This window comes from Phaseolus vulgaris, chromosome 3, assembly GCF_051622355.1.
Source record: "Phaseolus vulgaris cultivar YP4 chromosome 3, ASM5162235v1, whole genome shotgun sequence".
NCBI lineage: Eukaryota > Viridiplantae > Streptophyta > Magnoliopsida > Fabales > Fabaceae > Phaseolus > Phaseolus vulgaris.
In genome coordinates this window covers 3,136,603-3,203,868 of record NC_143500.1, presented here as the reverse complement: position 1 = coordinate 3,203,868, position 67,266 = coordinate 3,136,603, and the positions used below count along the sequence as shown (strand labels likewise).

The window sequence follows — 67,266 nt, the reverse complement described above, 5'->3', positions numbered from 1 at the left end:
GATTGTGATGATGGAGATGGTAATGATAATGATGAGACTGATAAAAACAACAATAATAATAATAATGACATTGACGATTATAACAATAATGAAAGCATTAATGTTCATGATAATGAATAGGTGTTAATTATTATGGTAGAGATCATACTCTCAATAATGGGAATGATAACAATAATAGTAATAATAGTGATGATGGGAATGATAAAATTAGTTATTCATTTATGATTTGTATTGACTTTGTCTTTGTACATATATTTGCAGATGCTAAATTGATGACCATGACAACAATGAAATTGACACATGATGCATTCTTATAACAAATCATAAACATTAAGAACTTATACTTTGTAGCTTGAAAGTATTCAGTTGTATGCAATGTGTTTGATTAAATGATTCTAGTGCAAACATAGTATTTGTGAAAAGTTCTTTGTGATAAAAATTGAGTATAAGTTTTGGTGCATTTTGTTTTTCACATTTTAGAGTATCTATACTTACTTTTAGTTGTCTTGTTGTTTTTGTTCCTCATTCATTGCCTTCTTTAGATTTCGTTTTAGTTTCCAGATTTGTATATTACAAAAAAAATTATGAATAAAATATTAATTTTTGCTCCCATGTCACCAGTTGTCGCGTAATGTATATCAGGAACCATATGGTGCACCTCTTTTCTGGTCTCTTTTGCATTGTTTTGTGTTTAAGCAAAGCGACACCGTTTTACACTCACTCACTCAGATACCCTAATCACTCACAAGAAGTTGAATGTGACAATTTTAAAAAAATATATATAATAAAAAATAAATTTATAATTAATTAAAATAGAAAAATAATAGTACTGGAAGTTATAAGATAATATGGGAAAAAAATTTAAATATATATAATTCATTTCATAAATATTTTTGATCTTGCATAAGACATACATAACATAATAAAACACACAAAAGAAAGTAAAGATTAGAAACGAATACCCAAAAATAAAGTAATCTAAAACTTTTACCAGTATAAAATGAAATTTTTTCTACTAAGTGAAATGAAAATTATAACAATAAATAATATTTAACTATTAAAAAAATATACATAACTTTTATAAATGGTTATATGACTGATATCTATATGTATAATCATATAAATATAAGTTAAATTTATAATTTTCAAACATTATTGTATTATAATAAAAATAGTGTTCATTTAGTATTTTATCGATATAATTTGCTTGAATAATCTTTTTTATAATATTTATAGGAGAAAAACAAAACAAAATTCTAGTAAGTTAGAATTGTAATTGAAACATCACCACCTTTAACCATTACATACATAACAATAAATTATATTCTTTAGTTTTCTTTTCTAAAGCACACTAAAGGTCACATTCCTATAAACTAATCCACTTATCTCACACACACACACAAAAACTAAACTGCTAGGTTATCTAAAACTTGTTTTAGAACTTATAAAAGGCAATAAAAAATAATGGAATCTCATTAGAACTGCTTTAGTTCACTTATTTATAAGTGCCTAAGCTCACTTGATAACAAAGTACATTTATAATATTATCTAAAAGAAAATGAAATGAGATATTGTGATGAGATGGTTCCTTCCTTGACATGAGTCAGTATTCTTCCATAGAAAAATGATACATTGACAATCTTACTTAGTATACAACTCTGTTTGTTTGTCTAAAATTTCAATTTTTTTATGAAATGATAAAAATATCCATTTTTTATATCATTAATTAGAGGTTGTATACTGATGAAACTGGTTGTCAAACTATCATTTATCTCTTCAATATTTGCTAAACAAACCTAAACCTTTAAAGGTTTCCATGAAAATTTTCTCGAGCAAGTCATTTTTTCTTTCTACCAGTTTCAAATATTCTTTTATCTGTTCTTCAACTTTCAAATTTTTTTCTACCAGCTCTTCCATTTTTTTCTGCCATTCACAAAAACACCATATCAAATATCAACCATAAGAAAACAACTCCAGAAAGAAATAGTCATAATCAAGTTGTTTCAGCACACCAAAGAATCTATTCTTATTGAAAACACCATAACATATATTCACATGCACCTAATATATCTTTCTTTATTGACAAAAAGTGGACATCTATGGTCTTCTCTTCATGGGTGGAGTTTTCACCATAAAGAATTTTATTTTTTTTATCATGCTCTTTAGAATCTTCCTACTAAGAAAAAAAGAAGAAGAAAACTTCATATGAAATACAAACACATTATTATGCTAACAATGTTCTTGATTGAAAAGAATGATGATCCACACAAGAAAATTGTTGTAGGGATGATTTCTTAAACTTACTTTTGTTGAAGAATGAATATGCATTCCAATTGATTGTGAAATGGATTTAATAAGTCGCGTATTTGCAACCATATCCGGCAAAATTTGCTCTCTTCGCTGCTTGGCTTCTGTGTTCTTTGGTTGTTGCTGTAGCTGCCATTCTTGCCGTTGCAGAACTTTACAATATTCATATTTAAGAAAAAAATGAAATAAGATATTGTGATAAGATGGTTCCTTCCTTGACATGAGTCAGTGTTCTTCAATAGAAAAATGATACATTCATAATTTTACTTCAGTATACAACCCTGTTTCTTTACCTAAAACTTTAATTTTTTATGAAATGACAAAAATACTCTTTTTTTTATATCATCAATTAGAGATTGTATAGTGAAGCTTGTTGTCAATATATCATTTCTCCCTTCAATATATGCTAAACAAACCTTTTAAGGCTTCCGCTTTTTTTTCCAGCATGAAACGCTCCTCCAAAAGATTCTTCTCCATTTTGAGCATGTCTTCTTCTTCATCTTTCACTTTGAAATATTCTTTTACCACCTCTTGAAGTTCCAAATTTATTTTTACCCGCTTTTCCATTTCTTTCTGTCATTCACAAAAACACCATATCAAATATAAACCACAAGAAAACAACTTCAGAAAGACATAGTCATAATCAAGTTGTTTCATCACACTAAAGAATCTATTCTTATTGAAAACACCATAACATATATTCGCATGCACATAATATATCTTTATTTATTGTCAAAAAATGGAGCATAAATGATGGACCTTCATGGTCTTCTCTTCATCAATGGAGTTTTCACCATTTTTTTTATCATGCTCTTCAGAATCCTCCTACCAAGAAACAAAAGAAGAAAACAATGTTCTTGATTGAAAAAAATGATGATCCACAAAAGAAAATTGTTGTAGGGATGAGTTTTTAAACTTACTTGTGTTGAAGAATGAATATGCATTTCATTTGATAGTGAAATGGATTGAATAAGGCGCGTACTTGCAGCTATATCCTGCCATATTTGCTTTACTCGTGGTTTGACTTCTGCGTTATGTCGTTGCTTCCGTAGTTGCTTCAATTGCTGCATTAGTTGCATTTGTTGCTCTTGCAGTTCTTTAATGGTATCCAACCTTTGGTGCAGGGTTGTACGCTGACTTTCAACATTCTTTGATTGTGTTGGAATTGTCATGGTTGTAAAGCTAGTTTTGTGTTAAAACAGTTTATGGTTCCTCTTTTTCTTTGACATGATTCATATTTATAAGGGTACATTTTTGTTCTTTTTTTCTCCCCAAGCCAATCATGTGTTACTAGCACAACAATCTACATGGTTTTAGGATTCATTTGCTCCTTAAATTCATATCGATCAAGTAACTCCTTAAATTCATGTTGCATAAGTGCCATAATAGAAAAAGATTTACACAAAGAAGAATTATTCAATGCAACAGTCATATCAAGAGGAAAATAGTTTCAAATTAATAAAACCTTTATGTTTTTGTTTTATTTTTTATAGTAGTAATTACAGATGTCATAATCTAAAACTATATTTTTCACGAACTACTTGTGTTGTCCTAAATCCTAAATCCGTCATCATTCCAATCAAAGACTTTTTCAAGCATTAACTAATGAGTTGTCAATGATAAACTTCCACCAATAATGCATTCAAAATAGGTATTGGCCACCCAAGAATTTCATTGGTTGCATGCATAATATTGTTGCACCATCCAAAAGGCAAACCCTAACCGATTCATCATTTTCCTAAGGTTGAGTTTCTTTGATCAAAGAAAAAGGTCAAGGAAAACATAAGGGTTTGCTTGATATCGAAGGATATGCTGAAGGAAGTGAGAGGCATTCCAAATTATCCTAGAGAGATGGCTCATACTCTTTTCGTAACTCCACAAAAGTGTTCTTATCGTTTTCCAAGATTGGAGCCAATCATTGAAGAAGCTTCTAATCAGGCTTTCTACATCATGCCTAAGAGGATGGTGTTTCTTTTTTCCTGCATTATTTTCTCTTCTCTCATACTATTTCTTGTTGTATAACAACATTAATAAGTGAATTTTTTTAACAAAATAGTGTATTTTTTATCTAGAAATTATGATTTTGGATAAAATAATTTTTTTACGAAAATGGATAATTCGTACTTTATACCTACGATTTCAGAGTGGAAGTTGTACCCATAGATACAACTTTAGATGTTTCACTCTAAAGTTGTATCATAAAGTATAACTTATCCATTTTTGTAAAAAAAAATTATTTTACCCAAAATCGTAATTTATGAAAAAAAAATACACTAGTTTAGTGCAAAAAACCTAATTAGAGTATGGAAACATAAACAAAGGTGATCATGAAGCCATTTTATCCGCAGGTTTATAAATCATTTTATCATAAATCAAACTAAACACCTACATATAACACTAGCTTTGGTTATTCATTTATGATTTGCATTGACTTTGTCTTTATACATGTATTTGCAGATCCTAAATTGATGAACATGAAAACAATGAAATTGACACGATGCATTCTTATAACAAATCATAGACATTAAGAACTTCTACTTTGTACCTTGAAAGTATTCAGTTGTATGCAATGTGTTTGATTAAATGATTCTAGTGCAGACATAGTGTTCGTAAAAAGTTCTTTATGATAAAAATTGAGTATAAGCTTGGTGCATTTTGTTTTTCACATTTTTTTTATCAGCAAAGAATAAATAAAATAAAATGAGACACTTCAGGGGTGTCCCAACCTTTATACAAAAAGCCCAAAACAAGTTTCCTAACACCCTACCAACTAAGGATCCAACAAACATTACACTACAAACCAAAATAATAAACTAGTTCAAGATATAGAAACCGAACAAATACAGTTACATCAACCCACTAAAGAGATCACACCCTCAATATAGGACATACATCCAACAACTAAACAAGATCCAACAACTAAACAATATCATTATATATGTCTTGTTTTTAAACAAGATCACACCCTCAATATAGGACATACATCCAACTACTAATGAAATGATTATAAAAAATTATTTTTATTGTTTTTCTACTTTAATCTATACAATTAAATAATTAAAAACATTTTAGACATATATAATGATATAATTAGATAATAAAAAATCGTTTATATTATCAATATATACTAATTAAATATGAAATGTCATGAAAAAGACATAATGTTTACTTTGATGAGGATGGTAAATAGTTGTGTTGTTATGTATTTTATTGCTGTGTCTTTTTATAAATGTGAAATGAGCTCTATTTAAATAATTATTCGCTTCCATTATGTGGAAACAAACAAAATCATTAAATTGTTCATTTAATTTTGGATCTAAGCATAATTAAACACATGGAACATTCTAAGTCATAGAGTGAAAAAGAAAACATTCCAAAATGGACAATTTCTTCCCCCACCACCTCCGTAGTTTCTTTCTACAACTTCATAAAATTTCCAAATCTAAAATTAAGGGGTAGGATTTTTTATTTATTTACGAATTAACGAAGATCTTATATTCCAAATTCTAAAATTAATAATATAATTTTGTATTTCAAATTTTAAAATTCTTTTAAAAAATTCGAAATACAATTTTATATTCTAAATTTTATAATTTAAAAAATATTTTCTAAATTTAAAAATATATTCCGAATTCTAGAATTTACAATAGAAAAGTATTCCATATTCTAGAGTTTGAAATATATTTTTATTGTATTCAGAATTCTAGATTTGGGAACGTATGAATCCGAAAGAAAAGGGGAAAAAGATTATCACTAAAAAGAAAAAAAAAAGGCAAAATTACTATTTTACGTGTTCTATGAAGGTGCAGCAAGAAAGCATGGAGATACAACAAGAAATTGCTCTAATTTAGTGGTTGAAAAGTCACATCATGAAAGTTACAATAATATATAATTAGTTATAGAAACATATCCTCTCTCGTGAACTTTAACATAATTAAAAGTTACATATTTCAAAAATACTTATTTTAAGTTTAAGACAGATGATTGTTGTTATTTTAAGTGTCTGTCCTAGCGTGTCAGCCTAATAGATATGTTAAGTTGCATGGTGATGTCTAACATTAAAGCTTTTATAAAATAAACTTACCCTTAATATCTTGTCATTGGTGTTTATTTGACATTACAGATTTTTCTCCAGCAATGAAAAATTGAGCTGACACAGCAATATATCTGACATAGATTCTCAATCAAACAAAAATTACAGGCAAAAACTACACACAAAGAAAGGGATAGAAATAGAAGCAACAAAGGCATGAGCTTGAACATTCAAAATGAATATGAACAGAAAATTGTGCACTTCAGGAAGTGCTCTTGCACATATAACTGAAAGAAATAATAATTTATTTCCAGTGATTCAGTTATCAGAAAGACAATGGATACTCTACAGCAGAGAAGAGTTACTGAGAACTGAACTATTCATCTAACTTTTGCTTTAATCTTCCCTTTTTAGACTTCTTTAACTCCCATGGTGGTAGGCACCCTTTATAGTGAGAGTGCATAAATAATGAAGACATTGAAACTTCCTTCTGAGGCATTGAGATTGATGACAAGCAACTGAAAGCAGTTCTGAGTCTTCTTTTCTCACTATCACACGCTTGAAAGTTAGGATCATGCTGAACGGTTGAAGTTTTAAGAGCATCAGGGAGTATGCAGTTGCAAAAGGAACCTGCAAGGAGGACAAAAAATGATAAGTAAGAGAAAAGTACTATTTTACTCACATGACTCTTCCTTGAAAGGGTGAAATTTGCTGCTATGAAATGATAATATAATACAGTTGTTTGACACATTGTTTTAAGTCCACCGCATTTAGGCTATGGTGTTATAAGTAGTTGCCAAATTTTGTGGGGTGGAATACAAATGAGTTGAAACTAACTTTCAACCATCTCATTTTTGTTGAACAAAGTAAATGTGAAGTAATTCTCTAAAAATAAATCATCTAGGCAATCAAGCTCAACCTAAATAGTGAGCCTGCAAATGTCATATTATTGCATTGCTGGCAGGATGCTCCATGTCATCCAAAGAAGAGCAAAAGTGCCATATTATTACCTATTTGTCATGAAATAGCTCACAAACTCACTAGGCTGACAGAAATTTAATGTGAATCAATTGAAGTGTTAACTAACTTCAATCTATATTAACGGTCAGAAATTTACTAATTACAGAGACTACAACTCAAGGTTTCTCTCACAGTAAACTCTCACCTCTAGGTTACTTCCATCAGTTCATACAAGGTCTGATTTATATAGAAAATAACTACAAAAACTAACTTCTGTAAAACATGTCAAAAACTATTGGAGAAGACACGTCAACTGTGCTTCACTTGTGAGCTCAAAACATCAAACCAGGCGGACTCTGATAATAGACCAGAAAGTTATATCCAATGCTATGAAGACAGACACATATAGAACACAGATGATCTAGTCAAGACAAATGGTCTGACAGTCTTGTACTACCAGACGGTCTTGTACTACCAGACGCTCTTAAACTATCAGACAAACGGTCTAATGCATCAGATAGTCTAAGATCCTAAACCAAGATTTTAGTGAACCAATCTTCACACTATTCTTGCAGATGTTCCATTTCATGTCATTTGACTAGTTCAGGTTAAACTAGTTCTAAAGTGCATGGAATAATTTAACCAAACAAATATGTTGATCCAACATATAAAAGCCTTTTTAGGTACCAATGTTCATTACTTTGATGCAGTCAGGAATAAATGAGATCTAATGCATGTGTTTTACTGACTAAAAAATTAAACAATCTGAAATATAAAAGAATGTATCTGGAGTTTAAAAATACGCCGCATACCTATTCTTGCGAGACGATTGACCCATTTTGGTATAGAATTTCCCGTTAGCTTGTAACAAATATCCCCACAGAAATGGTTGCAATTCTTGACAATCAAATGATAAGCATCACCATTGTAATTTGCAGACTGGCATTCCATGAACTCTCTAATCTGGAAAGGATCTAAGCTAGTAGTTCCCATGAATATGGACTTCCTAAACTTAAAGCCAGGACACTGCCGAGGTTCAACCTCAAAGACACCACTTGTTGAATAGTCATGGGCTCCAAATGCATATTCTACTCCATAAACTGCCAGACAAATAACTCCATTTAGAAAATTTTCAGGCAATCCATAAGTATATTCTTTCTCCAAATTGAGCTTAAGCCATACATATTCACAGATACGAGTGATATGTGCATGCATAGATACATAACTCCTCTCCAACATATGAAGAAATGTCAATTTATTATCATCTAGCAAACTCTAGGCACATATTCTTTTCTAAAATAAAGAAATAGTTTTGGATTTATTTGAAAAGGTTTTAACTGTCAGCTAACCTTCAACACCAGAGTGGAAAATACCAAGACCAGCCCAATACATATAGCCGTTTACTGTTGTCAAGTCATACACATTGAGATACACAGGTGTATTCCCTGGTATGTTGCCAGCTGATTTCACTTTAGAGAATATGCAGAAGGGGGTCACCGATTTGTCTCTAAGACGAAGACGCACAACTGAGGGCCAACCATTTTTAAAACCTGATTTCATTGTATGAGTGAACCCAGGAAGCAGTCAATATCTATTTTCTACCTGCATATACATAAATACCAACAAAAATTTATTTTCACAAAGACCATCTAATTGACAGAACATTAAAACTGAAAGAGTGCTATTCTACTCTAGTCAGAATGTTTTTACCATTGAACTAGGTATTCAACTGATAATTATGTATTACAATAAAAGAAATGGATGGCACTTGTTTTTCCTTGAACACATGAACTGAAAGAAAATGAATCTCTTTAGCCATATAGTTTTCTCCAGATAACACCATTTACCAATCTTTTGCATCTCAATATGAAACCACGTGAAATGCATACAACTCACATGCTCTGTTGCAATAATACTTTCACATACATACCTACCATTCATGACAAATGTTCACAATACTTTCTAGAGCATGGACTAGACTCGTTTTCCTACCTGAACCAGACTAGGCTTTAAAGCTTTTGGAAAAAATGCATTCGTAATCAAACGTCCGTTTTCCATGTATAACATCTTTTAATCAAACTAAACTGATATCAGTAAACATTAGAGTACTACCTTCTACTCACTGAACGCAAAAGAAGGTAAAACTTTTTCTTCATAATAATCATTTTTGTTAGATTATCTAGTTTAAGGTTTGTTCTTCTGTTCTGCATATGTCACTTTTAAGATATGCAGCAAGGAGGAAATTGCAGTGCAAGAGACCAAATATAGCATTCAAACATTGAGACATGCACCACAATGGATAGAAACAATTAGTATCAGGAATTTGTGCTAACCATGAAATTTATATTTGTTTGTGTTTACAAACATATATAGATATCAGTTAACCAGTAACAATTTAGAGGATATTACAACAGTAACAAAACCTTTTTTTTCCACTGAGTGGCATCACGCAAATGAATTAAATGACGCCCTAATGATTATTAGGGAATCATGACTATAGACAAACCATTAACCTTTATATCTTTGTTAATGGTTTTTCACTTGTACGTTCTCTTAGACTCTCTATGCCTCTCTATGCCTCTGGCAATAGAACTACTTTCCATCTAAATTTGCACAGAGATTTTGGATTTGTTTGGACAAACTTCTCCATAAACACTTCCAGAAAAGAAAACTAAGAAGAACAAAACGAAAGTTAGTGTCTCCATAAGATGGAATTGATTTATTATACACAAGTTAAAGATAAGAATTTAGAAAGGCTTCATGACAGAGCTCTTACAATTAGCTAATACATAAAGTAATCTTAGCTCACCGAGAAACTCATCCTATTTTTCTTACTTTTCTCTACTAGAAGTGTTTATAGAGAAGTCTGCCCAAAAAAATGCTTTATAAGTCATATCCACACATGTTCAACGCACCTAAGAGGAGATTCTCTCATTTTCCCTACAACAGGTACTGCCCAACCTTTTCTCCAATGCATTGATTCTCAATCCTATCTTGTCTAATATGTTAACTCATCCAACACAGTATTCTCTTTTGCCACATTGAGCTTATTCTCTAGTTGGCTCCCTTTATGAGTGTTAATGCCAAAAAGGTATAGCTGTGGCTTAAAGGAAAAATTGGAGATATCATCAAGCTGGTTAATTTGAGGCTTTACTTGTTCACGAGGTGGTGAATCTTCTTCCTACTTTCATTTAGCAACTGGTCCCATTTACATGCTTTAAACAAATGATATTAATGGGTTAATAACACCGACAATAAAGTTTAGTTGAAACGGAAGAAAAGAGGATCCGTTAGGTATAGATAAATGTACAGGAACAAGTATGAGTGTGGTGAATCTGACCAACATTGATGAACAAGACATTCAAAGTGAGCAATTTCAACATGTTGGTTAACAGATTAAAATTAAGTTGAGTAATACATAAAACAGAACTCATTCTAACCAATTTAAAATAGACTAAATGGAAATCTGCGGGTTGACAATAACAAATGTGCCTCAATCTGCAAGATCTATTTTATAGATCTGTCGTGTCTTGTGAATTTTATGAAACATTATATGGACATTTTATGTACTTCTATGATGAACAGCATAAAATTCAGAAACATAACCAATTCAGAAAGAGTTATGAGCTAGAGAGATCTTCCACATTTAAACACCATAGCAGCTCCCAAAGCCTCCACAAGACTATCCTTACAAATAATAATAATAGTATTAGAAGAACACCAGTACCTATTCCTTATTATCTCTTCACTCTGCACACTGTGAACCCTGGTTAATCTTAATAACAAACTTCACTACTTGTCCATTAGTTACAACCCTTTATTTTCACAGGGGAAAACTCATAATAGGCTTTAAAAGGAGAGATGCAGATGGGATAAGGAAATGAAAAAGGGGAGAACGTGTTGCTAGAGATCAAATCCAAACACCTTAACCAACTAAATAGTCACGAGGCAACTAACCATGTTTTAAACTGAAGCTATAGGTTGTCCAGGCTTTTCCATGCTTCAACTAAGACCATAACATTTGACTTTGCCTATGTGTTTTTGGAACAAGAACAAAATTTCTGTATGCAGTAACTAGTCAGAGTATGGATGCAACATCTACAACATTGACATTATAGAATACAAACAAGAAGTAAAGGGTTAGCTTTGAGCGTTTTCATAGTACATAAAGTGAATTTGGAACAAATACAACATGGAAAAAGAAGTAATTTTAAAATCAACTCCAATCTGACAACTAATGTAATGTAACAGATACAAATGAACAACCTCGTTAAGCCATCCCAGATTCCACAACAAAATGCCAATAACCATTTTTTGGGTTTTAAATGAAGCCAAATGGATTCATAAATCATAACATGTTAAAGTCCCAACTTCCAAGCAGAAAAAATAGGAGCAAAATGATGAGTACAATTTACATCTTGGGATATTAATAACATAACTGAAGATCTAACTGGCATCTGAGGTCAACTTCAGTTACATGAAAGTGATGGGAGAAAAAATTAGCAAAATATAAAAGAAAAACAGCAGGGCACAGATCAGATTCCAAAACCAAGTAAAAAATAAAAGTGAAAATAGACTAGGGTATGAACTATGAAGTAGCTGATCTTCCACAAAACAAAAGGGGAAAAAATAAAAATAAAAATAAAAAACCAGCTTTTTAAACAAGGAAGGAGTGAGAGAACAAAGTGGAGCAATGCAAGAACATGGAAAGAAGAGAGGCACAAACAAACCTTTTACGTAGCAAAGGGTAGGTGAAAGATGAGAGGATGAAGTGAAAGAGTTCTTCAAGTTGAAAGTTTGAAAGAGCCATTGGTTGTCTGAGACAGAAAAAGAGAAAGGGGGAGAGAATGGAACAATGTTTGTGCCTGAAACTCACACATTGTCTTGGTTCTGACAGAAGTGAAGGGTGTGCATGTATTGTAGTGAAGTGAGAGTCCAGACACAAAAACTGGTTTGTCTGTTTTTGGTGCCTAATGAGGAAATGTAATAATTCATAAATAAACTATTTCTTTTGGAAAATAGGAAGTTCATGGGTGGTGGGGTTGGCTTTGGGTTCATCAAACACATTTTCCAATTCAATTAACAGTGGTTTAGATTATATTGAATAATTGGGTACTCAGAAATAAATAAAAAATTTAAAATTTAGAACAAAAACATTCTTTGTTAATTCATTTTGATGACTTTCATATATTCATATCATATGAATATTTTCATTAAATATGCATTTAAACAAAAATTTGATGTAATGATGAGAAGATGTAAAAATGTCTTCATCTGACATTCTAATTTCGGTTTGTACTAACATGTTTTTTTTATTATGTTATACAAGAATTGTTTTTATTCTTATAAATAAATAAAAACTAATTTCCTTTTTTTTATATAAAATATGAAGTTTTTAGTAAATTTATTACTAGAACAAAAAGTTGATAGAAGCTTTAAATATGACATGAAAACCTAGTATTTTCAAAAAATAGTTTACAAATTCATAAATGAATTATTTCTTAAGGATCCTCTAAGGAATACATAGATAAAGAGCATTAATATATATACAATATGTTTAATGTGTATAATTTTTCTAATTTTCATTTTTTATAATGAATCAGAAGACACTATTAAACTCAATAAATAAATATTAAATTAAATTAAATTATACTGAAGCACTTTAAAATGGAGATGAATAAGTAAAGTAAAAGATGAAAAAAAAAGTAAGAAAAAGTGAGAATGGTGAAAGAAATTGTGTCCAGACTTGACCTTTGACGTTGACTGACATCATGGCATTGCTTTTGAAAGATGGAATCATAGATTACTATCTCTCTCATTATTCATTTTTTTTTTAATAACTTCATTTGGTAATACAAAAATAGTTCTTTAATTAGAAAATATTTAAAACAGAATAAAAAATTGTTATTTGATTAGAAAATATTTAATTAAAATAGTAATAGTTTTTTTTATATATAATACATAAACTTGGTGCTTTTTGTTTGTATGTAGTAGTTGTAATAAAAAGTAAGAATCCACAGGTTGAAGAAACAGCTGGAATATGATTAATTAATATTTAAAATATATGCAATCGTCCTTTTAATAATAATATCCTTCACATGTTGCAGGAATCCTATGATCTCATAAAATCAAATTTTAATAATATATTTGGCTTCTCAATAATTCACCATTAAAATGCTTCATTAATTTCTAGTATTTTTTCCTTTGTTTATCATATTTTATTATAACCGACACATATGAAATAAAATAGGACAGGGTTATTGATTTATATCTTTTTGTAAATTTTAATTATTATAATTTATCACAAGGTTACCCGTGTATTTTTTTTTTTGCAATAATTATAGTGTATTAAGATATATTAAAAAATTATTAAATAAAAATTAATTATAAAAAAAAATACTATATTAATTAAATTGAATACTATTTTAAAAACTAAAAATTATTAATACAAAATTTAATTTTTATTATTAATAAATAATTTTTAAATTGAAATCCAATTAATTACTAAATTTTGGATACTAACTTTAAAATCTAAATAATTAATAGTTAAAATATTTATAATTAACTAGATAGTAATTTAAGAAACTAATTTAAATATTAATAATTTTTTTAATTTCTAAAATAATTTTAATTAATTAATATAATAAATAATTATTTTTTATCTTTAAAAATATTTTTTATTTAATAATTTTTTTTATAGTATACAACATCTTTTTATCATATTTTGCTCATAAATAAAATAAAATTTAAATAACTTTTCTATTTCATAATTATTATTATTATTATTTTCAATTTTATGTCAGTGTTTAAATTTTGATTCCATATTTTTTTAAAATAAGTTAATATAGTTTTATCCAACATATTAACTATAAAATAATAATGATATATGAGATGAATAATAAATGGTATATCATCATTCAAACTTAACTTTAACTTATTAATAAAATTAATATATGCTAGGCACATGGATATACAAATGATTCTATTGACTCATTAAAAATGACTATTTAACCTAAAATAATAGCTAAACTCTTTTATTTACATTATCTAATTTCGTTCGGGATAATTTTTTAAAATTGTGGAGCTCTTTACTTGATTATTTTTCTTTCTTGTGAAACGTTAGAAGTTTTTAACATTGTGAAAACATTATAAGCTTATTTAATTCTCATGATAATATAATTGAATATTAAGTTGGACAAGAATATGATAAAATATAAACATGATAAATATTAATAATATTTAATACATAGTGTAAATTGTAATAAAAATCAATATCGTGAAAATAATGGTAATGAAACTAATGATTGTGGTAATAATAAGTAGTGATAATAGTAATAATGAAGATGATATTGCTAAAAGTGATAATAGTAATCGTTTTTATATATTAAATGAGAAAAATAAAACAAAATTCTAGTAAGTTAGAATGGTAACTGAAACATCATCACTTTTAACCATTACATACACAACAATAAACTATATTCTTTAGTTTTCTTTTCTAAAGCACATTTGAGGTCACATTGCTATAGACTAATCCACTTATCACAAAAAAATCTAAAGTGCTAGGTTATTTAAAACTTGTTTTTAGAACTTATAAAAAGCAATAAAAAAACAATGGAATCTCATTGGAACTGCTTTAGTTCACTTATTTATAAATGTCTAAGCTCTCTTGGTAACAAAGTAAATTTACAATATTTTATATTTAAGAAAAAAATGAAATAAGATATTGTGATGAGATGGTTCCTTCCTTGACATGAGTCAGTGTTCTTCAATAGAAAAATGATACATTGACAACCTTACTCTAGTATACAATCATATTTATTTGCCTAAAACTTTAATTTTTGTATGAAATGACAAAAATACTCTTTTTTTATATTATCAATTAGAGATTGTATAGTGAAGCTGGTTGTCAATATATCATTTCTCTCTTCAATATCGGCTAAACAAACCGGCTTCCATTTGCATTTTATCTAAGGCTTCCAATCTACTTTTCAAAAGGGCTTCCCTTTTATTTAAGGCTTCTATTTTATTTTCACTCTTTTTGAGCGCATCCTCTTTTTCATCATCCCTTTTCAAATGTTCTTTTACCAGCTCTTGAATTTCCAAATTTCTTTCTACCACCTCTTCCATTTCTTTCTGTTGTTCACAAAAACACCATATCAAATATAAACCATAAGAAAACAACTTCAGAAAGACACAGTCACAATCAAGTTGTTTCATCACACCAAAGAATCTATTCTTATTGAAAACACCATAACATATATTCACATGCACATAATATATCTTTCTTTATTGACAAAAAGTGGAGTATAAATGATGGACCTCCAAGGTCTTCCCTTCATCGGTGGAATTTTCACCATCAAGAATTTTATCTTTTTTATCATGCTCTTCAGAATCTTCCTACCAAGAAACAAAAGAAGAAAACAATGTTCTTGATTGAAAAAAATGATGTTCCACAGAAGAAAATTGTTGTAGGGATGAGTTCTTAAACTTACTTCTGTTGAAGAATGAATATGCATTTTATTTTTAAGAACCCTTAGGGTATGTTTCATTGAAGAAATAGATTGATTAAGCTGCGTAATTGCAGTCATATCCTGTAATATTTGCTTTCTTAGCTGCTTGGCTTTTGCGTGCTGTCGTTGCTTCCGTTGTTGCGGTAGTTGCTCACAGTGCTGCAGTAGTTGATCCCAGTGCTGCCATAGTTTCCGATTTTGCTGTTGCATTTCTTCAAAGGTATCTTTGATATGGTGCCCGATTCTAAGCTGACTTTCAACATACTCTATTTCTGTTTCAATTGTCATGGTTGTAAAGTTTATTTTGGATAAAAGTTTGTTGTTAAAACAGTTTATGGTTCCTCTTTTGCTTTGACAGGGTTCATATTTATAAGGGTACATTTTTGTTCTTTTTTTCTCCTTGAAGCCAATCATATGTTACTAGCACAACAACCTCCATGGTTTTAGGATTAATTTCCTTCTTAAATTCAGATCGGTCAAGTAACTCCTTATATAATAAGACATATTTATCTATTTTGGAGTGTGTTTCTATTTATAACTACTTTGTAATAAGATTAGAGAATGTTCTTTTTATTTTTTTCATTTTTTATAGATAAAAAAGTTATGAATTTTTTTAATTTTCAACTTTGATGAATGAAAATGCAACAAGTACACAAAGATTAAAAGCACGCAAAGAAGAATTATTCAATGCAACAGTCATATCAAGAGGAAAATAGTTTCAAATTGAGTATATATGTTAAAATAAAACCTTTATGTTTTTGTTTTAATTTTTATTATAGTAATTACACACTCATCATCTAAAACTATATTTTTCACAAACTGCTTGTGTTGCCCTAAATCCTAAATCCGTCGTCATTCCAAGCAAAGACTTTTTCAAACATTAACTAATAAGTTGTCACTAATAAACTTCCACCAATAATGCATTCAAAACAGGTATTGGCCACCCAAGAATTTCGTTGGTTGACTCCTCCAACGTTTATGTTTATATATATATATATATATATATATATATATATATGCATAATATTGTTGCAGCATCCAAAAGGCAAACCCTAACCGATTCATCATTTTGCTAAGGTTGAGTTTCTTTGATCAAAGAAAAAGGTCAAGGAAAAGTGAAGGGTTTGCTTAATATTGAAGGATATGCTGAAGGAAGTGAAAGGTATTCGAAAGTACTCAGGAGAGATTGCTCCTGCTCTTCTCATAACTCCACAAAAGTGTTCTTATCGTTTTTCAAAATTGGAGCCAATCATTGAAGAAACCTCTGATCCGGCTTTCTACATAATGCCCAAGAGGATGGTGTTTCTTGTTCCTGCATTATTTTCTCTTCTCTCATACTACTTCTTCTTGTATAACAACATTAATAAGTGACTTTTTTCAACAAAGTAGTGTGTTTTTATTTAGAAATCATGGTTTTGGGTAAAAAGAATTCTTTTACAAAAATGAGTAAGTCGTACTTTATGTATACGATTTTAGAGTGGAAGTCATACTTCATAGATATTACTTCAAATGTTTCTCTCTAAAGTTGTATCATAAAGTACAACTTACTCATCTTCGTAAAAAAAAATCTTTTACTTAAAATTGTAATTTATGAAAGAAAAAAATGCACTAGTTTGGTGAAAAAAAACCTAATTAGAGTCTGAAGACATAAACAAAGGTGATCATGAAGCATGATAATTATTAGCACAGACCAAAGGATGTGTAATGAATGTTTATTTTCTACTGTAATAGATTAATTGATGCTCAAGGTCAACATTGTACTCATTTCTTGCCCTTATTAATGACAACATATAATAGTGACATGCAACCATTTGTTATTTCTATTGTTAATGGGAAAATTCATCATATAATAGTGACATGCAACTTATCGTTTGACATTATTGAATGACCAACATGCGTTCAAAAACAATTCTCAAAATCGCAATTAAACTTAGTAAAGGAGATATTTAGCATATATAATAAGATATTGAAGAACAAAACTTTAATTGCACAAAATCTCATAGTTCATTGTGAAATTACAAGAGAATTAACTCAAAGGAGTTTAGTCTTCCATACAAAGCTAAATGAAAGAATTACAACGAAGAAATTGAAGAAAACTAAGAAATAAGTGTAAGTATCATGACAATTAAACTTCTCTCTTTATTTCAAGATATCATTTTTTTGTTGCTTTTCTCATGGAATAGACAATGTTCCCAATGTGTTAGACAGTTCAATCTTATGTTCTTTATTTTCTTTTCTTTTCTTTTTGTTGTTTTGTTCCTTTTTCTCTTTATCTTTTTCGATACTAAGGAGGTAAACTATGAAAATAAGATACACCCCACAATTTTTAAGAATCTATCCCCAAAATAATTTCAAAGGACCTTTAATACATAGTGAAAATAAAAATCATAGTGTAAATATTTAATACATGAAAATATTTAATACATAATGTAAATTGTAATAAAAATCAATATAGTGAAAATAATGGTAATGAAACTAATGATTGTGGTAATAATAAGTAGTGATAATAGTAATAATGAAGATGATATTGCTAAAAGTGATAATAGTAATCGTTTTTATATATTAAATGAGAAAAATAAAACAAAATCTAGTAAGTTAGAATGGTAACTGAAACATCATCACTTTTAACCATTGCATACACAACAATAAACTATATTCTTTAGTTTTCTTTTCTAAAGCACATTTAAGGTCACATTGCTATAGACTAATCCACTTATCACAAAAAAATCTAAAGTGCTAGGTTATTTAAAACTTGTTTTTAGAACTTATAAAAAGCAATAAAAAAACAATGGAATCTCATTGGAACTGCTTTAGTTCACTTATTTATAAATGTCTAAGCTCTCTTGGTAACAAAGTAAATTTACAATATTTTATATTTAAGAAAAAAATGAAATAAGATATTGTGATGAGATGGTTCCTTCCTTGACATGAGTCAGTGTTCTTCAATAGAAAAATGATACATTGACAACCTTACTCTAGTATACAATCATATTTATTTGCCTAAAACTTTAATTTTTGTATGAAATGACAAAAATACTCTTTTTTTATATTATCAATTAGAGATTGTATAGTGAAGCTGGTTGTCAATATATCATTTCTCTCTTCAATATCGGCTAAACAAACCGGCTTCCATTTGCATTTTATCTAAGGCTTCCAATCTACTTTTCAAAAGGGCTTCCCTTTTATTTAAGGCTTCTATTTCATTTTCAATCTTTTTGAGCGCGTCCTCTTTTTCATCATCCCTTTTCAAATGTTCTTTTACCAGCTCTTGAATTTTCAAATTTCTTTCTACCACCTCTTCCATTTCTTTCTGCCGTTCACAAAAACACCATATCAAATATAAACCATAAGAAAACAACTTCAGAAAGACACAGTCACAATCAAGTTGTTTCATCACACCAAAGAATCTATTCTTATTGAAAACACCATAACATATATTCACATGCACATAATATATCTTTCTTTATTGACAAAAAGTGGAGTATAAATGATGGACCTCCAAGGTCTTCCCTTCATCGGTGGAATTTTCACCATCAAGAATTTTATCTTTTTTATCATGCTCTTCAGAATCTTCCTACCAAGAAACAAAAGAAGAAAACAATGTTCTTGATTGAAAAAAATGATGTTCCACAGAAGAAAATTGTTGTAGGGATGAGTTCTTAAACTTACTTCTGTTGAAGAATGAATATGCATTTTATTTTTAAGAACCCTTAGGGTATGTTTCATTGAAGAAATAGATTGATTAAGCTGCGTAATTGCAGTCATATCCTGCAATATTTGCTTTCTTAGCTGCTTGGCTTTTGCGTGCTGTCGTTGCTTCCGTTGTTGCGGTAGTTGCTCACAGTGCTGCAGTAGTTGCTCACAGTGCTGCCATAGTTTCCGATCTTGCCGTTGTATTTCTTCAAAGGTATCTTTGATATGGTGCGCGATTATAAGCTGACTTTTAACATTCTCTATTTCTGTTTGAATTGTCATTGTTGTAAAGTTTATTTTGGATAAAAGTTTGTTGTTAAAACAGTTTATGGTTCCTCTTTTTCTTTGACAGGGTTCATATTTATAAGGGTACATTTTTGTTCTTTTTTTCTCCTTGAAGCCAATCATATGTTACTAGCACAACAACCTCCATGGTTTTAGGATTCATTTGCTTCTTAAATTCAGATCGGTCAAGTAACTCCTTATATTCATGCTGCATAAATGCCATAATAACTGTGAATTTTTATTTTTTTTATGTTAGCATGACATATTTATCTATTTTGGAGTGTGTTTCTATTTATAACTACTTTGTAATAAGATTAGAGAATGTTCTTTTTATTTTTTTCATTTTTTATAGATAAAAAAGTTATGAATTTTTTTTTAATTTTCAACTTTGATGAATGAAAATGCAACAAGTACACAAAGATTAAAAGCACGCAAAGAAGAATTATTCAATGCAACAGTCATATCAAGAGGAAAATAGTTTCAAATTGAGTATATATGTTAAAATAAAACCTTTATGTTTTTGTTTTAATTTTTATTATAGTAATTACACACTCATCATCTAAAACTATATTTTTCACAAACTGCTTGTGTTGCCCTAAATCCTAAATCCGTCGTCATTCCAAGCAAAGACTTTTTCAAACATTAACTAATAAGTTGTCACTAATAAACTTCCACCAATAATGCATTCAAAACAGGTATTGGCCACCCAAGAATTTCGTTGGTTGACTCCTCCAACGTTTATGTTTATATATATATATATATATATATATATATATATATATATGCATAATATTGTTGCAGCATCCAAAAGGCAAACCCTAACCGATTCATCATTTTGCTAAGGTTGAGTTTCTTTGATCAAAGAAAAAGGTCAAGGAAAAGTGAAGGGTTTGCTTAATATTGAAGGATATGCTGAAGGAAGTGAAAGGTATTCGAAAGTACTCAGGAGAGATTGCTCCTGCTCTTCTCATAACTCCACAAAAGTGTTCTTATCGTTTTTCAAAATTGGAGCCAATCATTGAAGAAACCTCTGATCCGGCTTTCTACATAATGCCCAAGAGGATGGTGTTTCTTGTTCCTGCATTATTTTCTCTTCTCTCATACTACTTCTTCTTGTATAACAACATTAATAAGTGACTTTTTTCAACAAAGTAGTGTGTTTTTATTTAGAAATCATGGTTTTGGGTAAAAAGAATTCTTTTACAAAAATGAGTAAGTCGTACTTTATGTATACGATTTTAGAGTGGAAGTCATACTTCATAGATATTACTTCAAATGTTTCTCTCTAAAGTTGTATCATAAAGTACAACTTACTCATCTTCGTAAAAAAAAATCTTTTACTTAAAATTGTAATTTATGAAAGAAAAAAATGCACTAGTTTGGTGAAAAAAAACCTAATTAGAGTCTGAAGACATAAACAAAGGTGATCATGAAGCATGATAATTATTAGCACAGACCAAAGGATGTGTAATGAATGTTTATTTTCTACTGTAATAGATTAATTGATGCTCAAGGTCAACATTGTACTCATTTCTTGCCCTTATTAATGACAACATATAATAGTGACATGCAACCATTTGTTATTTCTATTGTTAATGGGAAAATTCATCATATAATAGTGACATGCAACTTATCGTTTGACATTATTGAATGACCAACATGCGTTCAAAAACAATTCTCAAAATCGCAATTAAACTTAGTAAAGGAGATATTTAGCATATATAATAAGATATTGAAGAACAAAACTTTAATTGCACAAAATCTCATAGTTCATTGTGAAATTACAAGAGAATTAACTCAAAGGAGTTTAGTCTTCCATACAAAGCTAAATGAAAGAATTACAACGAAGAAATTGAAGAAAACTAAGAAATAAGTGTAAGTATCATGACAATTAAACTTCTCTCTTTATTTCAAGATATCATTTTTTTGTTGCTTTTCTCATGGAATAGACAATGTTCCCAATGTGTTAGACAGTTCAATCTTATGTTCTTTATTTTCTTTTCTTTTCTTTTTGTTGTTTTGTTCCTTTTTCTCTTTATCTTTTTCGATACTAAGGAGGTAAACTATGAAAATAAGATACACCCCACAATTTTTAAGAATCTATCCCCAAAATAATTTCAAAGGACCTTTATCTTCTAAGGTAGGGAGATAAACATGGTTTTTCTATTTTAAACTTATAATGAGGATTAAAAACAAGAAAAATGTTATAGGCTCAAGAGGCTAATAAGGGATTATCATGAAGGTAGGCTAATATGACTAGTGATTTAAATTAAACGAAAAATGACACAATCATATTTGTTCATCCATGTAAATCACAATTGTAAAAATAAAAAATCAAGATAAGTTCTAGAACATAAACAAATATGAGTATAACCACATTAAAAAGAGCATTAAAATATTTATCAGATGAACTATCAAATAATTCATTACATAGTCGATCAACCAGACTCAAAATCTCACCATAGACATTTATCACAAAAGTTTCAACCCATACTTTCTCATAACCAACTCATTTATCAATTTAAATTATTATACTTTATTATTAGTGCGTACATAAAATAATTTCACAATGCATGACTGCAATCCCATATCAAAATTACAACCGCAATTTAGAACCATAAAAGCTATACTAAGCTAAACTTGGGTCCAGTCAATTAAGTTGGTCAAAGAGATTTTTAGCTATTGATATGTGCACTACTCCTTCTTACTACTGCACTCCCTTTTTCTTTTCTTTTTTCATGGTGCCCTCTTTATGGAAAATAGATTACTGAACTTATTTGCACTCCTGGAAAATCACAATAAGGATGTTTCCTCAACTAATGACAACCTTTTTACATTCTAAATCAAGGCTTTTATATTAAACTTTGGATAATGTTTTATAAGTGATTTTTGTTGTCAGGTTAAAAAAAAATAAAGACTGAGCTTAAACAAGTGAAAATAATGAGTCAAAATGAAGATCAAAATACATCAATTTAACAAGGTTTTTCTCCCCCTTAAGCAGAATGTATTAACCTAAGAATCAACAAACTAATGTATATTTCTTAAAAAGTTATAGATAAAGAAACAAAAAGGAGAAGATTCTCCTTCCAAGGATTTCCTCTTTCTTTCTGTTACTATTTTGTTCTATTTTATGTAGAATTTATAAAAGTATTTGTTAGGCATATAATAGGATCAAAGGAGGCAGACTATATAGCAAGAGAAGTTTTTGCAACTATCTATTCAGACAACTTGGGTGTTTTTGTCCTCTCAGTCAATCCGTTATGCATTTCCAAATCAAACATTTCTTCATTTTGATAGAAATCATGTTCAAGCAGAACAAGACTCGTTCATTTCCCTCGATAATTTCAAGTAGTAGACATATTAACCAAACCTATCTTTACCACTTCTTTCAATAGATTTAGACATAAACTTAAGGAGTCAATAATACCACTTTCAATCTAAGGGGGATGATAACACATTTCTTCCCATATATGTTTGCTACTCTTCTTGTAAGAGTAGCTTTTCTAATTCAGTTTTCGATAATAGAAACTACATTCCTTTTCTTGTTTTTGTCTTTCTTACAATTATAACATTCCCTATTTTTGGTAACCTTACATTTACATTTCATATCTAAGAGAAAAATGAAACAAGACATTGTGATGATTAAGTTGTAAGATGGTTCCTTCCTTAACATGAGCTGGGCTTCATCTGCAATACATCTGCTATTGAATTTGATTCTGCTCCATGCTTCTCCTATGGCCTCAAGAAATCTCACTCAAATTAGTACAATAATAATAGCAATAACAACAACAACATTTCAGCAACATCAAGATTTCACTCAAATACTCAGATTCATTCCCATAAATAATTCAGCAAATAGATGATGATGATGATGATGGAGTATAAATAATGAACCTCTATGTCATAGTTTTCATTGTTAATCTCATGACACTCAGCAAGACTTTTGGGCCTATTTCATTTTTTTATGTTGTTCTTCACAATGTGTCTGCCATGAAACACATCATTTGAAATACAAATACAAACTTTTAAGAAAAAGGTTTTCAATGTGTCATCTGCTTTCAGAAAGAAACAGAGACAAATTCACAATAAGATTAATTTATCTCATCACAGGAAATTTATTTGATTGAAAGAAAGTGTTAAAGAAAATTCTTGAACGGAATTCTTATACTGACTTACGAGACTGGATTCATTGCTTGCTGTAGATTCAGAGAGAATTGAAGAGATTCAATGAAATTCGAAATCGATATATCATACTCACAGTAATCAGAATAAAAATGTAGAGTTATTTATATACAGTAACTTTAATAACTAACTGACAAACAGACTGTGACTGATAATAACTACTCCTAACTACCCTTTACACCATGCCGTTTCATCTGTTTAATTATGTTGAGATCATTCATGCAAAGTTTGCTCATTTGTGTCTTCTGTTCTGTCCTTCTAGAGTCTGAGCTGAGCCAGACTTAAGTGGATCAGATCTATTCATCTGGTTTATGCATATTTATACTTTTTATTTTTAATATTTATAAAAATAAAAATAACTTTGAAGGAAGATAATATTTCATGTTATACATAAGCAGATAGATTTATTAATTTATCCTCACTTGATTTTAGTGGGAGTAAGTAACAAGTTATAACTACAATTATCTTAAGATAATTATCTGAAGTTAGTGGAGGATTTAAAGGTAATCAATCATACATGTAGTTCCAAGACGCTTAAGCATACCTCCAATGATAACAATCGCATATTCAAGTTTCAAATTGTTGAATGCAACAAGTGCATCTGTTTTCACTCCACCTGTTTCCACTGATGGCTTCACTGATAACCAGTTCACCAGTTTGGTAGTGAACTAGGCTATCCAGACTGGATTCTTCATCTTTCTGAATTAGAGTAACTTACCAAACCAAAGAATTCAGAAAAAAAACTAAACACATGAACAACTAAAACAATTTCTCCCCCCTTTTGATAAGGGTTCAAGGAAAGTTTTCATCATTGCTGCGGAGGGGATTGAGGTGGCTGCTGTGCAGGGGGTACTAACGGAGCTCTTAACTGATTCAGAATTTCTGCAAACGAGTTCTGTATCTGGGTGACAAAAGATGCAGCAATTTGTTCAAGCCTCTGAATTTGTCTTTCCTCTATCTCTCTCAGACGCTGTTGGTGAGCTTCTCTTTCTCTTTGCATTCTTTCGTCCATCTCTGTTAGACGTTGTTGGGCAGCATCTCGTTCAGATCGCAAAGCTTGTTGTATCATCTGCTGAACGGTGTTGAACATGCCATCTGGAGCGTCTTGAACAATTCTGGCAGGTGAAGAACGACTAAGCGAAAGCAACAACTCCTCCATGTGCTGAGATACCTCTTCAGGTTCTGAAGACTCTTGCTCAGGAACTTCAAGTGGTTGTTTATGTGGTGAAGGTTGGTTTTGGATAGGGGATAGGTGTTCGGGTGTAGACGGTTCGGGGGAAGCAGGGGTTATAACGTCTAGGGGTGTTACCTCTAGGACTGGTGTACACGCCTTGGGTTGAGTTTTTCTTCTTTTCTTTAGCGAAACAAAGACAAGCTCCTCTAAGTCCGTACTGTCATCGTCTTTGGTGTCAGAAGCAGTAGACGCTGCAGTCCTCTTCCTCTTCAAGATAGGATTCATCCTTTTCTTCTTAGGGATTCGCTTCACCTTTCCTTTCCTAACTGGTTTAGCAGAAGCAACACCGTCTGATGGTCCACTACTCATAGACGACCCAGAAGGAGAAGTAGCAGCAGAGGAACTACCTGCCCTGTCCCTCTCCTTCACATTCTCTTCAGAAACAAACTTTTGAAGCTTCCCTTCAAGATGTTTAAAACTTTCAAAAGGACCCAAATGAGGAGGCTTAAGATTATCCAACCTATAAGCAATGAGAGCGTCTACAGGAAGGTCTGGAACCTTCTGAAGTTCCAAAGCGAGGCCCATCTGCATCTGGCGAAGGTTCACCACAGAGAAGATGGGTTGCTTCACAATGCACCCAGCTTTGGCGATCAGCTCCCGGCGAAGGTGATCCACCTTGTAAAACTTCTTATAGATACCCTGATGCCAGAGGAGGCGATTCACCAAGGCTGTGTAGGGGATATTCACCATCCCTTCTCCCACCTTCTTCAACATTCTCAGAAGGTTCAAAAACAGCAAGTGTGGAAGGTTGAAGGGGATTCCAGCAAGAAGATGATATATAACAAACTTTCCATACTCTGTTACATGGTTTTTCGACCCATGTTTGGGAAGCAAACTTTTGTTGCAGAGCTGTTGCCAAATCTTCCCTTTTACACACAGCATCTTGTAATCCACCTTCTGAGAAACAAGGTTTTCGGAAAACTTCTCACCATAGAGCACCTGTTCAACGGTGGCAGACTCACTGTAGATTTCTTCCCAATCGATGTAAAAGCAGTTTGAAACCCTATCACAGTTGATGGCTTCAGAGATAGCAACCTGGTTTACAATGGCTTCTCTACCCAGCACTGTAGACACTATAGTGTTCGTCTTCACCAATTTGGCATTCTTCCAGAACTTTCTGATCAACTCTGGGTGTATAGTTTGAGGTTCAAGAAAGAAACCCCTAATCCCACATCGTTCAAGATCAACACTCACATCCAAACCTCTCTCATCGAGTTCCTGCAGAGCAAGCTGATGTTCAACGTGCAGTGTAGCATCCTGAGGACTCATCCCTTGAACGGTGCCAGTGAAAAAGGTTGGAACTTCCATCTCTGAAAAGGGTTAGGGTTTTGGAAGAAGATGAAGAGCCGCAATTAAGCTCAGTGTGATGGTGAAAACGATTTAGGGTTAACCAGATATATTTAGGAGGTGTGATAAAGAACGTCTATAACAAAATCGCAGCTCTGATCTTGTTTTATAGAGCAATGAATGCATGTAGAGAAAACCGGGATTTCCCAAACCGTCTAATGCATCAACATTTTAGACCATCTAATTTACGCAACTCCTAGAGAGGCTAATGCACATAAATCCTAGACCGTATAATATGCAAAAAAAAGAAAATTCTTCATAAAGGTCATACATACCAAGAAGAATTCCTAGACTTTTAAATCTTTCTTCTTCAAAAGGTTTTATAAAAATATATACAAATTTTTTTTAACAATAAATAAGTTAAATAAAATGAGACACTTCAATATCTCAATCCTTATATAATCAGTATTTCTTATTAACCAAACCAAACATACAGTTTTAAACTATTATGATAATCACCTTTCCTAATACAAATTATTGATAACCAAAGTTACAATAGTTTTATCTCATAATCCTATTTTTTTATGAAAATAAGTATTTCGATGTTAACTATTTTTTCTTAACAAAAGTGGAGAGAAAAGAAGTTGTTACTCTTATTTACTAAAACAAAAAACCAAGTTGCAAATACTTTCACCAACTCAGTACCTATAGTAGGTTCAAGTTCTTAATGACAAAAACAAATTAGAATTTGCAACCCTTAAGGAAGAAGGTTAAAATTAGATTTGGTCCAAAACCAATTAGAGTTTGCAATCCTGAAGGAGGAGGCTGCTTCTTCCTGCACCTCCATACCTTCTTCGCTCACCTCCATAGATTTTCGTATTTCCAAAAATGTTCCTCTGTAGTATTCCGGATTACATAATTCGGAAATCATTTTTCAAATTTGTAATTAGCTTCCGGATTATATAATCCGGAAGCCTTTTTTGAGATGCATAATTACTTTCTGGATTACATAATTCAGAAGTCTTTTTTCAAATGCGTTTTCGGATTACATAATCCGGAAGTTATTCTATGGGGTGGCACAAGAAGGATAAAAATGTATTTTCATATTGTGTATGGAGGTGGCATAAGAAGATATGGAGGTGCAGGAAGAAACAGTCAAAGGAGAAAGGCTAAAATTAGATTTGGTCAAAAACCAATTTCTCCGAGGAGTTATTTACAATATGATTTCTTTTTAAAATTTTATCCAATGTTCTTATTATGTACGATTTTTATTTTCCAGAAGTACCTCAATATATCTCTGTCTTTACGATATAAACTAATTCTAAGTATAATTTTTAAATTAAAATAAGAATTTTTGAAATAAGGGATATAAGAATGAAAGTTACTGTTAAGGATGAAATGAGTATTATTATTCTTGAAATTAGTTATGTATAAATTTCTTGTTATGCAAGCTGATAGATATTTGTATGCCTTTTTTAATGGTAGTCTAATTTGAGACAGCTATTTCAACCTAAGCATGGTGTGTGATTTTGAATCATATATTTTTTCTATCATGTAGTCGTAATATTGTTTTATTAAAAATTGAACATCTTTCTGTTTCCCTTTTATCACAAGAAAAAACAAATAGTTGGTGATACAATATACTCTTTCACTCCCACATAAGTCTTCAAAACCCACTCCATCACACAGGATACTATTATTAGACTTTAGATGGATGATTAAATTTTACATAACCAATTTTCAACAAATCTTCACCTTGTTTGAGACTAATCTAAATAAGCTACACTTACTTCATATCAATGTGTTTCGTTCTTTCATATGGTAGATTTGGTTCTTGAAATTCTGTATCAAGATGTTGTGATATTGGTTCTTGAAACTGATAAAGATGTTTTTATCGCAATAGACTGTGACAACCTGGTTTTACACCCGTAGCTCTTCGACCTAGACCTTTCACCCATAAGGTTTCCTTCATCACTTTTGTCGTGGTAATGTACTCAATTTTAGTTGTTGTCATTACCTTTTATGAACCAGCCTTCCAACTAATAGTAGTGTCATACACAATAAACACATACGTGTAGTTCCAAGATGCATAAGCATAGTTTCAAATTGTTGAATGCAACAAGTGCATCCGTTTTCACTCCACCTGTTTTCACTGATGGCTTCACTGATAACTAGTGAACTAGCCTATCCACACTGGATTCCTCATCTTTCAGAATTAGTTTAAAGAGGAGAAGGCAGAAGAGGGAGAAATCTCAGAATTATCATAAATTGGAAAACTGAGCTTCAACTCTGCTGTAGAAAGAGGAAACCCCCCTGTAAGGAGAAACTTCTCCTTCGGTTCTTTATCTATAATTTAATGGATACTGTCTAAACTTTCGTTTTCCATTCCTTTCTCTGTTTTTTGTTGTCTCTATCCCTCAAAATTCAGAACCAGTTTCTGGGATCCAAACATAAGATATCTCACCAAGTGTTCTTTCCTATCACATTCATTCTACCCACTTGCTCCTGCTCTAAACTAGGTGTACACCGTACAGTGACATGGTCATCTGTTGCATATGGTTGAAAATATCTGAAGGCCAATATTTTACCTCAGAAGAAGCTGAAAAATCATATATATTTTATCCATTTCCCAAGATATCATCCAAGATGCGGATTGGTCCAATATGACCCAATTTGTTAAAGAAGCCTCGTACCAACACATTCCAAGTGACAATGTTGGGAGATATTCCTCTATTTATCATTTTATTTAGATACACAACTGCCTCTTCAATGCCTAACCAATTGCATATGCCCCACAAAAGGCTAGTGTGTGCTATTATGTCGGAACAGAATTCCTTTCCCGCTGTTATTCTATCCAAAAGCTGGATGGCAGTTCTAACCTTACCCAGCTTGGAGTATGCATAAATAACTATATTAACCGTAATAGCATCTGGCTTCACGCCAGTTACCAACATTCTCCCCAAAACCTGGAAAACAGATTCCTGCATTCCATGACTAGAAAATCCATACATAACAGTGTTGTAAGTGACAGAATTTAGCTCCACCTTCCTCTCTTCCAAATCTGTAATAAGCTCGCAAGCTTCTCTAAAACCATTCGCACTAAACAGCCCATCCAACAATTCGTTATAGGATCTTATATCAGGAAAACACCCATAACTCTGCATCTGATCAACCACACGCAAAGCCCATTGCACTCTCCCACCACGACACAAGCCCTTGATAAACGTGTTGAATGTAACAACAGTCGGAGAACAACCATCAGCAACCATATTGTCAATAAGCCGATAAGCCTGGTCAAACATAGAATTCTTACACAGAACATCCACCATGGAGGTGTACACCACCACATTAGGTCGAACCCCACAATTTACCATTCTATTCCACATTTCAGAAGCGCCCTGCAAATCGCCAGCCTTCGCAAACCCATGAACAAGTGTACTATATGTGGTCACATTCGGCCTGCAAAACCAATCCTTCTCCATCCGATCACAAACCACCACAGCCTCATCCACATTCCCATTGCAGCACAGGCCATACAACAGCGTGTTGTATGCAACAACATTCGGCCGAACCCCCTCCAAAACCATAAACCTCCACAACCCAACCGCCTCCCCCACTCTCCCTCCAAAGAAATGCCCTTTCATCAAAGAACTAAACGTGTGAACATTCGCACGGCAACCTCTCCTCACCATCTGACCCAAAACCGCTAGCGACAACTCAACCTCCCCAACATCCGAAAGCCAACTAATAACACTAGAATAAGTCACAACATCAGGATCAACCCCCTTCTCCACCATCTCACTTACCAAACCAAACACCTCCCCAATTCTCCCCTCCTTGCACAATCCACAAACCAAAGCATTGCAAACTGACACCACACTCTCAACCCCAAATCTCTTGACCACCTCTCTCGCCTCATCCACCCGACCATCACTACACATCCCCGCCACAAGCGTCGTGTAACTGACCTTATCCGGGACACACCCTCTCTTGGACATTTCCTCAAGCAGCTTGCAGGCACTATCCACCTTCCCATTTTTACACAGTGCCTTCAAAAGAATATTGTAAGTGAACACATTAGGCTCCAACCCTTCACCCTTCATGTTCTCATAAACAGCCCCAATGGCCTGAAACCTGTTTTCCGCTTCACCAACAAGCGCATCGAGCAAGTGGTTGTAAATTTTCACAGTGGGCTTACACCCAAACTCCTTGATCCTGTAGAACAACTTCAAAGCCCGCTCTCCCAACCCGGCTCGCTTGTAAGAGTTCAAAACGCATATGAACAAGTCCTCGGAACAGGGAACGCCTTCGATTTTCATCTGCTGAAGGAGATAGTGAATGCTGTCGATTTCGACGTTGCTTCTTCCGAGCTTCTCGATCATGATGTGGTAGGTTACGGGTGTGTGTTTGAAGGCCGTGGAAGTGACCACGTGTTGGAAGTATTGGAGCGCGCGCGTGACGTCGGGCTCGCGGCGAAGCGCTTGGACGACGTGGGGATCGGGGATGGAGGAGGAGGGTGGTGGTTCGAGGTGGCGCGTGGGGAGCACGAAGGGGATTGACGGTTTGCGATGTTTTAGTAAGAGGGAATAACAATCTTTCAAGTACATTGTATTGTTTTCGGGTTAATGAAATCGAAGGAACCGTAGAGAACTGAATGCGAACCGGAGATCAGAGATACTATCAGTGAGAGCACCAATTGTTACTCTGTTCCTGCAACTATTTCTTTTTCATTTTAATAACTTTATTTAATGCAAATATACTTTTTATTCCTTATTTTTATTTTTATTTTTTATAATTTTACGTAGTTATTTTGTCATCTTAGACATAACTACTGGGCAAATTTATAAGAAATTGCATGATATTTCTGATTTTCTTTTATAAATATGTGAATAATTTATAATATGTTATGTTATTAAGATACGGGTGCAATTACGTTTACTATTTAGATCATGTCTTTTTGTTTTCTATTTTTTAGCTTTAAAATATAATTAAAAATAAAATAGAAATACATACACCCAATAATAAAAATTCCCTTTTATAAGAAACCAAAACTGTAAATTTGGGAACAAAAATTACAATTATGTAAACATTTTAATATTGAAAAACTTTTCTGTAACCCTCTCATAATTTATCAAAAGAAAAGTATATAAGGTAATTTAAACTTGTGTTCTTAATCTTCTTCTATGGTAGAAAGTTGAAAGTTGCATAAGTATTAGGAAAGTTGGTCAACATTAATGGTATCAATTCCTGTTGAAAAAAAGCACAGCATTTTCCACGTGTTTGTGGCAGATGCAAAGTTCTGCATGCCACGTGTCATAAATCACGTGCTATTTCTGAATGCGAGAATTTAAAGGGCTAGGAAATTTGACTGAGGTACAAAAGTTTGGAATATCAAAAAAGAGATGTCCCAGGAAGAACAATGAATGATGATGATGATGATAACAGTAACAACCTCAAGCACCAAGCTAAATTATCAAACATTGTCACATGGAATGAACTCTCTGTGTCTTGAAAAAGCAAAAAAAAATGACCCAGTTGGGGGAACACAGCCAAAACTTTGACTACAGTATAATCTCACCTTGACATGCACCATGTCGGATCTAACTCTTATTTCCAATCAAAAACTACTTCCATGTCTATAAAATGTAGAAACTAAAACCTTAGGCCTGAAAATTTTGGAAAAGAATACAACTTCCATCTGCAACTCTCAAAGGGCTGACAGGCTGTTAGAAGAAGTGGTTGACATGGCTGCCAGAACTTCAGTCACTGAAGCCATCACACTCAGAGCCGCCTTCAAAACCTCCTGAGGGCATCCTGGCTTTACAATAGTTCGAACCTGAAATTTTCATCAGAATGAGAAAATAGTTTTATCTTTCATGATCTATGTAGCATAGACAGTGATACTTACAATGAGGATTTGTATGTCTCGGTTATTTGACAAAATGATGTTTGTTATGGCAGGTTCTAAAAGATTTGTTCCTTATTTTTATAATCATTACAAAAACTCATACAATAAATTTGAGTTTTTAGAAAATTAATGTAGTTGTTCTTTTTAAAATTTTGTTGGAATTGTGCTACCCACAATTTAAAAGGTGTGTTTGAACCTCATAGTTCATGATACTACCATAATGTCATATGATGTTTTCTGACTGGTCGATAGTCTGAGTTTTTAGAGTGATGCAGCATACAAATTAAACTCTCTTAACAATGTTATGCCTCGTACCAACAAAACATGTGGATCAAGAGTTAACTTCCTCATTCCATAAAATGGTAGCAATGATCATAGAGATTTTTTGGTGTAAAATTTTGTCTTATGATGAAAGAGTTTAATTGGCAAGACCTGTTCAAGGTACTCCTGAAGCTTCTTAATGCGGCCCATGTAGTCCTGGTCTTCAACAGAAAGGGTTATGACCTTGGAATCTGCACCAGGACCATCAAATTGAAGTGGACCTGGATTTCTGTAAATATCGTCCATGAGAAAGCTTTCTGCATTTTTTCTCAACAGCCTGCAATCAAGAAATATCATGCATCAGAGAATGCCCTTAATAGAAACACTACCAAGCAAGCTGAGGTGAAAGAAAACAAGTGGTAGTTACTACTACTACCAAACCAAATAATCCACCTCAGGGTGTTGAGAATTGTTAAATCAAGTACATAACTTTACTGATTTTTGCAAATAAAATCTCTAGCCGAAGTCTTGTATTCCATATAAAGGTATATGCACACATGCATCACACAACGTGACAAGAAAACTTACTCATAAGCTTTGCCTCTCAAGTCCACGGTAGCTGGATGAATAGCAGGTTTTCCAATTGATGTGGCTCCTGGATTTGGCGACCATCTCTTCACAGTCATCATAGACTAAAGTTCACCAGAAGCAAAATAGATAAGTCTCTACCATGGAAAGCAAAGAGATATATACAAAGCTATCATAATACAAGAAAAATAATGGTAAGAATGACATACTGCGATTGGAGCAGCTCCACATCGCCACTTGTTTACAGGATTCTTGAGGTTAGTTAGAGTTGCCATGTATCCATTAAGACCTGCGGCCAGTATATGGTAGCAGATGTGTCCAAGGACCTGCAATGATATCAAAGGTTATTAACAATAGTGGGAAACACTTACAGAAGATATTGACTATAAGAGCTAATAAACAAAGGAAGATTACTGAATCAACATACATATGCGTAATCACAGTCAAATTTTGAAGGTAGAGATCCACGAGCTTGATAACCAAAAAAGTGGCAAATGGAATTGAACTTCTTTCCCTTGTATGTGCCTTCTTTCTGTCAAAAGGAACAAGAAAACATTTTAAAGCTAGCTCTAGAATGCTTTTCAGACCATCAACAAAATGACACTAATCAGGATAGTAATCATATAAAGTAATGGCTCAAGATTATAGCATTCATAAATAACTGACACATAGCTGACCCATCATGATGATTTTCAAACAAAATTAGTATATTGCAAAAATGACCCACCATTTGATGTATCAGAAAATGTTCTTATTTCATAAATAATCAGGAATAGAAAAGGAATAAAAAAAATAGATCCGTGGTAGATTCTGACGGAGCATATGAACGATAGACCGGATTGCCTATCTAAATCATACTATGCATCACAAACAAATAAACTCATGATAATAATCATTAGAAGTGCAAAAAATGCCAATGAGTCCAGCAAAAGGGGCATTGGAGAGAGAATGAAACAGAGATTGAGTGACCATACCAGGCGCTTGTTGATCTCTTCTTCCACAAGATATGCTAGTAATTTCTCAGTCTCAATCTGCAAATCATTACAAAGAAGAAAAAACAGAGACATGAATGATGGAATCTGAAATTCCCTATCAATTCATATAAAGAGCAAAGTATATTCTTTGATTATTACCTGTGATAACTGTGCTGAGTCATCGGATTCAGGGTAAAGGAGCAACTGCAGCATTAAAGACCAAAGTCAGATTTTCTATCACACTCTTTAGAACTAAATTGACACAAGTTGCGCCGGTGTTCAGCATGATAAATGAGTTTACCTGTCTCCTAATAAAGGGTGGCAAAAATTCAAATAGAGCAGATGCCCATGGTGAAAGCTGAGAAGATATCTTGTCAACAACAACACCTTGTCTGAGTAAGCCATGAATTTCCTGAGGTACAAAAAGGTATTGGAAGGAACAGATTAGATACCACCTGAGAGGAAAATTGCAAAGCTAATATATAAAAGCAATGACAGAAACTGTCATTTTCTGATGCTTCAACAGTCTACAATGTAGACTTGATAGATATCATTCTGCTTTGCGCTTAGGTGGAGCTTGACTATCGAGAAAGAGGTGTTTTTACCTTCAAGAGCGCATACACCTCAGGAATGCTCTCTATCAGCCCTTCTGGAAGGAGGATTACTCCATGGTATTTGTCTGAGAAAAACAAAGGAATGTGACATTAGATCTCAATACACACATATATAGAGAAGCAATTCAGATTGTTCAAACCTTGCTCCGCCCTAGTCTGAACTGCATCAGTAATCTGTTTTGTTATTTCAAAAAGGGTCAGCTTTGAAGCAGCAACCTCCTCACCAAGAATTACCTGCATAAAATGTGTAAAAATAACTGTCAACATGGAACTATAACACAATAAGCATAAACGATGAGAGACAGTAATACGCACCATGTTTGGATGGGACTGGAGAGTGCATTCCAAAGCAACGTGTGATGCCTTGCGTCCCATAAGACGGATAAAATAATAATACTGGAAAAGAAAACTCACTTAGTGAGGTACTCGAAAAGAAACTAATGAAAATAGTAATGCTTACATCATACAAATTTATACACACACAATGATATCAAAGAAAAGCAAGATAAATTAGATTCATTACCTTCTCTGCAGAGAGTGCATCAGTGCAGACATTGCTGATGAGCTGAGAATTCACCTGAATAAACAGAAAGTAAAATTTTACTGGTACTTCAATTGCTCATTATTTCATAGTATATGCAATGCAATCATTTTATCAAACAAAGTTCCCCGAAGAGAGGGGAAAAATCCTAACACACTGCCATGTCATTAGGAAAATAATTAGGCCATTATCAGTTTTTTATGATAGATGATATACAATGTCAACATTACCAGTTATATAAAATCGTGTTTTCTATACAAAGTATTTAGAACAGTAAGTATACTGTTCTTCGTCACATTTCAATGCAAAAATAATATTTATATTAGAAATACAAGAAAAATACCTTACAAATTGTATCAAAACCAACATTGGTTTCAACAAACTGGTTTTTAAGATCTCCATTAAGAGTCACAGGTACACCAACCACCTGCAGAATTCAGCTAATCGATAAATTGGAAATTGACACGAAATTAAATGATGTAAAGAACAGCTCAATGTTAAACAAATTAAATATTAATTGATTATGAATATATAAAAAGCAATACCAAATATAAAGCTTCAGTAAAGATTACTCTTTTGAATCCATGTGGACAAGAGAAAATGAACAAAATCCAAAACAACCAATAAAAATACCTTTGTAGGGCAGTTGGCTACAGCAAAAGTTTCTGCGAGTTGTGCAGCATCTGTGTTTGATGTCACCCCTGAACGATAATGGATTTCAGCATTTAGAAACCTCTCCTGAGGATGTAATGGTAATCAATGATACATGCAGGTCCAAATGCTTAAGCATACCTCCGATGATGACAAGGCCGTCGAGTTTCAAATTGTTGCATGTAGCAAGCGCAGCATTAACCTGTTCAGTGGTCCTAATTTGATCTTTTGTCCTGCCAAGTAAATCATAACCACCTGAAAAACAACAACCATAGTATGAGACGACAAGAAGTTAATAACACATCAAGTTGAGATGGCCGAGTTGGTCTAAGGCGCCAGATTAAGGTTCTGGTCCGAAAGGGCGTGGGTTCAAATCCCACTCTCAACAATGGGCGTGGGTTCAAATCCCACTCTCAACAATTAAATTTTTGTTAACAAAAAAAAAAAGAAAGAAGAGAAGAAGTTAACAACAACAAACTAAATGGCTATTATCAACAACTTCACTTGCCACAATTAAACAATAAGGAGTTAACAACACAATTGACTAACTAATGACTATCATCGAAAAATTGACTTGCCACAACCAACCTTGGTTTTTGTATGAGGAAAGAACACTGTCAGTAATCTCGAGAGTTTTCTGGGCAAACAGACCTTCTGAACCACCTGCAGATGGAAGAGTAAGGAAATGCAGACCTAGTTATTCATTTGTCCAAGAAACAGCAGTATTTCAAGGTTAATGTAAACACTTGTGTTGTGTGTGATACATGGCATGAGATAAAGGAATATTCAAAGTAAACTAGACACCCGATTGCAACTTTTTCATTAAAAAGAAAAGCTCAAGATCCATCGATCAAATTAAATTCAATTACCAAGAAATCCAAGCAAAACACTGTTGGAATTGTGAGTTTTGAGAGCATTGTGGAGACCCCAGATAACATTGTGTCCTCCAGGAGATTGTCTCCCACAAAAGACAATTCCCACCCTACAACAACACAATCAGTATTATGAGATTCATAACAAAACAGATTCAGAACAATGCCCAGGAAACAGAAACATGATAAGCAGAAACAGACCTGATAGGAGGGAACTCAGTTATAATCTGAGCATCAGGGACTTTGGCAGTAGCCCTGAGAAAGTGAGCCAAAGGGTGTCCATAGGTGTTAGGAAAAGCCCTGCTGATGGTGAGGGCGTCAGTGGGGTCAGCAGAGGTGGTGGCATCACCAAATTCAACCCTCACAGTGGTTCCCTGCACCAAAAAGCCAAAAGGGTCATCACCCAAATGAAAAATCAAAATCAAAACTTGGCAACCCCCACTGCTCCCACAACCACTGAAATCCACAAGATCTGAAACCAGCCAGCACCTGCAGGCAAGGGGGAAGCTCCGGCTGATACAAAGACCGAATCTTTTGAAGATCTGAAAGCTCCCTGGGAATACCATAATCAGAATCCATGGATTCAACCTCTTTGATGCCTCAACAGAGAGAACACAAGTGAGCTAAGAAACAAAGACACTACAACAACGTTGTTGTTGTTGTTTTTAGCTACTGTCTGAGTGTAACTATTGTTGTTTGGTGTAGTTGTTGAGTGATGAAAGTTGGGTGAAGGTAGGGTACCCTTTTAAGTTTCCCTTACCAAACTCGTTTTTTTTTTCTTCGATTCTTCAAAACAAATGACTCCTCTATCCAACAAGAACTGACCAACCAAGCCCACAGAATTCGGGTCTTTTTTACCATGTAGCTCTTCGAATATTCTCCTAATTCTCCTTTTCTTCTTCTTTTTTTCAATAAATTACTATAATCAAGTTTGGTGAGATCACATAACATCTTTCTGATATGTTTATCTTCACCCCAACTTTTTTTCTGTAAAAAATATTAAACCAACACTACTTTTTGTATTATAACTAATCTCTATGTTTTTTAATGTTAAAGATAAGTTTCCAAATACAAATACACAAAATAATTGTTTTGAAACAATTAGCAAATGTTTGGTTCAAAACAAATTTCTTTGCATGCAAAATCCTGAAAATGAATCTTGAAAATTGTAAAAACGATTAAAATTTATGTTATTGGTTAAGAATATTCCTCGTGGTGTTTATATTTATATATAACTTTTTTTTTTGTACTAAAATGTTTGAATGACCATATTAAATGATTTGATAAAATAGCATAGAACTCAAACATGTTAGATTCTTATGAATTCTATTGAAATAATTTTGGGAAACAAAATTACCAGAATCATTCAAAAGACATTTCTAAAATTAAAAATAAAAAATATATTTTCCAACTTCAAATTTTCAGAAAAAAATAATAAAAGAAAGTCTTTGAACTGAAGAAACGTTAGTATAACAAATACAAATATCAATAAATATTTAGATGTTGCGAGATCAATCTGCATTCACTTTCTATAAATTATTTTCAATTCTATAGTTTTGTATTTATTAAACTCAAACAATATCATTATTTGATAATAAATATGTAATCAAAACTATTAAAATAATCACACAACTTTTAAAATTTTATATTTACAAAACTATTATATTTTATTTTTTATGTAAAAATGCAGACAAATAAACACGAAAGCTCTAATTTAGGAAATTCAGTATAATCTATTTATTTTTTTATTCTAAATTTTGAGGTTTTTTATTCTTAACTTTGATTCCCACTGGGTTGTTCTTTTGTCATTTTTCATGTAGAAGAAAAAGTAGAGAGAGAAACCAAATTTACTTTATAGTTTTGAAAAGTTTTGATGAAAAAGAATAGACATTTAGATCTGAAAAGGTTACATTATGCAATCTATGTTTGGATTCAGATTCCTTATCTTAAGAAGGAATAATGGGTAAAATTTGGTGTTTACTTTTACCACCAAATTTCTTCTCCTATGATTCTTTTGTTAGATTTTTTTTTATATTCTATATTTCACTGTTTAACTATTATTGTTTTTTATTATTTTGGTATATTTTAGTATACTTTTTATTTTTCATATTTTATTCACTTTTAATTCAAATATTTTAACCAATGAAAACAAATTGTGTTTTTTATAATAATTTTTGTAAATAGTATTATTTAAACCATGTTTTGTGTTTTAAAATCTTTTCATCAAACATCATCCCTATTCCTGTAAATTTTTCTACTTCATCAATGATTTAGTCTTCCATAAATTTCACATCAAAACTTTTCACAAACTTATTCACCTTAAGATCATAGAATGTATAACCAAACACATTTTCATCATAACCCAATTGATTATCACTTTCATGAAATTAAAGAGACTAATGTTCATTAAATTTTGCAATATAAAGTTTAACCTAAATCGATTCTTAGAAGAATCATATTCTAGTTGTATTCAATCTTTATTACAGTTCATGTACAAATTAATTGGAGTTAAGAATTGAAAAACATAAAACAAAAATTGAAAAATGATATCAAAAATCAAAATTGAAAATTGAAAACATCAAAATAGATTAATCAAATATTTAATAATTAAGCAATCTGAATACCACGTATCTTTAAGTTTGAACAATTTAATGATTCAATTAATACTTTAAATCGGTTATATAAATTAAATCTAAACATCACTCATTTAATTATCAAATCAGGATTCGATATAAAAACAAAATTTGATATCACAAAAACAAAACCAAAATTAGAGAAGAAGAAAAAATCAATTTTACAACTTTACATGTTAAAATGATTTTTTCCCACCAATAAATTACTTACATTATTTACCTACTAATTTAAACTACATATTTTATAATTTTCTTTCATGTTAGGTTTCAATTAAACTGTTACTTTACAACTTCAATAATTAAAGTTATATGTTTGAGTTTCTAGTCGATGGTAAAATCCAAACGTGCTTTTTTTGACCACTTTATGCATTTTCTCGAAAGAGGACAACAAATTCATGTTCTTCTTTGTCAAACCAGGGAATGAAAATTGTGTGTGTTTGATAGCAAAATGTGTTGAATCTCTCATTTTCAAATGATTTCAATGGTCAAAGCATCTAGAACAACAAACTTTATTTTATATATGTTTCCAATGTTTTCTCTTTCTAAAACTCCCATTTTAATACATTTTAATACCTAAATTGCAACATTGAATTTTGGTCTCTTTTTTATTTTGACATTTATTTTCAAGTATTCGAAAACTTACTATAATAATAATAATAATGAAAAAATATTATATTAATATTAATATAAAATATTTGTAATTTTCGAAATGATTTAAAAAACATACAATAAATATTATATTATTAAATATCTAAAATTATAGATGAGGATAACCAACTTTAGATGTTATTAATAATTTATGATAAAAAGTAGTATCTGTTAATTATATATTTTTGACTAAGATTCTTATTGATTATATACTTTAAAAATAAATTAATTTGAATAAGTTATATTATTAATTTTTTATGGAAAAAAGGATGTTACTCATCAAATTATTTTTTAGAAACAAATACATCATTGAAAAAATACTTTGTTAGCATGTATTTAAAAAATAGAAGAAGAAAAATATTGTATATTGACAAAGTTTATAATCTTAAATTATGGTAAAATTTTATATTTAATTTATTTACCTAAGATTTTTCATAGCTCGTATAGCTTGCATGTGCATTTGACCCAATTTACAATGGCAAAAGAAAACAAAAAAAAATATAAAAGCAATTGGTGTAAAAGATAAAATATTTGTTAAAAAAAACAATTAGTTGTTAGTTCACAAGTATAATTTGACTACGAAGAATTATTAATAAGTAATATTTATTTTTCAAACCAATATAAAATATTAATAAAATGATTTAATAAGAAACTGCAATTATTTATAACTTAATAATATTATAAAAGAAAATTTATTAGAAGAAAAGTATAAGAAAGACAATAAATAATACTTTAATATTTTATCTAAAAAATACTCTTATATCTATAATAGGAAAAATAATTTGTGACAATATACATAACAATAAATCCCACATTTCATAAGAAGACCAAACACATTTACATTTTCATAAAAAAAAAAAACTAAGATATTAATTATAATAATTATCATTCCTTTTCAAGATTCTTCATCTTCTCTTTGAGGATGACCTCTTCTTCAATTTTTTTCTCTTCTTCCATTTATTTCTTCTTCTCATTCTTCAACTTCTCTATGCCATTACACAAGGTTCTATTCGAACCCATCTCAATGCAAATATTCTAAATGTTTTTTATAAAAAAAATCTATTTGGAACTGATTTTAATATAAATATTTTAAATATTTTATTTTAAATTGTAAAATCCATTCAAAATAAAAAAATATTAATTTTTCATTTTATATTCGAAATATTTTCATCACATACAATTCAATTTAGAACTAATTCAAACTAAAAACGCTTAATAACTCTTATTTCCTAAATTTTTGTATTTTGTATATACAGTTCAAAATATATTTTAAATTATATTTTTTTGAAATATAAAAAATATATTATAAATTATATAACCTAAAATATATTTTTATTTTCTATTTTAACACAATCTAAAATAAAAAAATTTATTTTAAAATATGATTTAAAATATAAACTCTATTCTATGCTCTTACTTTTAGCTCTTTGTTAAGAATTTATCATAATCTTTGTGTTCCTACTGATTTAAGCATTGGAAAGTCTTTGCAAATAGACCTCCTTCTCTCATCGGAGACCAACGAAAAGCTCGTTTCCTAAGGAACCCACGGTCCTTACCGAGTTGTACTCTCCGAGTTCATTTTTGGTAAGAACAAGTCTAATAATACACCTAATAGGTTTTTTGGTGTTTTCGTTAATTTTGAGTTGATAAGTTCTAGCAAGGTTATTGGGTCTCTCTGTTGAACCGAGTAGTTGATATGTATACGAGTTGGATCACCCTTAAGTGATTCATATTTATTTATTTATTCTTTTTTTATAAAAAAAAATCAATATTTAGCAATCTAAAGACACCCACTTCTAAAATAATTACATTGATGATATTACTCATCTCATTTACGAGAAGGTTCATTTCCTAATATATTTTTAAAACTTATCCTTTTGGTATATCTTTTTATTATTTATTAAATTTATTAAATATTATAAAAATGTTCAATAGATTTCATTAAATAAACAGTAAAAATCCATCCAATCCAATTTTATAACTTTCAATAAATTCCTATGTGATATATTAAAGAAGATGTTACAAAATGTACATTTCTCAATATATGCATTCAATCTTGTGCTAAATTAATAAAATAGTCATTTTTTTACTTAACCGTATCTGACAAAACCTAGTGTAAGTCAGATCTATTCATAAACTTATCATTCAGTAATTTTTAAAATAATTGTTATTAAAACATATAAATAACTTTTTTTTGGTAAATTCATATTATAAAAGTTTCATCTGATTTTTTTTTAGTTTGAGCTTTATGAATAAATATTCTTCAGAAAAAAAAGTAGGTTTTTACTTTTTACACTCCATAATTACTAACTGCACCGTTATAAATTTTAAAATGGTTATTCTAGAAAATAATGAAAGTCTGAAGAATAGTTCCGTATTATACTAATACAAAATCATACTATTGCAATTTGTTATCCCCTACTTCATCCAAAGTCAAAAAAGAAATTATCTTCTGGTTAAATATGCATCCACTCCATAACCTCCCTTCTATGTCTGAGGCTGAGAGATTCATCAACAACACCTAACAAGTTAAAACAAGTACACATACAACATAGCTAAATGTGTATAAAAGGTTATAATATAAGAGTTGTCTATAACAGATTCCATAATAAAGTCCAGAATATCTCTCGGTCTTTTTTCTAGCATTTCCATCCGCTCTCGAAAATGATATATAAGAAGATGGCAAGAAAAAGAGATATTTTTTATTCTTTTGTGTGTATTTACATCACTCCATTTATAGGAAATATATACAAGTATGCTCTCTCCAAATTACAAACTAATTAGGTAGGATCCACTAATAATGAGATTCTTTAAATTAATTGTATATAATTGCGTACAATATCGTAAAATATCGTACAATAATCGTGTATAATTTGATAATTATTATTTTCTTAATACTTCCCTCAAGTTGGAAGGTGAAGATCATAAACCCAACTTGTGTCGTCATAGCGTCAAAAAATGTTTCTTGTCCAGTGCCTTAGTGTAAAAATATGTGCGAGTTGATAGTGTGAAGAAAATATAGAGGTGTACGAAGCAATTGCCTCCATACTATGTGTTTTGTTTCAAATAAATATTGAATGATGCTTTTATTTAAGGATATAGACAGTATATATGTGTAAACAAATTTATTTATAATTAGTAAATCATAGAAAAAAAATGTTTTACATTCAAAATTAATTTTAATATGCCTCACACAGATAAAGTATAGTTACTATAAAAAAAAATCAAATTAAAGAAACCTTTTATATTAATCTATAAAAGTATTAATATAAAAGAGATAAGAGAAATTAAATAATGCAAATCCTCTTGGACATGATGTAGAAAGCCTTCAATGTGAAAACACAAGCACAAAACGGAAAGTGAAAATATTTTTATTAAATCTGACATTAATGAAAGTTTGAATAATAGTTTTGTACTAAATATCTAATACAAAATCAGACTATTGCAATTTGTTGTCCCCTACTTCATCCTAAGTCCAAAAAAATAGTACACATACAACATAGTTAAATGTGTATAAAAAGGTTATAATATAACATATATATACATAACAAAGTCCATAAAACAGAGAGTCCATAATAGAATAAAGAGTGCATAACAAAGTATATAAAAAAAAAAAGTTTGTCCAAACAGAAAATTAACTATGAACTCGGGGAATACCTCTCCGTCCTCAATCCGCTCTCGGAACATATTTCTAAGTTCCACTAATGTTCCATGTATAATCAAATTACAAGCTAATTAGTTAGGATCCACTAATCAGATTTTGTCATTATTAACCACATTGTACAAATTGTGAATAAGAATAGGTACATGAGTGTGAATGAATAGGTTTATTTTTGTGTTTTGGAGAGGCAGAAAAGACAAAGAAAGGTATTGTTTCATTATCAAAATTAAATCTTGGCTTAATTAAAATTTATGATTGATAATTAATTGGTTAAATCAGTAAGAAGACTTTATTTTTCCAAATTATAAGCTAGGAATCCACTAATCATGAGATTCTATTATTGTTAAATTAATTGCATATAATTGCATACAACATCGTACAAATTGCGTATAATGAATAGGTGCATTGAGTGTGAATAAGACGCATTGAGATTCTATCATTGTTAAATTAATTACATATAATTGCGTACAACATCGTACAAATTGCGTATAATGAATAGGTGCATTGAGTGTGAATAAGACGCATTGAGTGTGAATAAGAATAGGTGCATGAGTGTGAATAGGTGCTAGGTGCATTGAGTGTGAATGAATATGTTTATTTTTGTGTTTTGGTGAGGTAGAAAAGACAAATAAAGGTCTTGTTTCATTATCAAAATTAAATCTTGGCTTAATTAAAATTTATGATTGATAATTAATTGGTTAAATCAGTAGCCTTAAACAATGCATATCAGAGTCCAAAACAGAAAAATAAAAACAGAGTTTGTCCGAACAGAAAACATAAAACAAATTAGGAGCTCGGGATTCCAGTCTTTTTCTAGCATCTCTCCATCTGCTCTCGGAGCGACTCCCTCTCCCCTTCAAGAGCTTTTGCCTTTTTCTCTTTCATTGACACTTCTTAATTTCTTAGTTTCTAAGTTCCACTAATGTTTCATGAATAATCACTCGCTATGAATCCACTAATAATGAGATGAATCCACTAATAATGAGATTCTATCATTATTAAATTAATTACATATAATTGCGTACAACATCGTACAAATTGCTTATAATTAATAGGTGCATTGAGTGTGAATAAGACGCATTGAATTTAACTTTAAAATTGTTATTTTGTTATTTTCATAAAATTATAACAAAAAGATACAAGTTTTACTCTAATTTCATAGTATCTAGGATAGATATGCACATCTTATTATTATTAAACAAACTTTTTATCACTTGAAAAGGATTAATAATCTTGATCTATGATAGTTTTTTATTTCTAAAATCACCATATTTCTTAAATATTGTTGATGCATAACTTTGAATGTAATATTATAAAATGTGTTATGAGAATGGTTGAAAGTTGTCCTTACCTTCAATTTTAAACACAACTTTTTGTTTAAAAAAGATTTTAAGTGTAGTTCATAGTTCATGGTTGTTGGTTTCTAAGTTCCACTAATGCTCCATGTATAATCACTCCATGTATAAGAAATATATACAAGTGTATAAAGACTTTTTTTTTTCTAAATTATAAGCTAATTAGCTAGGGATGCACTAATTATGATATTCTATCATTATTAAATTAATTGCATATAATTGCGTACAATATCATATAAAATTTGATAAGAATATGTGCATTGAGTGTGAATAGAATAGGCGCATTGATTGTGAATAAGAATAGGTGCATGAGTGTGAATAGGTGTTAGGTGCATTCAGCGTGAGAGGTGCATTCAGTGTGAGTAATTATTAATTCATCACTTCATTCACAATGCTGAGTTGGCAAACAGTATAATATTTACCCGATCAATTATTTGTTAGTAATATGGAGCTGGACTTGGCTCAAATAGGGCATTAGTTTATGGCAAATTCTTCCTTCACCCTTGTGGTTTCCTAGTACACCTTCATGGTAGTGAAAAGATCATTATATCCTTAATTAGAAAAATAAACTATTGTATTTTCATCTTCTTCTTTTTATAAACCAGAATCACCCTTAAGCACACTTCCTTACTTGTTTTGATATTCATTTTTGTGTTGTGGAGTAGTTTTGCACTCGTTAGAGATCATATTCACATTGAGGAGTCATTACTCGTTGCCTTGTTATTAAGTTTGTAAAATGTATTTTTTTTTTACGTTTAAGATTCTATATTGTTGTATTTTGGATTGGGTAATTTGAAAAGATTATGGATTGCACAATCTAGTTTTTATTTATTTATTTTTTACACATTTTGGATTGTACACACAAATGTCTAATACACACAAAAATGCAAAACAATGATAAAACCACAATAATTTGAGAAAGTAAACAAAAAAACAGAGAAGATGAAGAATCACACAAAGAAAATTTAACATGGTTCTATTGAAGCTTAGTCGATGTCTACAAACAAAAACTCACTATGATTAAAATCAGAGATTACACCATAAAGTTTCTGTCTTACAAGTGAATTCTCAACTCAAAATTAAGAAAAAATGGTTCGGTACAAGATCTTATATAAACAAAAAAAAAGTTTGTCTAACTAACTCCCAACAAAAAATGCAAATACAAATACAAGTCACATGCATAGTTATACAGTTAGAGAGCGCAAAACGCCAACCGATGTTCGGAAGTTATACAAAAAAGGATAAAAAATTTGAACAGAAACTCTGATTTAGATAGATAGTCTTGAATCACTAGTGACAGTCTAAAGCCTCTAGACAGTTTACAATCTCTAAGACGGTCTAGAAACTTTTGAACATAGATTTTATTCTAAACCAATTTTCACATTAAATTTGAAGTTAAGCATACATCAAATATTTCTATTAGTTCAAAGATTAGGTTACTGATTCTCAATTTTTTTCCATCATCAGTTTGCATTGGCCGCAACAAAAGGGAGTTAGAGAAACCAAGTAGAAACCAATCCCGTATCACAAATAAGAATCCACTACCTAGCTAGCATAGAGAGTCACAAAATAAGAGAGTCATGAGATATGAAGGGGAGACACTAGAGAGGAGAGGAGAAACAAGTACTAAGTAACAAAAAGAACCATTCAAGCCAACACAAATTTCAATCAACTCTCACTAGTTATTCATTTCCTTAGCTATGAAAGGAGGTTCATACCATAACTGTCACTGACTTTGGATGCACCAAATAATGTTCAGTTCTACAAAAATCACCAAAGAAACAAAGTTTCTTTCACTAGGAAATGGGTATTGGATAATTACAAATTCAAAGGTTATAGTCATTTCTGGTATGGTTTATCTTACCAGAAAATGTGGAGAAGTGACAGGTATCAAGTATAGGTCATTTTTTCTTCCAACAGTCACTCCAAATTGCTCAATCATGTCCAAATCTTCAATTTTCATTCCCATTGGAAGCTTCCAATCAAAGTGATACAACAAAAATGCAAGTGTGAGCTCAACACTTATCAAACCAAATGTGCTGCCTGGGCATATTCTTCTCCCAGCACCAAATGGAATGTACTCAAAATTATTCCCTTTGTAGTCAACAGAGCTATCAATGAATCTCTCTGGATAAAACCTTTCTGCTTCACTCCAATAGTTATGATCTCTTCCAATTGCCCAAGCATTCACAATTACCTTGCTTTTGGCTGAAATATGATACCCTTTAATCTCACATGCTTCTCTACATTCTCTTGGAAGTAAAAGAGGAGCTGGTGGGTGTAACCTCAGGGTCTCTTTCACTACTAATTTTAAATATTTGAGTTCATCCATGCAAATTTTATCAACTCTTCCTTTCATATTGAATACCTCTCTCACCTCATCTTGTGCTTTCTTCATTACTCTTGGATCCCTTATCATCTCTGCCATTGCCCAATTAATGGTAGTTGCAGATGTCTCTCCTCCAGCACCAAAAATGTCCTGTAAAGTACAATTACCATAGATTTCACTTTTTGAATGCTAAAAGTGTACTTTAAGTACAAAGTAAACACTTAAAAATCCAAAAACAACGGTTTAGATTGTGATAAACTATGTAAACATGTGAAACAAACTATGAATTTGTTGAATATATCAAGAATTGAAGATTATCCTCACCAGGATTATAGCCTTGATATTGTCAACAGTTAAGCAAATATCCTGGTTACTGTCATTACCATCTTGGAATTTTAGAAGAACATCTACCAAATCTTCCTCTGCTTCACCTCCTCTGCCTTTGGACTTTGCCCCTTTGTGTTCACTGATGATGTCTTCTAATATCCTATCAATTTTTCGATGCATTCTCTCAAGCTTAGGCCTCAAACCAGTAACAGTTTGAAGCCATTTAGCTGAAGGAAAGAGATCTCCAATGTTGAAACCTGATCCAATTTTCACTCCTTCTTTTAGCACTGATATGAATTCCTCTTGGTCCTTGCATTTCTTGCCAAAAGCAGCTCTTGCCATGAGGTTATACACCGATGAAAGTACTGCTTGAGTGAGATTGAAGGGAGACCCTTCATGTGAATCAATCATTCTGACAAGATGGGTGAGTTCTTCTTCTCTTACTGGTTGGAATGAGCTGACCCTTTTGTGGGTGAAAAGCTCCACTGTGCATATTTTTCGTAGCTGTCTCCAATAGTTTCCATAGGATGCAAAAACTATGTTTGTGGATTCATAAGATAATATATCAGAAGCTAGAATTTTAGGCCTTGATGCAAAGTTGAGATCATGGGTTTTCATGATCTCCTTGGCATATTCTGGTGAGGAAACAATGATTGTGAAGACCTCCCCAAGTTGGAGATGCATGAAGGGACCATATATTTTGGCCAAGTCTCTTAATTTTGTGTGTGGTGTGGATGTAAGAAGATTGTGTATGTTTCCTATGATGGGTAGCTTCCATGGTCCTGGGAGTATTTTTTGAGATGACTCAGTTTTCTTGTGATTGGTTCCTATTTTGAGTGCCAAAATGATGAAGAGGATGAAGAATATGATGAGGGCTAACATGTTAAGCAGTTGAGAATCCATGGTGACAGAAGATGAGGATTTGGTAGTCTTTGTTTCTTCTTCTCAATGCTTTTTCTTAGATAATGTTGATGGAAAACATTGGTTACAAAACCAAACACTAAATTGTTTGATGTTATTCGCTAAAAATTAGAAAGACAATTATGTTTTTTAAATGTGACAATGTGGAAATGCTGTTGTCGTTTTGTTTTGAAGGCATATCAGAATGTTTTGTCGTTTTGTTTTGAAGGCATATCATAATGTTTTGTCGTTTTGGATGCACTGATAGAACATGTCCAAAACATTGAAATGCCTTGGTATTAACGTTCAGATATGCACATGATTCTAAGAGGTTTAAATGAGTTTTTCTTTTATATTTTGAAAATTATAATTAAATTCCTTAAACTTATGAAGAAATGATTCTTGATTTTGTATGCACTTAGTACTGAGATAGTAACTATAGGAATGGGTGTTGTTCAATTTTCACATAATGTACATGTAAATAATTTTGTGTTTATTCTCTTTGCATAAACGGTTTATAAACAAATATAATTTTCATATGATCAACAATTATAGAGTTTTAGAAGAAAAAAAAATAATGTAAAATAATATTATAATTTTAAAAAAATACTCGTTTTTTTTTATATACTTGGTATTTCCAGTATTTCAATTTCATTCCTAGTTCCTATCAAGCTTCCAATAATGAAATATGTTTAAAATCAAGCCCAAAATCATTATTTCTGTGTATTCGAAATAAAGCAAAAAAATCCATTGGATTAGTGCGATTGAGGCATCTGAAGATGAAAGTTAAGATATATTTTACATGATAAATTTATTACAGAACATAAACTTTCTGCATGAGATTAAATATGTGCAATCAACTTTAGGGACTTTTTGTTCTATGACTGAGTTTTCCCTATTCTCTGCAGTCTGCACCATTTTCCTGCACAATAACATTGGACAACTTTTCTGTTAACCTCCTATTCTAAAACAATTTCATATATGGTTGGATATTCAAGTCGATTAAAAATAAAAACATTTCATAATTTATATCACTGTATTAGAGTCATTTAAAGTCTATTATAATGAGAGTTTGTTAACCTTATCAGACTACCCAGTCTACTATCACACTATCTATAATATATAATCTCACACACGAGTTGACAAGTTTCAGTATGAGAAAATATGTTGAAAATCTCACATCCAATCTTATAAGATTAAATTAAGCTTAAAATTCACTCCACTGCTTAAACAAACCACCAATATAGACCACCAATGATAATAACTATGGAAACATAATAGAAGAAGCAATATAAAATCTTCAGTTAAACTAAAATCAACAAAATACAAAGTTCCTTTCAATAGTCATGGGGTAATACATGGTTTATCTTACCAGGAAAGGATGATAAGTGACTGGCATCAACAAAGGATGATAAGTGACTGGCATCAACAGTTGCTCCAAATTGTTCAGTTAAGTCCAAGTCCTCATTTTTCATTCTCTGTGGAAGCTTCCAATCAAAGTGATACAACAAAAATGCAAGGGCCCAAGCATTGACCATTACCTTACTTTCTACTGGTATATGACATCCAATGATCTCACATGTTTGTCCACATTTTCTTGGAAGTAAAATAGTTGGTTCCCATTTCAGCTCTTAGTGCAGCATAGCTATTAGTAGCATTGCAGCCAAACCATGCTACTTCTTAACATAATTGTCACAGATTTTGGATACATTGCAAAATTTTCAGATCTAATGAACTCAACAATTTTCTGAAGTAAAAGGGTAATGATATGAAGCTAAAGTTCATAACTTTCTTGCATGGAAAGGACTAGAAGTGACTGGTATCAAGAATAGGTCACTTTTTCTTCTAACAGTCACTCCAAAATCCTCAGTCATGTCTAAGTCTAAAATTCCAGGATGGTAATGAGAGAAACCATGATATTTGTTTAACTATTGACAATATCAAGGCTATAATCCTGGTAAGGATAATGACATCTTTTAAATTCATTTTTGTTGTTGGAATCCACGTGGGTGGATGCAAAACTAATCTTATAAGTTGATTTTATGAGGTTGGTGAGGTTGAGTTAGGTTTAAGAAGATAATAGGTAATAATACTTACACACGAATGTTTCACAAATGAGCTCTTCAAAATCATGCAGCATGTGTCCAATTTCTATTTCTATGTTGTATTATTAGATACCTTCTGCATATACATTTTCCATTCAACTTCTTCAAAACTGGTGAGTACATTTTAGAGGGTCAGTGAAAAGTTATAACTATTAATTGAACATCCCTTGTTGAAATATTTTAACAGTTGCAAGGTTTGCTTGTGTATGTAAATTTTAAACAATCTAAACAAATGATTTTCCATGCACTTTACACTCTATTATACACTCCACACTTTATAAAGGTAAAACCCCTAACTGATATCATGGCATTAGCTAAAGCTCAGTGATAATTATTTTGCAGGATATCTTTTCTGCTGGAGGAGATACATCAGCTTCTACCATAAATTGGGCAATAGCAGAGATGATAAGAGATCCAAGAGTAATGAAGAAAGCACAAGATGAGGTGAGAGAGGTATTCAATATGAAAGGAAGGATTGATGAAATATGCATAGATGAACTCAAATACTTGAAATCAGTTGTGAAAGAGACCTTAAGGTTACACCCACCAGCTCCTCTTTTACTTCCAAGAGAAAGTGGACAGGCATGTGAGATTGAAGGGTATCATATACCAGCAAAATGTAAGGTAATTGTGAATGCTTGGGCAATTGGAAGAGATCCAAACTATTGGAGTGAAGCAGAGAGGTTTAATCCAGAGAGATTCATTGATAGCTTAATTGATTACAAAGGAAGTAGTTTTGAGTACCTTCCTTTTGGTGCTGGAAGAAGAATATGTCCAGGTATCACATTTGGTTTGATAAATATTGAGCTGGCACTTGCATATTTGTTGTATCACTTTGATTGGAAGCTTCCAAGTGAAATGAAAAGTGAGGACTTAGACATGACTGAGGATTTTGGAGTGACTGTTAGAAGAAAAAGTGACCTATACTTGATACCAGTCACTTCTAGTCCTTTCCATGCAAGAAAGTTATGAACTTTAGCTTTATATCATTACCCTTTTACTTCAGAAAATTGTTGAGCTCATTAGATCTGAAGATTTTGCAATGTATCCAAAATATGTGACAATTATATTAAGAAGCAGCATTCAAACAAGGGAGGTTTGACTGCAATGCTACTAATCGCTATGCTGCACTAAGAGCTGAAATGGAGAACCAACTATTTTACTTCCAAGAAAATGTGGACAGAATATGTGAGATCAATGGATATCATATACTAGTAGAAAGTAAGGTAATGGTGAATGCTTGGGCAATATTGAGATGACCCTTGCCTTTTTGTTGTATCACTTTGATTGGAAGCTTCCACGGGGAATGAAAAATGAGGATTTGGACTTAACTGAACAATTTGGAGCAACTGTTAGAAGAAAAGAAGACCTATACTTGATAACAGTCACTTATCATCCTTTCCTGGTAAGATAAACCATTTATTACCCCATGACTATTGAAAGGAACTTTGTATTTTGTTGATTTTAGTTTAACTGAAGATTTTATGATGCTTCTTCCATGATGTTTCCATAGTTATTATCATTGGTGGTCTATATTGTGGTTTATTTAGGTATTAAGAGATGTTAATTTTAATCTAATTTAACCTTATAATAAACTGGATGTGGGAATTCTAACATATTTCTTCGTGTCGAGACCTGTCAACTCGTGTGTAAGACTATATATTATAGATATGATAAGACTAACAAACTCTAGTTATAATAGACTTTAATACCATATTAAAAAATTGAGTGTAAGTCTAATTATACTTTATAAAACTGATTTATAAAGTGAGGTTTGTATCCACTTATATACTATAAAATGTTTTTATTTCTAATCGGCGTGAGATATCCAACAATATACGAAATCTTGTTTTAGAATAGGAGATTAACAGAAAAGTTGTGCAATGTTATTGTGCAGGGAAATGGTGCAGACTGCAGAGAGTAGGGAAAACTCAGTCATAGAACAAAAAATCCCTAAAGTTGATTGCACATATTTAATCTTATGCAGAAACAGCTTAACTTTCAACAAATCAAATATTAAGATATTTATAATTATGAATAATAATTATGAATAATTATGAATATAATATTAAGATACTAAGTTTCATGGCAAGAAAAAGAGATATTTCTTATTATGTGTATTTACATCATTCCTTTTATAGGAAATATATACAAGTATGGAGACTTCTCTCTCCAGATTACAAGCTAATTAGGTAGGATCCACTAATCATAAAATTCTTTAAATTAATTGCATATAATTGCATACAATATCGTAAAATATCGTACCTCCATACTATGTGTTTTGTTTCAAATAAATATTGAATGATGCTTTTATTTGAGGATATAGATAGTATATATATGTGTAAACCAATTTATTTATAATTAGTAAATTATAGGAAAAAATGTTTTACAGTCAAAATAAATAATATTATATACGAAGTGTCAAGAGAAATTAATTTTAATATGCATCACACAGATAAAGTATAGTTACCATCCAAGAAATCAAATTAAAGAAACCTTTTATATTAATCTATAAAAGTAGTACACAAGTGGTATGAGAAAAATTATGTGCTTGCATTGGTTTGATATCAGACTATGAATTATATTTAAGGTTTTGGATCCAATTTATTTTCTGTTTTCTAGGCTTTGAGCAGCTAAGTAGATATGTTACGTAGTCATGTTTCTTTTGGTTTTTATGTGCCTATAGTCTCCTAACCTGAAATTTTTGCACGTGGTTTGGTTTGGTGAAATTTTAGGTTTTTTTTATCAAATTATACCGAATTTATACTATGTTATACGCAATTATATGTAATTAAGTTAATAATGACAAAATTTCATGATTAGTGGATCCCTAATTAATTAGCTTATAAGATGAGCGGATTGAGATGCTAGAAAAAAGATAGAGAGATATTCTCGTGTTCATAGTTACTCTTTTATGTTTTCTGTTTGGACAATTTTTTTTATGGACTCTATTATGAACTCTGTTATTCTCTTATGGACTCTCTGTTTATGGACTCTGTTATGTATATATGTTATATTATAACCTTAGTAAGAACAACAATAGTTTGATTTTGTATTAGATATTTAGTACAAAACTATTATTCAAACTTTCATTATAGTACACGAGCCTATGTGTCATGTCATTTCAGTTTTAATAAAAATATTTTCACAAGGCTTTCTACATCATGACCAAGAGGATTTGCATTATTTAATTTTTCTCATACCACTTGTGTACCACTTTTATATTAATACTTTTATAGATTAATATAAAAGGTTTCTTTAATTTGATTTCTTGGATGGTAACTATACTCTATTTGTGTGATGCATATTAAAATTAATTTCTCTTGACACCTCGTATATAATATTATTTATTTTGACTGTAAAACATTTTTTCCTATAATTTACTAATTATAAATAAATTGGTTTACACATATATACTATCTATATCCTCAAATAAAAGCATCATTCAATATTTATTTGAAACAAAACACATAGTATGGAGGTACGATATTTTACGATATTGTATACAATTAATTTAAAGAATTCCATGATTAGTGGATCCTACCTAATTAGCTTGTAATCTGGAGAGAGAAGTCTCCATACTTGTATATATTTCCTATAAAAGGAGTGATGTAAATACACATAATAAGAAATATCTCTTTTTCTTGCCATCTTCTTATATATCATTTTCTTATATGGATAATGGCAAAAACTAAGGGATTATACCATTAGTGAAACTTAGAAACGAAGAAGTGGCAATGCCTTTGTCCATATCATTATTATTCATAATTATAAATATCTTAATATTTGATTTGTTGAAAGTTAAGTTGTTTCTGCATGAGATTAAATATGTGCAATCAACTTTAGGGATTTTTTGTTCTATGACTGAGTTTTCCCTACTCTCTGCAGTCTGCACCATTTCCCTGCACAATAACATTGCACAACTTTTCTGTTAATCTCCTATTCTAAAACAAGATTTCGTATATTGTTGGATATCTCACGCCGATTAGAAATAAAAGCATTTTATAGTATATAAGTGGATACAAACCTCACTTTATAAATCAGTTTTATAAAGTATAATTAGACTTACACTCAATTTTTTAATATGGTATTAAAGTCTATTATAACTAGAGTTTGTTAGTCTTATCATATCTATAATATATAGTCTTACACACGAGTTGACAGGTCTCGACACGAAGAAATATGTTAGAATTCCCACATCCAGTTTATTATAAGGTTAAATTAGATTAAAATTAACATCTCTTAATACCTAAATAAACCACAATATAGACCACCAATGATAATAACTATGGAAACATCATGGAAGAAGCATCATAAAATCTTCAGTTAAACTAAAATCAACAAAATACAAAGTTCCTTTCAATAGTCATGGGGTAATAAATGGTTTATCTTACCAGGAAAGGATGATAAGTGACTGTTATCAAGTATAGGTCTTCTTTTCTTCTAACAGTTGCTCCAAATTGTTCAGTTAAGTCCAAATCCTCATTTTTCATTCCCCGTGGAAGCTTCCAATCAAAGTGATACAACAAAAAGGCAAGGGTCATCTCAATATTGCCCAAGCATTCACCATTACCTTACTTTCTACTAGTATATGATATCCATTGATCTCACATATTCTGTCCACATTTTCTTGGAAGTAAAATAGTTGGTTCTCCATTTCAGCTCTTAGTGCAGCATAGCGATTAGTAGCATTGCAGTCAAACCTCCCTTGTTTGAATGCTGCTTCTTAACATAATTGTCACATATTTTGGATACATTGCAAAATCTTCAGATCTAATGAGCTCAACAATTTTCTGAAGTAAAAGGGTAATGATATAAAGCTAAAGTTCATAACTTTCTTGCGTGGAAAGGACTAGAAGTGACTGGTATCAAGTATAGGTCACTTTTTCTTCTAACAGTCACTCCAAAATCCTCAGTCATGTCTAAGTCCTCACTTTTCATTTCACTTGGAAGCTTCCAATCAAAGTGATACAACAAATATGCAAGTGCCAGCTCAATATTTATCAAACCAAATGTGATACCTGGACATATTCTTCTTCCAGCACCAAAAGGAAGGTACTCAAAACTACTTCCTTTGTAATCAATTAAGCTATCAATGAATCTCTCTGGATTAAACCTCTCTGCTTCACTCCAATAGTTTGGATCTCTTCCAATTGCCCAAGCATTCACAATTACCTTACTTTTTGCTGGTATATGATACCCTTCAATCTCACATGCCTGTCCACTTTCTCTTGGAAGTAAAAGAGGAGCTGGTGGGTGTAACCTTAAGGTCTCTTTCACAACTGATTTCAAGTATTTGAGTTCATCTATGCATATTTCATCAATCCTTCCTTTCATATTGAATACCTCTCTCACCTCATCTTGTGCTTTCTTCATTACTCTTGGATCTCTTATCATCTCTGCTATTGCCCAATTTATGGTAGAAGCTGCTGTATCTCCTCCAGCAGAAAAGATATCCTGCAAAATAATTATCACTGAGCTTTAGCTAATGCCATGATATCAGTTAGGGGTTTTACCTTTATAAAGTGTGGAGTGTATAATAGAGTGTAAAGTGCATGGAAAATCATTTGTTTAGATTGTTTAAAATTTACATACACAAGCAAACCTTGCAACTGTTAAAATATTTCAACAAGGGATGTTCAATTAATAGTTATAACTTTTCACTGACCCTCTAAAATGTACTCACCAGTTTTGAAGAAGTTGAATGGAAAATGTATATGCAGAAGGTATCTAATAATACAACATAGAAATAGAAATTGGACACATGCTGCATGATTTTGAAGAGCTCATTTGTGAAACATTCGTGTGTAAGTATTATTACCTATTATCTTCTTAAACCTAACTCAACCTCACCAACCTCATAAAATCAACTTATAAGATTAGTTTTGCATCCACCCACGTGGATTCCAACAATAAAAATGAATTTATAGCCTTGATATTGTCAATAGTTAAACAAATATCATGGTTTCTCTCATTACCATCCTGGAATTTTAGGAGAACATCTACCAAACCTTCTGTGGCTTTGGGATTTGTCTGTTGGTGTTCATTGATGATGTCTCCCAGAATCCGATCAATTTGTCCATGCAGCCTCTCAAGCTTAGGCTTCAAACCAGTAACAAGTTGAAGGCATTTGGAAGAAGGAAACAAATCTCCTATGTTCAAACCTGCTAGTGCTCCTTCTTTCACCACTGATATGAACTCTTCTTGGTCTTTGCATTTCATGCCAAATGCAGCTCTTGAAATGATGTTATATATTGATGAAAGAACTGCTTCAGTGAGGTTGAAGGGAGACCCTTGATGTGAATCAATCATCTTACAGAGATCAGTGAGCTCTTCTTCTCTTATTGGTCTGAATGAGTTGACACGTTTCAGGGTGAAAAGCTCCATTGTGCATATTTTTCTTAGCTGTCTCCAATAGTTTCCATAAGGAGAAAAAACAATATCAGTGGATTTATAGCACAATATATCTGAAGCAAGAACTTTAGGCCTTGATGCAAAGATGAGATCATGGGTTTTCATGATCTCCTTGGCATATTCTGGTGAGGAAACAATGATGGTGAAGACCTCCCCAAGTTGAAGATGCATCAAGGGACCATATATTTTGGCCAAGTCTTTCAATTTTGTGTGTGGTGTAGATGTAAGAAGATTGTGTATGTTACCTATGATAGGTAGCTTCCATGGTCCTGGGAGTGTTTTTTGAGATGACTCAGTTTTCTTGAGATTGGTCCCTATTTTGAGTGCAAAAATCATGAAGAGGAAAAAGGGTATTGCAAGGGCTAATATCTGAGGTAATTCATAATCCATGGTGACAGAAGTAAGTAGCAAGGTTTTCTAAAAGTCCTGATGAAAATGAGGATTTTGTTTGCTTTCCAGTGGTTTTTGCCGTTGCAAACTTCATAGTAAAGATCCCATGGATTGTTTCTTTTTTCATACATATCTCTAAGGCCCTGTTTGGATTGGGGTGGGAATTTGTGGGGAGGGAAGAGAGTAGATTAGAGAGGATTAGAGGAGATGTGTGAAGATGTGTGAGGTTGTTTGGATTGAGGGATGGTAGAGTGGATTTGTGAGGATTGTTTATTGAAATTTGTGAGTGATGTGATAGTTAGAAGATAATTTAAAAATTATTTTAAAAATATAAAATATAATTTACAAATTTATCCTTGTCAATAAAAAATATTTTAATAATGAGTTATGATATATTTTTTTAAGTTGAGTTAATTATTTTTTTCAATATATAATATTCATAATTACTCTTATTTTGTAAAAAATAATAATTTTGTGTTAAATTCAAATAAATTTATAAATATTAAAAGTATAAATATAAATATAATAAAAGTATAAATATATTTATAAAAATTAAAAACAATAAATACATAAAAAAAATAAACAACAGAGTACAAGTATAACAAAACAAATGTAAATACAATTATTAAGATTAAAAAAGTAAACATATAAAAAAAATTAAACAATATCTTCTAAATGAAAAAGATATAAAAACATAATATATATATATAAATAAATTAAAAACAATAAAACATAGAATGAAAAACTAAACAACAAATACAGAATAATAAAAGTATAAAAACAGTAAAAAATATAATAAGAAAATATAAATAAATTTATAAAAATTAATAACAATAAACACATCAACAAATGTAAATGTATTTATAACAATTTAAAATAGTATTAATAAAATTAAAAAAAAATAAATACATAAAACATATTAATAAAAAATGACATTAAACACATAATAATGTAAAAAATAAAAATATTAAAGTTATAAAATAAAAACTAAACAATAAACATAATAATAAAAAGGGTAAAACCAACACATAATAATGAAATAACGAAGAAAAGTAAATACATTTAGAAAAATAAAAACTGTAAACAATAAACATGTATAAAAGAATATAATTACATTTATTAGAAATAAAAAACAGTAAACATAATAAAAAAATAGTAACCACATTTAATAAACAAAATTTTAAATAGAAAAAAAAATATTAAAAATTTATGTGAAGGATGAAGGCACTGGAGAAGAGAAGAAGAATACGAACAGACTGGATAACAAGAAAAAAAAAACTTAGAGAAAAAAAGAAGAAAGTTTGTGATGAATAGAACCGACCAAAAGAACCACTGCTTAAAGATGCAATCTGGAAAAAAAAAACAGAATCAATTCCAACACTTTTCTCACACAGGAAGAATTGATTCTCCTTCTACATTTAAAAGGCATAGAATCGATTCTCGTTTTATCTTTAAAAGCCACAAAATTGATTCTCCTCCTACCATTAAAAGTCACAAAATCGATTCTCTCTTATCTTTAAAAGCCACAAAATCGATTCTGCACTATTTGGAAAAATCGAAAATCGATTCTGCGCCATTTGGAAAAATCGAAAAATCGATTCTGCACCATTTTGAAAAATTGAAAATCGATTTTGCACCAATTTACAAGGATAGGAAAATCGATTTTGCACCATTTGGAAAAATCGAAAATCGATTCTGCACTAATTTACAAAGAGACGAAAATCGATTCTGCACTAATTTACAAAGAGACGAAAATCGATTCTGCACTTCCAAAAATTCGGAAAGAATAAGGAAACTGTTGCACCAGACACTGTAATAAAGAAACTGAAAACTCACATTGTTTAATATTATAATTGATGGAAGGGTAGCAACGTAAACGTCTATTAGTGCCTCTACAATCAGCGCAAATCTTCTCAATTTTGCGAGAACTGAAAAAATTATTAAACTCGCTCGCTCGTCCGCATCCACGCCCTCACGTACCCTGATCCAAACAAAAGTCATTCCCGCTCGCCCCTTCCTCCGTTGCCACACCTAGAAACAAACACACCATGTTGATAGTTTAATGATATGACCCACCTATTTAATATGTATATGTAGGTTGCTTTTGACTTTATCTTCAGCACAACCATTAGAATTCTGGATAACTTTGAATCATGGTTCTAAGTTGTTGACATTTAACACAAACATAAATTTTTTAATTAAATATCTTGATGATATTCAGATTCATTAATTTAAGATTTAGGTTTTATTTCTATCAATAACTAAATAAATAAAATTAATTAAAGTATAATTTTTTTACAGATAGTGTGATATTAAATAAATACTAAAAAATCTTAAATATAACCAATTTTTCTTTTTGATGAGAACAAATGAATTAAACTAAGTGGAATATTTAAGGAATATCTAAGCATATATGTACAAAAAGAATGATTAGATGTCACCAAACCAAAACTTTCAGCTTAAACCAGTTGCAAACCTACACAGAAAGAGACTATATAGAGACTATAGACACGTAAGAACAAAAACAAACATGAATATATGCTTAACATATCTACTCAGAGGCTTACAAAAAGCAGAAAAAGAAACTGGTCCAAACATAAGATATTTATATAAAGGTTGAGATATTTCTAAAATATCTCTATTTTATTTATTTATTTTTTACCAATCTAAAAAATCTTAAATATCCTTGAAAAAGACAAGAACATTTACCATGCTACAACCGCCACTACATTGAAAGATATCTAACTCTACCAAACTATTTAAGATTTAACTGGAAGATGGTGCAGTAGCAAAAACTAGCATAAATACCAAGAAATAGTTTCCCTAGAAACCTAAATCCCTGGTCTCATTCCATTGTTCTTGATCCTTATCAAGAAAAAAAATGTTTGTTTTTGGCTATTTCATCTCCATGACATTTCAAACGCCTGATATATTAACCCTTATCACTTTTTCTGTCCTCATGATTTTGCTGCTAAAAATAGTGTTTAATCATTACAAAGCAAACTCAACTCCAAATAACATGCCTCCAGGGCCATGGAAGTTACCAATTATAGGTAATATACACCATCTTCTTACTTCTACACCACATCAAAAGTTGAGAGACCTGGCTAAAATGTATGGACCTTTGATGCGTCTGCAACTTGGAGAGGTGACAGTAATTGTTGTTTCCTCACCCAAGTATGCTAGGGAGATAATGAAAACTCATGATGCTATCTTTGCATCAAGGCCCCAGAGTGTAACTTCAGATATATTGTCCTATGACTCCTCAGGTATTGCTTCTGCACCTTATGGAAACTACTGGAAAGTTATACGAAAGATGTGCACAATGGAGCTTTTAGGCAAAACCAGAGTCAATTCATTCCAACCAATAAGAGAAGAAGAGTTCATCAATCTCATTAAAATGATTGATTCCAAGAAAGAATCACCCGTTAACCTCACTGAAGTGGTACTCTCATCAATATATTCCATTGTTTCAAGAGCTGCATTTGGCAACAAATGCAAGGACCAAGAAGAATTCATATCACTAGTGAAAGAAGGACTTGTAGTACTTGGCGATTTATTTCCTTCTGGTAGATGGCTTCAACATGTCACTGGTTTTAGGCCTAAGCTTGAGAGGTTACATCAACAAATTGATCGGATTCTAGAAAACATCATCATTGAACATAAAGAGACAAGGTCAAATGGCAAAGAAGGCCAAAGTGCAGAAAGTGAAGATTTGGTAGATATTCTACTAAAACTTCAGGATGGTAATGACAGAAACGACAATATTTGTTTAACTGATGACAATATCAAGGCTACAATCCAGGTGAGAGGATATTAACATCTTGCAAATTCATTTTACAAACATGATCATACTCTTATAGCAGTGCAACTTGGATGAATCCTTAAACTTAATTCCTAATCGTAGAACAGTACTATTATAGAGTAAATGTCTCTCTTTTTTCCATCCTTGATTCAGCTTATTAACATCACTTTATAAATACTTTTCAGGAAATCTTTAGTGCAGGAGGTGAGCCATCAGCAATTACTATAGATTGGGCAATGGCTGAGATGGTAAAGGATCCAAGAGTGATGAAGAAGGCACAAGCTGAAGTGAGAAAGGTAGTGAACATGAAAGGAAAGGTTGATGACACTTGCATCAATGAACTCAAATATTTGAAATCAGTAGTGAAGGAGATCCTAAGATTGCACCCTCCAGGTCCTCTTTTACTTCCAAGAGAATGTGGAGAGAGATGTGAGATTGGTGGGTATGATATAGCAGCCAAAAGTTTGATAATTGTGAATGCATGGGCTATTGGAAGAGATCCAAACTATTGGAGTGACCCAGAGAGATTTTATCCGGAGAGATTCATTGATAGCTCAATTGACTACAAAGGGTGCAATTTTGAGTACATTCCATTTGGAGCTGGAAGAAGAATATGCCCAGGTATCACATTTGGTTTGGCAAATGTTGAGTTGGCACTTGCATTTTTGTTGTACAATTTTGATTGGGAAGCTTCCCAATGGAATGAGATGTGAGGAATTGGACAACACTGAGCAATTTAGAGTTACTATTAGAAGAAAAGAAGACTTGTACTTGATTCCTGTATCCCCTACTTTGGGTACACAACTCTAAGAACCTCAAAATACAGTTCTTTTTTTTAGCAAGCCCACCCAAAACGGTTTTCTTTCTCCTTGGATGTCCCATTTCCAAAATTGTTTCAAGCACACTTTCATCAATAGCTTGAAACAACACAATCCTAAACGTAGGTAACAGAAACACTCAAACACACTTTGTCTCAGTCAATGAAAAGAGGGAAATTTCAAGTCATTCAAATGAAAATTTATTTGCATATAATTCAATATTACAAGTATTCCATAATTACTTTTGCCACCATCATGATCATGAGACACATTATTAAAAACTTTTCAGCTCTACTTACATCAACAAAAGATAAATATGGTGAACACTTATTTAAGGAGTGAACCCAACAAACCAAAGATATACATAAGTGTTGCATAATCAGAATTATGTTATAATTAAGTGCAGATTCCATTTTATATTTATTAGGACATATTTGTTAGTGATTTGATTTTATTTGATTTGTACAGCTTTAAACACTCATTATTTCTGGCTTTCATTGCCTATTATTTCTTTCTTTAATTAGGTTGTAAAACAGTCTATAAATAGAGACTGTAATCACATTTGTAAGATATCTCATAAATATATTTCATCTATTTCTTTCCACTATAACTTTGGTTTATGAGCATTGTTCTGCAATGGAGGGAATCAAACACAGGCCATCTTTTCTTCTGACAGTTAAGGCAAATTGCTCAGTCATGTCCAATTCCTCACCTTTCATTCCATTGGGAAGCTTCCAATCAAAGTGATACAACAACAATGCAAGTGTGAGTTCAACATTCATCAAACCAAATGTGATTCCTGGGCAGATTCTTCTTCCAGCACCAAATGGAATCAACTCAAAATTATTCCCTCTGAAGTCAACACCACTATCAATGAATCTCTCAGGATAAAACCTCTCTGGGTCATTCCAAGACTTTGGATCTCTCCCAATTGCCCAAGCATTCACAATTACTTTGCTTTTGACTGGTATATGATACCCATCAATCTCACATGCTTCTCCACATTCTCTTGGAAGTAAAAGAGGAGCTGGTGGGTGCATCCTCAGGGTCTCTTTGATGACTAACTTCAAATATTTCATTTCATTGATGCAACTTTCATCAACCCTTCCATTCATGCTGAACACCTCTCTCACTTCACCTTGTGCTTTCTTCATCACCCTTGGATTCCTCATCATCTCTGCTATTGTCCAATCTATGGTAGTTGCTGATGTCTCACCTCCAGCAGCAAAGATATTCTAGAAAAAGTTTTCATACATGTGAGTATTAAACATCAATTCATCTAAAAACTCTACACTACAGAAAAGTAAGAAAAAAAGTTTGTGCTCAGAAAAACTTTTCACAATCCTTACATCAATTATAGCCTTGATGTTGTCATCAGTTAAGCAAATATCCTGATTTTCACCACCACGATCATCCTGAAATGTCAGAAGAACATCTACAAGATCCTCTGCTTCAACTATGCCTTCTTTGGCTTTTGACTTTGCATCTTTATGCTCCCTGATGATGTTTTCAAGTATTTGATCACTTTTTCGGTGCAATCTCTCAAGGGTAGGCCTCAAACCAGTGAAGTTTTGAAGCCATGTGGCAGAAGGAAACAAGTCTCCAATGTCAAATCCTCCTGCAGCCTTCAGCACTTCCTTTTGCACTGATATATACTCTTCTTGCTCTTTGCATGTCTTGCCAAACGCTGCTCTAGAAATTATTGCATAGTTTGATGTGAGCAGTGCCTCAGAAAGATTGAAAGAGGATCCATTTTGTGAAGCAATCATTTTGATGAGACTTGAGAGCTCTTCTTCTCTTATGGGCTTGAATGAACTGAGACGTTTTGGGGTGAAAAGTTCAGCAGTGCAAATTTTCCTTAGCTGTCTCCAATAATTTCCATAAGGGGAAAAGGATATGTTTGTGGCATCATATCCTATTATTCTTGAAGCAAGAATGAGAGGCCTTGATGCAAAGACAAGATCATGAGTTTTCATGACCTCTTTGGCACATTCTGCTGAGGAAACAACTACAGTGAAGACCTCTCCAAGTTGGAGATGCATCAAGGGTCCATGTTTTTTGGCCAAGTCTCTTAGTTTGATGTGTGGTGTTGGTGTAAGAAGATGGGGTATGCTTCCTATGATAGGTAGCTTCCATGGTCCTGGAGGCATGTTTGGAGATGGCTTGGTTTTGGTGAGATTCCTCCCTAACTTCAGTGCCACCATCATGAGGAGGAAAAGGAAGATAGGACCTAACATGTCAAAGATCTGAAAATCCATGGAGATGGAAACAAATTGTAAGGTGTACTGAATGTTGCTTCTTGCATAGACAGGGATAACTGAAGGTGTTAGAGAGTGAGAAGGAAAAGATTTTGTTAACAAAGTAAAATGAATGCTAATATATTAACACTGAAAACGTACACTTTATATCTTAATAAAATAATATTTTATTCATTTTTATTTTTAATTTAAAATTATTATTATATTACTTAAACAATGTCAAAGGTATATTATTCTTTGTTTGCGTTGGAGATCCCACATCGACTAGAGACAAGGAACTTTTCATAGTATATATGTGGGTGCAAACCTCAACCCTATGAGCCGGTTTTATGGGGTTGAGTTAGGCTTAAAGTCCACTTTCGTAATATGGTATCAGAGCCATTTCGAACCTATCCTAGCGAGTGTTTGTGTTTGACCTATCTCTCGACGTGAGGGGAGGTGTTGGAGATACATATACTTTGACAAACCATTATAAAAATATAACAATATTTTAAATTAAATATAATTAAAATATTAATTTATTTATTTTTTCAATTGCATGTTTATTATTGTTTATAGTGTCAATATATCACCACTCGAGTGAGAATTAAAAAGAAGATGATGATTTATAATTTTTGATGTTGTATATAATTTTTAATGTAAAAGGTTTGGAATTAAAATATATGAAAAAATATTAAATAATAGAATTGAAAGTTATTATATAAAAAATTGTGGGTTGTGAAATGTAAATGTATGATTCAATTAAAAATAAGACTTGAGTGTTAGGATGCTTCATTTTAATTATATTTATTTTATTTTTTATTGTAAAATATTATTTTATTGTTTTTAGGAGTTGAGAAAGAATCTTTTTTTTTTACTTTTATATTTGGCAAGTGGCACATACTTTTTTCTACCAAAATTTTCAATAAATTGAATAGTCGAAACGTACTTGACTATAATACCATAACAATTTATATGTTCTTTCCATGGATTATTCAATTCCTTATCTTGCGTTTGGATAGAACATTTTAGTAGGTCAATTATTTTTTTAGAAAACTACAATCATTTATGACAAAATATGTTGTTTAAATAAATTTTTTTGAAAAAAGTTAAATTTTATAATTTTGTTAGATTAATTAGATTACTTAAAATTAAAAAAGAATCATCTACATTTTTTTTTGAAAATTTCCATGTTTTGATTTATAAAGTATAGGTCCACCTTGCCTTCGAGTTGATTAATATTTTTAAAAATTTGATGACAATTAAAATATTTGATGTAGAATAAAATAAGTTGGAATGAGATTAATTAAAATTAAAGTATTTAAATATTTGAAATCTATCGGTTTCGGAGTAGCTTCGTTGGTTGAATTTTGAATTCATGAATTGATTTTGATGATTTAAGAGTTCACCCACTTTCTTTGTCTGCATTGGGTTGGAGGTTGACTTTTACACGTAGAGTTGAATGAGCGTGGTTGGCTATTTTTTACGTTTTCTTGTGGAATCAAGATTTAAGTACGTCATCATTGCTTAATTATTTGGTATTAATATTGATTTGGGTTTTTTTATTATTAAAACTCAACAATTTGATCTTTCATAGGTATCTGTGCTCGCATGATACTATGAAATTGTTTTATACTGTAAGTGCATTTTCTTCATTTGTTTTGTCACATGTTCCTTGAGAAAGGATGATGTTGAAGCTTCATTATAGAGTAACTTTCTTCATATGTGATGAAGAGAGGATATGTTAGTGTTAGTGAGTATTCACCAAAATCCTACATTGAATTTAACTTTTTCAAATAATAAATTAAAATCTTCTTTAAAATATAATTTACATATATATCTATAAATCATATTTATATGTCTTGTTCATGTTTTATAAGTCATGAAATATTTGATGCAACTCACAATAATACAAATCCTGTCTTTACACAGATGAAATATTGATATATGTTCTTTGCATAGAATCCAGAGGTCTATGCAGTGTTTCAATGGTGTATATCATCTAGTTCCATGATGTACATGTTAAGATTTTGTCAATAACAACGTTTATTTTGTCAAAATCATTTCTAAAATATATATTAAGGCATCCAACCATTTTGGAAAACTGTTTGGAATCAGCATTTCATGTAACCACAAACACATTTTACTTTCTGCACTTTGTGAACAACTGTATACTTTCATCTATTTTTAATCCTCATAGTTTTATGAATATACAACTTTAATGCCAATGAAAATATAATTATAAGTTTAATGCCACAAGGATCGAAAATTAAATAATTTTGGTTCATTTATGTTGCAATAGAAAAATGCCAATTGTAGAATGTTAATCACAATGTTTGATAATAAACTTTAACATCATACATATACTCTCAACAATTAGATGAACAATTATAATTAGATCAAATTACTTAATTTTGAAAAACTGAAAAATTGTATTTATATTCTCTCTAAACAATTAGATGATAAATTATAATTAGATCAAACTACTTAATTTTGAAAACTGAAAGACGAAATATACTGATACATTTTTATAGCATAGCAAAGCCATACATTCACGAAAGCATGAGCACTAAAACTGAATATAAGTCATTCTATTATCACACACACCCCACTTCACTCCTTTCTAGGAAGCTTAGAAATTTTGCAAAAATATATTAGCCCAGATCCATAATCAACCAACAAAGTTCCATCTTTGACAGAGTATATAAAAATAAGAGCACACTAACAGGTAATTGAACACAAAC

General features: G+C 31.4%; 7 protein-coding genes, 1 non-coding gene and 2 pseudogenes across 13 annotated transcripts; 3 read left to right on the top strand and 7 right to left on the bottom strand.

Moving 5' to 3' along the window:
* Nucleotides 1–6,582: 6,582 nt before the first annotated feature.
* On the bottom strand, nt 6,583–12,263 carry LOC137806095 (deSI-like protein At4g17486). 2 transcript variants are annotated; one of them, XM_068606042.2, is made up of 5 exons: nt 12,031–12,263; nt 11,258–11,398; nt 8,650–8,902; nt 8,113–8,400; nt 6,583–6,970 (listed from the first exon to the last, which is right to left on the bottom strand). In XM_068606042.2, exons 3-5 carry the CDS (start codon nt 8,858–8,860, stop codon nt 6,717–6,719), a joined length of 753 nt encoding a protein of 250 aa, XP_068462143.1. In that variant the 5' UTR covers nt 8,861–8,902; nt 11,258–11,398; nt 12,031–12,263; the 3' UTR covers nt 6,583–6,716. The 2 variants fall into 2 exon arrangements, with proteins under 2 accessions (XP_068462143.1, XP_068462142.1); XM_068606041.2 differs by lacking the exon at nt 11,258–11,398 and having other exon boundaries at nt 12,031–12,262.
* Nucleotides 12,264–23,093: 10,830 nt separating this feature from the next.
* Nucleotides 23,094–26,803, bottom strand: LOC137806094 (uncharacterized). 2 transcript variants are annotated; one of them, XM_068606040.2, is made up of 2 exons: nt 24,515–26,803; nt 23,094–23,520 (listed from the first exon to the last, which is right to left on the bottom strand). In XM_068606040.2, exon 1 carries the CDS (start codon nt 26,510–26,512, stop codon nt 24,779–24,781), a length of 1,734 nt encoding a protein of 577 aa, XP_068462141.2. In that variant the 5' UTR covers nt 26,513–26,803; the 3' UTR covers nt 23,094–23,520; nt 24,515–24,778. The 2 variants fall into 2 exon arrangements, with proteins under 2 accessions (XP_068462141.2, XP_068462140.2); XM_068606039.2 differs by having other exon boundaries at nt 23,149–23,527.
* Nucleotides 26,804–28,046: 1,243 nt separating this feature from the next.
* On the bottom strand, nt 28,047–31,239 carry LOC137806092 (Pentatricopeptide repeat (PPR) superfamily protein). The gene has a single exon (XM_068606037.2). The coding sequence runs from the start codon at nt 31,096–31,098 to the stop codon at nt 29,110–29,112; it is 1,989 nt and encodes a 662-aa protein (XP_068462138.2). The 5' UTR covers nt 31,099–31,239; the 3' UTR covers nt 28,047–29,109.
* A 685-nt stretch (nt 31,240–31,924) lies between these two features.
* Nucleotides 31,925–37,766, bottom strand: LOC137806093 (pyrophosphate--fructose 6-phosphate 1-phosphotransferase subunit alpha). The gene is made up of 19 exons (XM_068606038.1): nt 37,390–37,766; nt 37,102–37,274; nt 36,898–37,010; nt 36,617–36,691; nt 36,170–36,283; nt 36,011–36,078; nt 35,721–35,804; nt 35,360–35,413; nt 35,152–35,232; nt 34,977–35,070; nt 34,828–34,901; nt 34,524–34,634; nt 34,382–34,426; nt 34,223–34,279; nt 33,676–33,780; nt 33,458–33,574; nt 33,249–33,352; nt 32,832–32,997; nt 31,925–32,327 (listed from the first exon to the last, which is right to left on the bottom strand). The coding sequence occupies exons 1-19, from the start codon at nt 37,477–37,479 to the stop codon at nt 32,199–32,201; spliced, it is 1,854 nt and encodes a 617-aa protein (XP_068462139.1). The 5' UTR covers nt 37,480–37,766; the 3' UTR covers nt 31,925–32,198.
* TRNAL-AAG (transfer RNA leucine (anticodon AAG)) lies at nt 36,336–36,416 on the top strand. Its single transcript has one exon. It is a non-coding gene; the product is annotated as a tRNA-Leu (tRNA).
* A 9,077-nt stretch (nt 37,767–46,843) lies between the features above and the next one.
* On the bottom strand, nt 46,844–48,880 carry LOC137806091 (cytochrome P450 71D11). 2 transcript variants are annotated; one of them, XM_090300696.1, is made up of 3 exons: nt 47,851–48,880; nt 47,062–47,676; nt 46,844–46,958 (listed from the first exon to the last, which is right to left on the bottom strand). In XM_090300696.1, the coding sequence occupies exons 1-3, from the start codon at nt 48,754–48,756 to the stop codon at nt 46,953–46,955; spliced, it is 1,527 nt and encodes a 508-aa protein (XP_090156822.1). In that variant the 5' UTR covers nt 48,757–48,880; the 3' UTR covers nt 46,844–46,952. The 2 variants fall into 2 exon arrangements, with proteins under 2 accessions (XP_090156822.1, XP_068462137.2); XM_068606036.2 differs by having other exon boundaries at nt 46,844–47,676.
* A 1,761-nt stretch (nt 48,881–50,641) lies between these two features.
* On the top strand, nt 50,642–51,937 carry LOC137806090 (cytochrome P450 71D9 pseudogene; annotated as a pseudogene). The gene is made up of 2 exons (XR_016519568.1): nt 50,642–50,710; nt 51,201–51,937. The product of XR_016519568.1 is annotated as a cytochrome P450 71D9 pseudogene (transcript).
* A 3,259-nt stretch (nt 51,938–55,196) lies between these two features.
* LOC137806089 (cytochrome P450 71D11) lies at nt 55,197–57,884 on the bottom strand. The gene is made up of 2 exons (XM_090300464.1): nt 56,788–57,884; nt 55,197–56,325 (listed from the first exon to the last, which is right to left on the bottom strand). Exons 1-2 carry the CDS (start codon nt 57,660–57,662, stop codon nt 55,686–55,688), a joined length of 1,515 nt encoding a protein of 504 aa, XP_090156590.1. The 5' UTR covers nt 57,663–57,884; the 3' UTR covers nt 55,197–55,685.
* Nucleotides 57,885–60,393: 2,509 nt separating this feature from the next.
* On the top strand, nt 60,394–62,277 carry LOC137806087 (cytochrome P450 71D11-like; annotated as a pseudogene). The gene is made up of 2 exons (XR_016519575.1): nt 60,394–61,467; nt 61,653–62,277. The product of XR_016519575.1 is annotated as a cytochrome P450 71D11-like (transcript).
* Nucleotides 62,278–62,462: 185 nt separating this feature from the next.
* Nucleotides 62,463–64,646, bottom strand: LOC137806088 (cytochrome P450 71D11). Its single transcript, XM_068606033.2, has 2 exons — nt 63,635–64,646; nt 62,463–63,520 (listed from the first exon to the last, which is right to left on the bottom strand). The coding sequence occupies exons 1-2, from the start codon at nt 64,541–64,543 to the stop codon at nt 62,903–62,905; spliced, it is 1,527 nt and encodes a 508-aa protein (XP_068462134.2). The 5' UTR covers nt 64,544–64,646; the 3' UTR covers nt 62,463–62,902.
* Nucleotides 64,647–67,266: the final 2,620 nt, after the last annotated feature.

What these genes read in the sequence shown, in the direction of transcription:
- LOC137806091 (XM_068606036.2), bottom strand. Translation starts at nt 48,756, where the DNA reads ATGGATTCTCAACTGCTTAACATGTTAGCCCTCATCATATTCTTCATC. An exon ending in ATATCAAGGCTATAATCCTG is followed by an intron (nt 47,677 to 47,850) that starts GTGAGGATAATC and finishes TGTACTTTACAG; the next exon opens with GACATTTTTGGTGCTGGAGG.
- LOC137806088 (XM_068606033.2), bottom strand. Translation starts at nt 64,543, where the DNA reads ATGGATTTTCAGATCTTTGACATGTTAGGTCCTATCTTCCTTTTCCTC. An exon ending in ACATCAAGGCTATAATTGAT is followed by an intron (nt 63,521 to 63,634) that starts GTAAGGATTGTG and finishes AACTTTTTCTAG; the next exon opens with AATATCTTTGCTGCTGGAGG.
- LOC137806095 (XM_068606042.2), bottom strand. Translation starts at nt 8,860, where the DNA reads ATGAAATCAGGTTTTAAAAATGGTTGGCCCTCAGTTGTGCGTCTTCGT. An exon ending in TTTCCACTCTGGTGTTGAAG is followed by an intron (nt 8,401 to 8,649) that starts GTTAGCTGACAG and finishes TTTGTCTGGCAG; the next exon opens with TTTATGGAGTAGAATATGCA. An exon ending in CAATCGTCTCGCAAGAATAG is followed by an intron (nt 6,971 to 8,112) that starts GTATGCGGCGTA and finishes TCCTCCTTGCAG; the next exon opens with GTTCCTTTTGCAACTGCATA.
- LOC137806093 (XM_068606038.1), bottom strand. Translation starts at nt 37,479, where the DNA reads ATGGATTCTGATTATGGTATTCCCAGGGAGCTTTCAGATCTTCAAAAG. An exon ending in TTCCTCATACAAAAACCAAG is followed by an intron (nt 36,284 to 36,616) that starts GTTGGTTGTGGC and finishes GTTGTTTTTCAG; the next exon opens with GTGGTTATGATTTACTTGGC. An exon ending in AAGAGATCAACAAGCGCCTG is followed by an intron (nt 33,781 to 34,222) that starts GTATGGTCACTC and finishes TCCTTTTGACAG; the next exon opens with AAAGAAGGCACATACAAGGG.
- LOC137806094 (XM_068606040.2), bottom strand. Translation starts at nt 26,512, where the DNA reads ATGGAAGTTCCAACCTTTTTCACTGGCACCGTTCAAGGGATGAGTCCT.
- LOC137806089 (XM_090300464.1), bottom strand. Translation starts at nt 57,662, where the DNA reads ATGGATTATGAATTACCTCAGATATTAGCCCTTGCAATACCCTTTTTC. An exon ending in ACTATTGACAATATCAAGGC is followed by an intron (nt 56,326 to 56,787) that starts TATAAATTCATT and finishes CTCAGTGATAAT; the next exon opens with TATTTTGCAGGATATCTTTT.
- LOC137806092 (XM_068606037.2), bottom strand. Translation starts at nt 31,098, where the DNA reads ATGTACTTGAAAGATTGTTATTCCCTCTTACTAAAACATCGCAAACCG.